Here is a 72,089-nt window from a genome sequence, read left to right as displayed (position 1 = left end):
TTGTGCTGGCTCTGTAACGGGTTCACTCTGGAGTGTGCTTGGGCATCTGTTACGCACTGTACACCCACAGCAAGCCTTGTCCCTTACTCCTGTCCTGCTGTCACTGTGCCCTGAACACCAGTGCAGGGGGAGCACATTTGGAGCAGCTGCACAGTAGGACCTTTCAGCCCTAATTTATATGCTGATCTCCACATCAAGTTTTCAAGTAACAGCTACATGCCAAGAGTCTGGGAAATAGCATCTTCCTTAGTGCATAAAGTAGCCCTACAGACTTTGTTGGCAGTGGTACATCATTTCTTCTGCACCTCTCCATAGGTGGCAGCCAGGACAAGTCACACATTGTCAGACCCTCATCAAAGACTCCCTAGGGAAAGGGGCCTCCTCCCCAGCCTCACACAGCCTTCACCCTACCATTATGCACACCCCCAAATCCTACCCAAACTCAAATGCATACTAGTGCTCTGCCCTTTGCCACCTGCAGCTCCCCTGCCCGCTACTACCACCGATGGTGGTACAAAGCAAAACATTCAAGCAGTTCTTGAGTACCCACAGTGCTACTTCTGTGTTATCTCTAGAGACTAGAGTTAGAAGGCACAGCCTTTCTCTAATTATTATTAGAAGGAACCTATAATTATCTTCTCTGTGTTAATGAACAATAAAGCAAATGAAAGAAAATAAAATAGGAAGTATAAAGCAAGCATTCATATTGGACTGTGAGCACCCATGCAAACAGTACTCAAAGCTGCATCTCATACTCTTTGTTATTCCCTTGTTTCATTATTTCTTCGTGCCCTTCACTTTCAGTCCGTCTGTATAAGACATTTTGTTCTTTTGCTTCATAATTTTGTTCTTCAATTTATTTGTCCTTATTTCCTTTTGTTCTTCCTTTGATGTTTATCCTTTTAATGTTTCTTTCCAAAAGCTTTTTTTTTTTAAACCCTACCAGTTTCAATGTGCTGTCTTTGAAGCATTTTTGGATTTGCTGCTACTTTGCTCTTCACACCATTTTTGTTTTTCTTGCTAGCTTGTTTGTTATCTGTAGCACAGAAGCAATCAGATACCAGGAACCTTACTGCATCACTCCACATCTTAACTAAATACAAGTATTAAGGTTGATTTTCACTTTATTACCCCTAGCACTTGACTTGCCTACTTTATTTCCACTTGTAGACTGGAATTCTAAGGTGGACCTTGTGGATAACAAGCAAAAAAAAAATCTTTGTGGCTTTACTTTATATAAAGTTCTCCAACATTATGAACGTGGGTCTTTCAGAATGTAGCCCAAAGTGTTGACCGTTAGCGAGCCGAGAACAGCCTCTACTCACAGTGATGTGTTACACACACAGTCCCCACTGTGAGCTGAGCAGGATCTCTACTGCTGGTGATGGCATTATGTGCAAGGGCTTCATCAGCCTTTCAATTCAATCTGTTCAGTCCTTGAATATCAAAAACTGCCAAGCTGAAGGTCCATGATCAGAGCTTCTGTTGACTTCAGCGAGCAATCAAGGAGGACAGACATTTTGCTGCCACCTCAAGCTGCGGGGAATGGATCCCACTGTAACAGCCTCTTCCCCATCACATGAAGGCAAGAAGCTCAAGGGGCATGGCACTACCCCTTTGGGGATCTCAAGCATTGGCCCTTTTTCAGAGTTTTCTGGCTACATCAGTGCTGAAAGGAGTAACACCTATGCGAAAGGCACAGAGAAGTATAGTTCCTATGCCCCGACTAACCTGCCAGAAGGGCAGGACCTATATTTCAAGACTGCTGGAAAGGAGAGGAGACTCATAACTTCACGCAGCAAAATGTGAGCATTGAAACTATTAGCTCCACTAGAAAGAGCATATCTGCCACTTGAAGGATTCATATTTATACAAGTCACCATATTAGCATTTGTATGTACGGCAGTCATGTCTAAAGGGTCCCAGCTGAGATCTGGGCCACAGTAGCCCTGCTCTAGCTAGCTTTACTTGAGTTTGAAATATTTCACAAGACAACAGCTACCGCACTAACTTGTACCTATTCTGCATGTTTCCCTATGAGAAAGGACAGAAATCAGAGCAGACAGCCATGCACAGAACACTAATCTAAAAGATAACAGGAAAAGATTTGCAAGGAGAGAATTCAATTCACTTTATAACATGAGAACGTTAATTTCTCAGTGACACCCAGAATGGTCAATGCTTGGTTCCTGCAGGCTCAGCTCTGTATACAAAGGTCATGTTATTTTGTCAGTAAAGAAAACAAAGGTGCTGAGATAGGTTAGTCAATAATTGACTGAGCCTTGTTACCCATCGCATTCTCTATCTTGTCACCATGTCCCTGTCTCAAAGTTTCAGTCAAAACTAGTGAAACACTTCACTGAAAAAAGACTTCTTACCTTGGGGGGGAAAAAAAAAGGAAATCATCATCCCTCACAACAACAAAGAGTTCCTATCTGGTTTTGTCAAAGGTCACTCAGCAGTTAGGTCCATTTACACTGTGACTTCTATCAGCTGAGAACAACACAGAACAAAGCACACACTAATATTCACTCCTGGTTTCAAAAATTCCCATGGAAACCTTTTTTCTTTTAAGTTACCTCAATCTTCAAAGAACTAGAGAAGGAAAAAGCCTGCACATGAAACCACTTTCACTTTGCATGCCTGACATTCATGTTTGCAGCCCACCTGAGAGTTATAACCTTGACACATTTCTTGGCAACTGCCCAAAGTTTTTATCTTCCAGCAGAGAAGGTAAGTGAGCAACTGCTTTCACCACTGGATTACAGGCACTGTGCATATATATTATCCCCATCCTTCTTCTAACCTGTATTCCACCCGAGGACACTGCTGTCTTGCTGTAGGCACTGTACAAACACAGAATAAAGGATAGGCCCTGCCTCAAAGCATTTCCCCTCTGAAGAAACAGAGCAGATAAATCAAGTCTTATTAATCCATCCTATATATGGAAATCTGGTTTGGTCTGTCTCAACTAAATGACAACCCCAAAGGCAATTAGGTCTGACTTACAAGGCAGTCTATGGCAATTATGCTTCCAGCTCAGGCACCTAAGGTGTCTCAGGTGCTTGAGCCCATCCCTCAAAGCAGCCCAAGATCTGAAAAGAAATAAGAGAGACAGAAAACAAACCTGCCCCCAGCACACACTCCCATACTCATAGATCATCCCTCCCTTGTAATGGCATGGCTGCTTTACCATAAGGGCTATACACATCCTCCCACCTTCAACAGCAAATGCAAAACCCCCACATTTAATCACTAGAGGTTACTATTGCAACATATTAATAGAACAACCTAAGAAAACATGACAGTGTGAAAAAACCCTTAGGAGAACAAAGACAAATTTAGGACCAAAAGAATGGAAATAACTGACAACAAAACAGTCCCAGGAAACGCCACCCAGCTTATAGGAAGGCAGGGAGAGACACACCATAGACCCCTACTACCTCCCTTGGCAAGCCAACAGCAGACTCCCAAACCTTCATCAAGGGAAAGGCCAAGACAGCTTTAGGCCTGCATTAACTCAGGCTAGAATGGTTTAATTCAGATCTTGGAGTGTGTAGCAGGAACTGTGCAGGCTGATGTTAGAGCTGCTGCCTTGGCAGGGTCACAGCAGCACCAGGACACCCTGGCAGAACTGAGCAAGGAGAGGCCTGAACAACAGGGCAAGTGGCAATTCATTAGAAAGCAATCTCACACTAAGTTAACTTTAAGAAAAAATACATATTTGCTAGTGTCTAGGAACACAGAGGGTACATTTTAAAATTTAAATTCTCACAAAATTATATTTTCATTATGACCTACTAAGCAACAATTCATGAGGTGGGAAAGAAAAAGGGCTGCTGGAAACTCAAGCACCCTTTGCAAGCACCTGCCTTTTGCATGTCTTTCTCTAAGCTTGCAGTAAATTTTATGGCAAGGCATGATCAGACAACAAAAATATCATCAACTGTTTGGAAAAGTTTTAAGTGACAACTATTGCACAGGAATCCTTCGTGGTCAGAGTTTTCAATGTCTTTAATATCATATCACCAGAAGTGGATCTGTGATGGTGTCTGAACAGTGTTCAGTAAAACACTTTAAAGATGGGATGCAAGAAAAGCACAGGAAAGCAGCAACACAGAGAGGACTGGGGAAAAGAGGAGGTGCAAGAGGGTTCTTGCAAGCCCCTCAGACTCACTGTGCTTTGTACTTCCAGTCACATCATGTTGTCCTTATGATTGCTCATATACATAAAGGACGCTACTAAGTTTAGGGGGTTTTGTGATTCGACTCACCCAAAGTCAGTGTTTCACATCTTCCTATATAGAATATTCTTAAGAGTTTGAGTTTCTTGTGGGGTTAAAGTCAGGGGTATGAATTATTCTCTGAAGAATTGAGACAAAATATCATCGTTGTCTCTCTCCTCTAGTGGCTTTTATTAATAGACCTCAAAATGCTCTAGGGTAGCTGTCCTATCAGATGAGGAAGCAGAACTGAAGCAACTTTCCAGCATCACATAGCCAGGGAGCATCCAAGTTGGGGAGAGTCCTGGTGTCTCCTGGGGGCAGAGTAATTCACAGCCTGCTAGATTATACTGCCTAGTTTTTAAGACTCTCCCATGAGGGTTTTTTATTAGTATTTTAATTTCTATTTCAGGCTGTGGCATGCTTAAAATGTCTTTGTGGTTTGCTCTCCTACTTCCTCAGGTTTTTCAAAATTACCTGACTGAAAATTTAGCCAGCTAAGAGGAAAAAGACTCAAGTTAAGAAGTCAAAACATCCATACAAATCAAAATTAGACAGCAACAAAAAAGAATTCCCAGAAGAGCTTCTTCAGTATACAATTAAACTGTTCATGTGTGCATGCATTCATGCCTTCGTACATACTCAAATAGGTCTGCCCACTGCAGCATGCAGAAGCTTCCTGTGTGCATGTGTAACTACATCTTGTTTTAGCATCAGGACACGTTTTCTCCAGGCATAAATCACGTAGCTCCATCAATTTCAACGAATCTGCAAAGTGATTTTATGTGTAATTTAGCAAGCCATGTTTTATAGACTTTAAAAAGATTCACAGAATATTACCTGAACTCAGAAAGTCCACCAGGAATACAGGTTATTTGATCACAATTCTTAAAGGAATCGGTTGTTACAGGAAGATGAAATTATACCAACTCAAGTAGCACATGCTCTTATGTCATGCATACCAAGATAATTTGTTTTGACTTAGTTTAAATAATCATTTTTAGATAAGAACACAACCTCCCAACACCTAATTTTCTTTATGACATCCTACCACTTAATAAGGCAATTTTTCAGCCCCTCTAATGTAGGTATATGCAAGATTATTACTCCACTTGAATGACTAGAGCAAATGTGATCCCTCCACAGGCCAGTCACATTGCTCTAGCAGCAACAATAACAGGTTTTGTTCTTGCACTGCCAGGCAGCTCTTTGTTCCAGCCAATGGAAGAATTAAGCATTGTGGACCACATCCTCAGCTGATATAATTAGGTGGCATTTCATTGAAATCAAGGCCAGCTGATACCAGCTGAGGAGCTAACCTTTGATCTGCAGCAGCAACAGCTGAGGAGTAACAAACAGGCAGGGAAATGCCTTCCATTTCATTGCCTAAATATCATAAAGAGTTCTCTGCTTTCAACATGTTTACCAAGCAGAGTCTGGGGTTTTGGATTATCCAGATATTGTATCCCAAATTAAAGAATGGGAACCCTCGAAGCAACAGGCTGAAGCTTTGGTTTTCTGAAATCAGTGAGGTCGGTGATGCATTGCCAGGATAAGATACCCTTTGCCCAGCTCTGATGATTTGACAGTACCAGCAAGATCTGCTGGTAACAGGGGAAGCCAGTCACACTTCCCTCCTTTCATCACTGTTTAGCTCAAGCTTGCAGCTCAATGCCCCTCCAGTCAACCTTATCAAAACCATTACAGGAAGGAATGGCTGGCCACACTGCTTATTTGAGTTGAGGGAGGAGATTTGGTCAAGATTTGTTCAATAAAACGTCACAGCTAACAAAATCCTGGGCTGGAAGGCAACCAAGACAACATTAATTTCCTTTATTTAATAAAATAATATATTGACACACCACTTTACATCAGTATCTCTGATCCTTCATACACCAACAAGAAGCTGACTATGAAATCAAGCTTATGGAATTGCCTTCTGTTCAGTATCAAGCATATTCCTTACCAATAAAGGTGATTTTCACAGTGTGGGAGGTTAATATGCAGTACCCATTAGATTGCCAGGGTGATCTGTGTTTATAAGGCAAACCACCAATAAATTGGGTCAGCACATGAATCTTCAGAGAAAGAAAAGAGAGGGAGAGCAGAAAGTGCACCCTAGGCAGCATCACCACAGGGGCCAGGCAAGGCATGTGATGCCCTCAGGACTTTCAGCATCATAGATAGAGGTTTTCAGAAAGAAAAATCCATTTTTCCATTAGAAGTAACAATAAAAATATTACGTTGATTGAAAGTGTGCAATCAGGCCTGACTTACAGTTTGCCCTGCTGCATTCAGGCTTTACATCAGAAGGCTGTAAACCATTATAACAGAAAATAGCTGGGTATGTTTACTCACCCAAAACCATGCTTCATTTATTTACCTGAATACATTATCATGTACACTGACCATTGTCGCTGCTCAGTGAGGCAAGCAGACAAAAATGGGCAAAACAAACATCTACACAGATTTCATCAGCAGATAAACTATAATTCATGCATAAAACAATGAAGAAATGCCAGTATATACGACAATAAGCACTCCTGAATTTTTGATCGTATTACTAAATAAAAGCAAAGGTAGAACATGCGAAAAAATGCTTTGTGTTGTCATATTAAAAAGCCCATTAAATCTAAAGCAATCTTGGCTTGTGATTGTAGTGATTCAATGTGAAATTTCCAATAACATTCAAATACCTCTAAGAAACCAGAGGAAAGACTTTTTAATTCAATGGCCAAAAAAAAAAGAGAGAATTGATGCAAGGGACTAGATTTTATTGAAAATATTGAAGTGAGATGTATGCAATAACTTAATGCCATAATATTCCATTAAGAACTTATTATTTCCTTGTTTACATAGTGCTAATAATTGTAGGGATAATGCTAGTCCAACATACAACACAGCAGAAACGAAAAGCTCTTTGCCATGTACTAGAATTCCATATGAAGGCACAGAGTTTAGAAAAGGAGAAATAGTAATGGTTTCGATAAGGTTGACTGGAGGGGCATTGAGCCCAAGACTCAAAAAGTAAAATAACAAACAACTAACTTCTGAAACTACCCAAATCAGGCATTATTACAAAGACCCTATGGCTCTACACTTAGCAGTTGGAACCCATACACGAGAGGGGAAAAGCTAGGTATCTCTTGGCTTCATTCCCTTGCTTCACCAATCAGCAGAGCTTAGAACCACAGAGAATCTGTAATATACTCCTGGCACTGATTATTAACAGAGAGTCTCCAGGATGGGGGAAGAAGGGCTCACAAATCAGAGAATTACACACAGCTGCATGTCCAAAGCAAAGCCTCAAGCTTGCTCTCTGCTAGCGTTTGCCAACCAGCCAGTACATCTTATTTCACAGATGACCACATCGATGGATAAAGGCATTTGTAGATACTGAACTTGAGAAACAAAGAATTATCTGATATTCTTTTCCTTTAAAGCTTGCTTATTGCAGTGAATAAGAAAAATCTGACTCGGGTAACAGCATCTGCTCATCCCTGGTGGGAAAGGCTGAAGCCTGAAAGATATTAGGCAATTTAAGGAAAAAACATACTTGCAGACTGCCAACAGGAACACAGAACTTCACACTAAAAGCAGCCCAAGTTAACCAGTTTGTAAGATATTTCCCAAGACTTTGAGGAGGCTGGGACGAAAGCAGAGAGGCATCCTCTTGTCCAGGTAGGAATGGCACCAGCCCAAGTGACCCACAGGAGGTTCAAAGCAGGATCATAGCAGGAGTTACCCTCTTTTGCTGCCCACATCTGGGTTACCAGCACTCTTCATCCTACATCACCAGAGAATGATGTATTGAAAGACCCCATAGGGCTTCTTTTAATCAGGCTTTCTAAAAGCAGGTGTTGCTGCTTATTTAGCAAACTGAGGTAAGGTGGCCCTTGCCAGGCACCTCAAAGCAGTTAGCAGCAGGCCAATAGAGCTGTAACTGCTGCAGATCATCATAGAAGATTCTCCAACTGGTGACACTCCCTGTTCCAACATTTTGACTTCACTAGCATATTGGTGCTATTGACACTATAGAAAAGCTCCCTCTAAAAGTAGTAAAAGTAGGAAGTATAACCTTGCAAAAGTGAGACTCAGTTCTTCTGAATACTACAAAAAAGAGGGGAAGGGAGGGGAAGAAATACAGAGAGGTAAGTCAGCTCTCCCTTGTTCACATCTCTATGGAACTGTGGTCCTGGCAAAACTTGTCCACAAAGATCAGTTATAGATGGGAATAGTGTACCTATCCACCAGCCTCCTATCTTCAGATAAAACTGAAACGTTTGAAAGGCTCAAGGAATAAAAAGCTTGTGGAAGAGAGTTATGGACATTCAGTTCAGAGGGAGACCCAGTTTACATGAAACCATACTTTACTGGAGAGAAAATAGGCACCAAAGGTCATACTGAGGAGAGAAAAAAAAATGCAGCTTCAAGGAATTAGTTACTTGTTCACAATACTGCTATTTCACTTTTTGAACATCACATAAATAATTACATTTAGTTGCTTTATTATATTTCAAAGCTAATCTTACTTTCATTTTATATCTGTTGCATGTAGAGTTACAACATGTTTGACACAGTGTTCTGTTATGCCAAAGTAATAGAAGTTTTCAAACAACTTTAACTTAAAGAATTCACATAAGTCGCAACTTTCTCTTCACTGTACCTGTGAAGGCTCACCCACCATCTAATACCATAGCCTTCAACTTTAGTAGTCCAACACTAACAAAAAAAATCCACGTAGCTACAACCTGTAACCTACAAACCCTATTGTGCCACACTAAAGGAAAACGCGTCAGATTGTCCGTCCTTACATGAAGTGCTACAAGCAGCTCACCCACAACCCCTTAAAAAGGCAACAGCAAAGGGAATACAAGTGATATACAGGGAACTGTGTACCATGCACTCACCCCTCCTCAAGCATTGGCTTTGGCCATCCTCCTCCATCACTCCAGGCCCTAAGGCACAGGCTCTAGCTTCCACCTGCCTCCTTTTACCTCCTTGGGCTTGATTGATAACTCAGCTCAGCTGGCTTCCCTGAGAGACCACACCAGGAACCCAGCAGGAGAAAGGCTGCAGCCAGAGGCAGACTAAAAAAAAAAAACTGAAAACCCCCAAACTAAAGAGTCTTCCACATGTCATTCATGCTGTACCTCATTACATGCCAGCAGTGGTGGGTTCCCCAGTTGAACCGAAAGGCTCTTCCCGATGGACCTAAAATGCCAACTTGCTGACTAAGTCAAAATAAGCTGAACTTTAGCTCACTGCATAGAAAGGCAAACTTATGAACTGGATTCAACTTCCCAGGCAGAACCGTACAGACTTGCTATCGAGCAGTGGTGAGAAACAATGGCACGCAAGGAACTCCTGTTACTGTCCTCATAGTCAACTGACCAGATGCCCTTTGAATGAGCTCATCTTGGTGAAAAAGTGGAGAAAGCCAGAAAGCCTTGCTTCTGGCTCCATAGCAATATGTTTTGGTACGATCAAGTACACCTGTACTTGATGGATCTAGAGTGACACAATGGCTTCCATGGGAATCAAAGTGCTGCACCTACAGTGAGCTGTATCTCTGAACCCTGGTACTAAGAGGTCCCCCTAGGACAGCAAGTCTTGTCCCTCCATAAAGGTAGAGAACAATCCATAGGATCATGGCCCTGTCAGCTCTTCTTTTTTCCATCAATCTTTTTTTCGCATTGGAAAAACAGTGACTTCCCTTGTGCAAAAGATGGTGACACTGTAACAGTGCATGGATGTGCTTCAGGGGAGTGCCAAGCACAAGGCTCTGCAGAAGCACCCAGTGAGGGAACAGTGCCGGATGGAGCCTGTGGGGGTGGGCAGGATATACCTTTTTTGGGGAAAGAAATACTTTAACATTGCTTAATCCAGGGAAAAATAGGTCAGAACAATCAGTGTTGAGATGATTCTGTGGAAAGGTGGTGGTGGTGGGTAGGCAGAAGCACATTACCTTTTTTCTGCAGCCCCACTCAATGACTGTTTGAACCCTGCTAAAGGACCATAAAATCCAGGGGACTCCCTGCCCAAAGTCAAAATCAGATCACCCCTGCGTGATTACCTGAAGACCATTGGAGTGGCTTGTCCCTTCTTCCAGACTGCCCTCAACTTTAGACAACCATCAACGGCACTCACTGGGCTCCAGAGGCTGCCCTGGCCCCAGGACCACCAGCTCCATTAGCCATTAGGCCCCCCAGCCATGGAGCCAACTGCGCAGCTAACCACAGCAGGAGAGAGGGCAGATTACCCTGCAGTACGCTCCTGGATTATCACAGCCCACAGGATCTCGGATTAAAAATAAAGACCGTTCGTCCGGAGGAAGCAGAGCACACAGCTTTGCGTGTTGACCTTGCTCTGGTGAGGGGCTGGGTGCGAGGGGGAGCGGGCGGCGGGCCGCTCTCCAGCCCAGACAATGACAGAGCAGAATCGCTGCTTGCAGCCTGGGCACGCAGACCGCGCTTGTACTTTGCAATGCTATTAGCGCAGATTCCTCTTTCCGCTACCACTTTATTTTTATTTTTTTTATTTTGCAAACCTTTGTGGAACAGACGCCCTCTCCTTGCCCCAGTAGGAGCTGCAGTAGAATGAAAATGGGGGTGGAAAGGAGGGAGGAGAGGAGGGAAAAAAAAAAACCAACCCGCTTTTGGTTGAGGTTTTCCTGTTACTATCACTGTAGCGTTTATTTAGCCAATCTCCTAACTATGACGTGAGGAAGGCAGGAATCATGGCTCGCTCATAATATTTAACACACCCACTGAAAGCTGGAGCTGCAGAGCTACTAGTCCAACCAGTCTCCAGAATTCAGTGTAGCTGAAAGAGGTTTTCACTCTGCACCTGCCAAAGATCTCTCCCCCCTCTTCCCTTCTCTCCCCCCCTTCTCTCTCCCTTTCTCTCTCTCTCTAAAAGGCAGATCTGTAAGACCCAGCAGAGATCAAAGACAGGACCTCTTTGCTAAAAAGAACCTCTACTGATTTATATTAGTTTCTTTCCTCTAATCCTCCCCCCCCCCCCCCCGGCTTTTTTTTTTTTTTTCTGTGCCATATTTAACCTTTATGTTGCAGTTGTGCCATCAGACAGTTTTGCAGCCAAAAAAAAACAACCCAAGCCAAAGCAAAAGCCCAGCTCGGATACAGCAGCCACCCAGACTCGATCTCAGTTGAACATACTAATCTCTCCCAAGCACTGGACGCGATGGATGAAGAAACTGGAACCGCTCTAAGAAAATTATTTTCCAGCCAATGTTCTTAAACAGTCTCAGAGAAGAGAGGGAGCGAGAGCAAGCGGGAGAGCGCTTCTGCTGCATCACTGGTCAAATTCAAAGGAAGGGAGTCAGCGTTTCCAGCACAGCCAAATATTATGGATGATTTTTTTTCTTCTGTCGCCTTTCCGTGCAGGTTGTCTTAATATTATTCTCTCTCTCTCCCCCCCCCCCCCCCCCCCGTCTTTTCTTTTTTTTTTCTTGGAATTTTATTTAATCAGAGCTAGTCTCTGATGCCGGTTTCTCTTAGAAACCAGTTTTCCCTATTTGTTGTGATCTCTGTAATAAAACGAGAGAGAAATCGTGAACAGATGGCTTTATATATTGCAATGCCGCTGGCGTTGTTTTCCTATTGATTTTAAAGGCTCGGTCCGGTGCTCCTTCTTTTAATTTTTTTTCCTTTTTTTTTTTTTTTTTTCTTCCCCCTCCTAAGTTCTTGATGATACTGAGAAATGAGGACCTATTGTCTTTAGCCTGTTTATTTCTCGGCGCCTATGGAGATAACTTTATTGACTTGATCGCTCGCTTCCCGACCCGAAAGGAGAGAGCCAAAGCCCCGGGAGGGGGCTGGAAGACCCACGCCCGCCCGGGCTTTTTTCCGCGAAAGCGCTCCCGACCGACCTCGCCGCCTCCCCTCCCTCCCCCGGTAATTTATTAGCCGCCCCGGCCATGAAAATGCTCCTGGTCCGCAAGTTCCGGGTGCTGATCCTCATGGTGTTCCTCGTCGCCTGCACCATGCACATCATGATCGACCTGCTGCCGCGCCTGGAGCGGCGGGGGACCGAGGGCCGCCCCGGCTGCTCCTGCCCGCCGCCCGCCGCCGCGCCGCCCCGCGCCGCCCCGCGCTGGCCCAGCAAGCACACGCTGCGGATCCTGCAGGACTTCAGCGCCGAGCCGGGCTCCAACCTCTCCTCGCAGTCGCGGGAAGCGGCGGAGCGAGCGGCGGGCGGCGGCGGCGGAGGCGCGGGCGGCGGGGGGGCGGCGGCGGCAGCGGCGGCGCGGACGCGGCGGCTGATCGCCCCCGGGGCGCCGCGCCCGCCGCCCCCCGCCGCCGCCGCCGCCGCCGCCCCGCTGGCCGCCCTCTTCCAGCACCCGCTCTACCGCGCCGCCCTGCCCCCGCTCGCCGACGGCGACCTCCTCTTCAATGTCAATAGCGACATCAGGTTCAACCCGCGGGCGGCCGAGCAGCCCGAGTGGTGAGTCCCGGGGGGCGGGGACGGGGAGCCGGCCCGGTTTGGCTCGGCTCGGCTCGGCTCGGGGCGGCGGGGCTCGGTACGGAGCGTGCGGTTCGCCGCGGGCAGGGGTGCCCCCGGGGCGGGGAGAGGCCCGGCGGGGTGCTGGGCGGTTGGTGTGGAAACGTGGCACGGCGCTGCCCCAGGTCGCTGCCTTCCGTGTGGTGATGTCGGCTTTTGCCCGGGAATTGATGCAATGGCTGGTTTGGAGTAGGCAGAGGGTTAAACAGAGCGATTCGGTGTCGCCAGCAAAAAGAGAAATCGTGCACAGGCTTGACCGGGTGTGTGCCTTAAAAAAAACAAACAAACAAAAAAAAAACAACAACAAAACAAAAAAAAGCCCAAACAAACCAGAATAAACACAGAGGCAGCAGGAGGCTGGAGTACTAAGGCCGAAGGGCCTGTATGCCCCGATATCCCAATGTAGCCAGAGGCAGATGCTGCCAGAAAAACAGTAGAAGAAAGAGGGTGAGCGCACAGCGAGCCTCCCTCTCCAGTAGCTTCCTAGTCTCCAACTCAGAGGTGTAGGGGCTAAGCAGTGAGACCAGGCAGTAATACATTAACTTTTCTCAAAAGCAAGGTCTAGTATCACAAACGCATTCATCCTAGCAGGTATTTCTGCCTTCGGGATCTGACCTGTGCTACATTTTTCATCCTCAATTAATTCCCAGTGTCCTAGCACCTCTGCTACTCTCCAGCCTTCAAATCAGTTAGTTGTCTCTGTGAATCGTGTGCCCTGTTGGCTTGTAAGAAATGCTGAGAAATTTCAATGACTGAAAAATCAAAGGGCTTGTCTAATACAACAGCACCCTCTTCCAAACACACTGACATTGTAATGTTTAAACAGCTGCATTGTACCGTGCAAAAGCTCTGTCAAGCCGCAGATCAGCCAGCATGATCTAAACGTTTAGAAAGAGAGGATAAATATTTCAGATTTTCACCCCATGAGCATGTGAATGGTCCAGGCCCCTTCCATCTAATAAACAAAACTGACTGTGCAGTGAAATAACCTGAAAAAGTTCTGGTTTCTCTGAGAGAGAAAAAAAAAAAAAAGAAGAAAAAAAAAAAAGAGTCACAAATGTATGAACATCTGGAGATGACTAAAACCACATAGGACTTCTGGATTGAAAATACGTGATAGTGTATTCAGTAGGTGAAGAGTGAAATTATCACTGATGTCCACAATGCAGCTGCCTGTTGTACATATTTTCCTTAGTGGCTGCAGCCAAAGTTCACAGAACTAACATGATATTTAGGAGTTAAATGTAATTTTAACAATTCTTTTCCGTAATAGTATGCTACTGCTAGGGAAGGGGTAAAACCATCCAGAGTTATTCTTTAGCAACCAGTTTAGAGTGATCTAGTTTCTTCTCATTCTCTGTATTTAAAAAACAGAGGAAGAGAGAGTGGGAGCATTTGGTACAGCAGGTCAAGTTACTGCTGCACTCTCAGTTTCCAGACCCAGGTCCCCATTAAATAAAGGTTCAGGACGATGCTGTTGTTTGGGTCAAACTTGGAAAGGACGTGTGCAACATAATACAAGCTAAACACAATATAAAACTTGCAGCTCTGTGTTTCTGCTATATAAGGGCCTCTGCTAACACTCAATGATGTCACTCCAAGTTTTGCTCCTGACTTTCATGGGCTTTAAATCGGGCATGATGAGTTGAGGTGAAAATCCATCTCCCCTTGGCCCCAGGTGGGAGCAGGCTCCAGGCGTGCAGCCGGCGCAGGGACAAAGCGGGGACTTCTTCCACCGCTGTAGTGCTTTACTTTTCCAAGTTGTCACGTTTTGAAGCCCTGTTTCTTGATGCCTGTTACAAACTGTAACATTATTTCTTTCTCCTCATTTTTGGGTTTTTGTTGTGTTCTTTTTTTTTTTTTTTGGTGGTAGGCAAAATGAAGATAATGAAGAATTTTTGCCAACTGGAGAAACCTCTATAGACTCCTACCCAAACTGGTTAAAATTCCACATTGGCATTAATCGGTACGAGTTGTATTCCAGACATAATCCTGCAATTGAGGCTTTACTACAAGACCTGGTCTCCCAAAAGATAACCAGTGTTGGTATGTTCAGATATATATAATTTTTTATGATTATTTGCTCATTGTTCAGGATCTCATTGCTGTTTGAATATTAATATTTTGCATGGCTTGTCTCTGGCGTGCCTACAACATTGCTTCCCAACTTCTGCCCTCATTTTCCCTGTTAAATACAAAGAGATATTGCCAGCTCTGTATTACCTGAATCACCTGCAAAGTCTGCCAGCAAAGCAAACCCCATTCATTGCAGAGATGTTTCAGTCACGATCAGGCTGAAAGTGCCCTGTTTGCTTATTTAAAATAACTACTATAATTAAATAAAGGATGGCAAAAAGCAGACAGCATCTTGCACGAGCTAGATTTGTATTAATAGCTGATTATTATTTAAAAGGCTGTGTCTGGCAGCGCTCATCTTCCTGAGGAAGGAGGGAGGCGGTTGACCCGCAGCCCTGCAGCGATGGCTGCGGGAGCCTCCGGCGCCACGGGGCTCTGCGGCTCGACGGAGCTGCAGCTTCCCTGGGCATTGCAAAGGGAGCTCCAGGCAAGCCAGTCTCCTTCTGAGGAGGGTTCAGCTCTGTTTGTTCTGCTTGTAAATCCACCACAGGGATGTGCCCATGCCAACCTTTGGCTCTGGTTAAACAAGGTGACACAGTTTGGGGATTTTCTCCAGAGCTGTTTAATGACAACGTGTGTCTCACTGAATTTAGCTACGTAGGTGCACAGGTTAAAAAAAACCCAAACAGAACCCCAAATGAAAGCCTTGGGGTACTAAACAAATGCACACCCCATGGTTTCCAGAGGTAGAGAGCTGCAGCATGGCCAGCGGTTTCTGTCGGCCAAGCAGAAAATGAAGTTACTTGCGCTGACCACAAAGTTGCTAAGTCCGTTTCAGAGGGATGAAACAGCAGGAGCTCTGTAAAAGTGCTGATGGTGTGTTGGCACCGTGGGATGAGGTCAGCAGGTCTTTAACCCTGCAAGGCAAAAATTCCCTTGGCTTCAGCAGGAAATGGCCTGGCCAATAATAGCACGAGCAGCCCTAAGGTTTACATTTTCCATCGTGTGAATCACAGCGGCTGCTGAACAGGAATCAGGGAGATCCTCGGTCATCAAGGGTGGGCTGATTTAGCTGATCCGGATGGAGTAGGTGTAAAATGCAGGATACCGCGGGAGAGCTTTACCTCCATGAATTGAGCTGCCCGGTGGCTGTACTCAGCACACAGCTCTGCTCTGAGCAAAGCTGGAGCAGGATTTTGAATAAAGCTGTTTGTGGCACCCAGGTGCCATCCCACGTGTTGGATCCAAGGGTCCAGTGGTGACCTAGCTCATGGAAGATGGCAAACACAGGTTTGTTTATTAACCTCTGATGAGTTTGCTGTCCCCAACACCGTGGATCAGAGCGATTCATTAAGGAGCTCAGGTTTGACAGTTAAGCCATGTATTTTTCCTTCTCCAGCTCAGATGTGTCACTGCAGGTAGCAGCAGACTCTGCCTGTGCTTCTCTGGTCTGCGCTGGAGGATAACGAGGGCACTGTATGGACATGGCTCGGGTGGTTTTCTCCTTAACATAGTCCTCACCTTTCCTGACCTCTCCCCTTAATACCAACCGATTTCTGGAATATTAGTGACGCATGTGGATGGGGATTGAGACAGCACTTTATAACACGTGTTAGTGTTGCTCTTTGAGCACATCCATTGAGGACAAGGAGATGCAGGCAGTGCCCTTCCCTGTGCCCCGCAAAGAGCAGCAGTGCCCCAGGCAGTGCCCAGCCTTTCCCCAGCTCTGTGCAGAGGTGATGCTCAAGCAAACCATCTCCTGGCTCATCTATTGAGGTTTACACAAAATGCATTGGCCGTAGCGGTGTTTTGTACTGCATGGCTGCTAAGTGTATCGAGCTCTATTTACCTTTTCAATGCTAGAGCTCAGCCATGTTGTCCGTGCAGGACAAGAGCAGTGTTTGCAGCAAACTCAGCAGCGTCCGAGCCATGAAGTCTGTCACTTCTGCAGAGCAGTGGGATGATTAAGGTTGATGTAGGGATGTAGAAGCTGGTGGGAGAAAAAGGGAGATAGGAATGAGAAATAGTAGTTTGGTATTCACTCTTCACTTGATCTTCTGGGCTTGATCTTCCCTTCTGGGCATGTTGCTTAACCTTTCTATGCTTCAGTTAACCTAGCAACAAAATGGTTATCATAAAAAAACAGGAGTGAAATCCTGACCTGGTGACGTAAGTGGAAGTTTTGCCATTTACTTCCCTGGGGCCATGATTTCATCTAATGGGTCATATAGATGTGTCGTAAGGTTTCCATTAATTATGGTTTTGATAGAGCTTTCAGATCAACAGGGGGAAAGGGCCACGGGACCACGGAGGAAGATTTATGATCGTTATTAGCCATTTCCTATGGGATTGTCTGTCTGTTAATGTTTGAACAAGGCTCTTCAGAGCATGGTAGGGCCTCTTATGCCACTAACAAAAAAAGAGCTGTGGCTTCTATCAATGATTCAGTATAATTTCCATAAACTAAAACATGAGGTATGTTTGGTATTGGTATTAGTCGCTGTGGGAACTGAAAGGGAATGATTCCTACACATAAATCCCAGTCTACAATCAAGTGCATGAAAATGGAAGGGGACTTTTGCTGATGCAGAGATGTCAGGATCGGAATTTTACTGGTAGCATCCACTGCCTGCCTCTGTGGAGATTCAGGAGCTTTGTCAGATTGCAAAGCAGGAAAGAACATATTGTTAACATACTTCTTTTTTTAATTGTTACACAGTGCAACATCTCTTTATTTTATGTTGCAGATTCTTTGGGTGTTTAAAAATATATGTTTTAAAATAATACTTGCCAGTTTTCAGCTGTACTGCAGAGAGGGATTCAAAAGCATGTAAGCTGATTAACAAAGAGTAATACATTTGACCAAAGGACATTTATAGGGCTGTTACATTCTTTTGCATATTGCTGCATATCTTCTAATTTAACTGGGTTTTTTCCTTATGGTCAGTTTTTGTTGTTTGCTTTTTGTTTGTTTTATCTTTTTAAGGCAGCTGCAAAGTCAGGTTAGAAGTGTAAAATAAATGGGAACCTTCATAATGCCCAATCTTCAGGCTTCTTTTTGCAAGCAGGACAATTAAATATACAGGCTTACATGTATTAGATGAAATGGGATATCCAGTTTCTTCCCAGTGTTCAGATTTCCTTTGGCTCTAATAGAATTAGGTGATTTGCTGTGCGAGTTCTTGATACCTACAGTAATTAGATGCAAACTGCAGCTAAACAGCTTTCTTAGTCACATTGTAATTTCTCTGCTCGGCTTACATTATTTATGGAGGAGAGTGGTGACCAGATTGATCCCCCACCATCTATCAGAACTTCTCACACGAGTCTGTAATGTGCAGTGTTATTTTAAAATGAAAACGGTGACAGAAGCAATTCCCAAGAGCAGGGAGCACCAAGGTGACATTTTCTTGATGTTAAAGTTTAAATGGAACAAATCAATGGATGGGAAGGAGCATCACATTCAGCTCCCACAGTGACACCTACAGCTGGCCTTGAAAAGGACAGGGTTACCCAGAGCGTTCAAGCTGAGGGTGTATTCTGTGCTCTGCATCGATATATATATTTCCTATTCATTTTGTTCAGCATAAAGGGATGGCTCTTAATTTTATTTAATTCAGTGAAAATTTCCTCTTGCCATAAATAGGAGCCTAGAGAGAATTGTTTTTCCACTAAGCACTGAAACCCAGTTTTCAGAAGCAGCACATGCACAGGCAATTGCACATTTCCTTTGCCTTTCATAACTGTTTATTGCATGCATAAATAACCATAGTTAGCTGTTTTCTTGCATATTTACAAGACGTCTGTGCATAGTTGTGGCAGCACCGTCAGCAGTTTAACAACAAATACGGCATGGTGCATTGTAGAGGCAGTGTGGTCTTGATCTTGCTTGTACTGCTGTCCAGAGGAGGTGTGCTGAGGGATTGCCTGTGAGCAGAATAGGCTTTTGAAATTCCTGTGTATAGTTGGGGTTTATGTTTGGTTCTTTAAATTCTCTGGTTGGAAAGATTTGGAAACATTACCTGACTGAGTTCATTTCTGAACCTGCAATGTCTTCAGTTTGTACAGGCAGTAATTAGAAAGCAAGCACACAAGATTACTCACATGGTGCATAAATGCTGCAATTAACTAAGGTGGACTCTGCTTCAAGTCAGGAAAAAAAAAAAAAAAAAAAGAAAAAGACAAGGCGCTGAATATTGAACATAAATTCTGGTGCTAAAGGAAGTTATAAAAATTTCATCCAAAGGAAGGGAAAAAGTGCTCTTGAGAATGAGTAAAAAACAATGAAATGTAGCACCATTGATTTACTGTATAAGAAAACAATGAATCTGCCAAGAGTCAACAGATTGATTTAACGTACAATTTCAGATGAAAGGAGGGGACTTAAAATGTACAACAAAGCCTCTGAATGATTTCACAGATCTCTTCCCTTCCAGAAGTCTTTTACTCTCTTGACTAGGCCTAAGAAAGGCCTTTAAAAACGAGTTAGCAGAATTGGCCGAACAAGAACAAAGTGAGAGATGATGAGGGCTTGAATTCATTTTGAAATATGTTCTTTGCAGCTTGTACAGGGCCATGTCTCTAGCCTGGGGCAGAGTATTACTTGTTAAAGCCAATCAACACATTTATGTTAGATTTAAGCTTGATCTAGAAATAGGAATCCAAAATGGATCTGAACATCTTCTGTTTCAGACGTTAACAGTATCCTAGGCTTCGACAGGATCTCACTTTTCAGGCATTAACATTGCATAATTAAATACATTTTAAAATGTGTGTTGGGTTCTGACCAAAAGCCAGGTTCAGAGGTCCTGCGGGGACTCTCGCTCTCTGTCAGAAGACCATACGGTCTAGACAGGCCAGTAAGATGGAGGCTATGATGCAGCAAAACAGAGGAGCTGGAAAGCCAGGCCAATCCAAATTCCAAGTCATTTTGGGTCAAATCCCTTTGGGCAACTTTGTTTCTCTACTAGGAGTTAGCACCAGATGCTAGCTAGAAACCCTGTAGCATACGGTTATGAAACGATGATTGAGAGATGATAGGTAGTGCATCTTTTGTGTTGGATAGTGTCTGTGGGTCAGGAAGGGAATTCAGGTCTTGGTCTGGTGAGAGGAGAAGGAGGGGAAGTAGCAGACATGACATGTGGCTGTGAGAACAGGCTCATAGATGTAAATGGAGTGGGGGTTTTTTGGAGGCTTGATCTGAAGTCTATCAGAGAAAACAGAAGGAATCCCACCAATTTCACTAGTCTTTGGACAAGACTCTAATCCCATGGACACTCAAGCAAAAAGATAACTCAGGGAACTTTTTGCAAAGCTTCCTAAAGTTAGCAAGGTTTCTGATCACACCCAAAAGCCCTTGCACTGGGTTAATGGGAAAGGTTAGTGCTGGTTTCCATTTCCTTCTACTTTTGGGGGAAAACAGAGGCTTTGACTTGCCTGAAGATGAAAAGTAATGATGGTATTGGGATTTGTTTTTAATTTGTTTTACTGTGCCGGTACGTCCAGGAGCTGTATGAGAATTGATTTGAGGTACCTGCTGGGAGCTAGCAGGTTTATAAAGTCTTCTACAGAGCTGTTCATGACCTGTGATATTACAGTATATTCAGAAACCTTAAAAAAAAAGGTGAATTCAGAATGTGACTAGTGGTTCCCTTGGAGTCATTACAGCCGAATGTTGCAAGACCTTCTTAAAAATACCTCAGCCTGCTGATCGTAGATGTGACAGATTGCAATGGTGTAGCATCCTCCAGTTTCTTGGAAAATTGTATATGCTGCTTCTGGGTATTATAAATTATTCAGGAACGTTCCTATAAGCAGTAGGTGAAGGCACAAGGGCATCTCCAGATGAGCAAAAAATGTTTGTTTGGGGTAAGTTCCTGGAAGATGACGGGGCTTCTGCTCTTTGGCCATAGTTGCCAGAGGGACATGTTTAACTGAGGTCTGAGCAGGAAAGGGAGTTCCTGAAGGAATACAGCTCAAAAAATGAGAGGGAAGCCAGTGTGCAGATGTAATGCTAAGCTAGGACAGGGGAGATAATCTGATCTAAAGGTCTGAGTGAATAATTTCCAGTGAGACCTGCTCTTTTCTGGCATTGCCACCCCCACGATTTGGGCACCCTGGCCTGCTCCCAAGTCTGCTTACTTTGGAGGTGCACGAAGCGTCTTGTTGAGTTCAAAAAGACAGCCTAAGGTCAGGTGTTTCCCTCTCTGGAGGGATTATAATGTTACACTCTAACTAATCTGGATTTGGAGGGTGGCTTTGAGTCACCTCCAGCCTGGCCAGCACATCGGCGGCACTGAGCGGGCAGCCAACGTGGGAATATCTGCGCATGGGTCCAGATGATGTGGAGGGAAGCCGTTGTGGAACTCTGGCATGGGTTGTTGTTCGCGATGCTTGTGACTTCCAGCATCCCCTGCCATAAGGCATGATGGGACACCATTGCCACCAATGTCACTTTCTGTTTTGGGGAGGTCCAAAGTTTACTCCTAGCAGCCATGCAGGGACAACATGCCAGCAAAACTTGTGTTCCATCAACCCTACTATTGCAACCAATTAAAGCAATACAATAAGATGGATCTAAGAAGACCAGGGAGATGCTTTTGTCTTACTTCAGCTCAATTCTTTCTGACAGGAAACCAGGCCTTTGTGTCTCATGGAAGAATTATTCTGAATTGTTAATCTTCTTCACACATTCCCCTGCTTGGTGATGACACACTCGTTGTTGAGTTCGGCTGCTAACAAAATCATTATCTGTCGAGTGGCTTCAATTTGCTGAGAAACCAGTCGTCTTAGTGTATCTGAAACTTTGTGCTTAGAAAAGAGCATGCTGGAAGATCCTTTTTTCTTCTTTGCATTTCTGTGATTTCCCAAATGCTTGGCTTCCCAGCTGTACCTCAAGATAGGCTCTATCCTTCCCTTTTCTCTGATGGGCTTACAGGATCTTTGGTGTATTTTGGACATACGTGTCTCATGGAGGAGAGGTAGCCAATCTCTAAGAATTTAATGGAAAAGCATAAATTTCATCAATTTCAGAGAAAAAACATTTGGTCTTCAATTGGTGTTGAGCAGTCTGCAAGCAGCTGTTGTTGAGGTCAGTGGGCTGGGGAGAGTTACATCTGATAGATAGGAGGCAATTCTGCCCTTTGGTACTGAGACTGATACTACTGATCTGCATGGAGATAGCCCATGCAAACGGGGCTGCAAATTCAGATTATGCCTTAAAGAGCTGGGCATACCGTGTACCTTCAGCAGCGACTGGGCAGGGAAGGTGGTGAGGGCTGGTCCTGAGTATGGCTGTGCATCCCTGCAGGCATGAGGCAAGGGCAGTTCCACATGCCTGCTGGCTGTCCAGACTGACCAGGAGTGTTTCCAGAGTGCATAGCTGGGCTGTGATGGTCCTAGGGCAGCACGTGTAGATTTTTGGCTGGAGGATTGGTGCCTTCCATTGCCTTCAGGCTCTGGGCTAGGTATGAAAAGGCCTACTGCTGCTTCTTCCCTCAGGTGCAGATCAACTGATCTGTTCTGCACAAGAGAGAGAGTTTAATATGTGAAAGCCATGTGCTTCTGCTTTACCTGTCCAGTGCAAATTATTTAATGCCCTTTGATTTCTAATTATTTGTTTGTTCCTTTGGGATCAACTGGAAATGCAAGAGAAGGCTGGGGTCAGCAAAACAGCAAGGCAAGAGGGATTTTATTCTAGAAGTATAATTACACTGACCAGATTTGCATAGCATTTTGTTGCAAAAATATAGATTACAAGTGCTAAAGAAAGCCGATGACCTATCAGTAATAAGGCACAGAGATGAGTAATTAAAAAGTATGTGCAGCTAATGGCATTGGTTAGAGAAAAAAAAATGTACAAGCTATATAGGTGGAACAAGGGCAGCTCTAAGCCGAAATTTACAGAGCAAGGTAACATGACATTTATGTAGTTCTCCCGTTGACACAGGTTTTGTCAGAACTGTAAAGGAAGGGATTGATGATCTGATGATTCTTAGGAAGCATCTTTAAAGGACTGACTCATCCACACAGACACGACTGCCATGGCTTGCCTCTCCGAACACAGAAGTGAATTAAGGAGTCGGGGTATAGGTCATTTCATTTATTCAGAGCAGTTTTGATTGAGATAGTAAAAAAGCAGCTGGTTTGCCAAAATATATATTTATCTTTTTTAAGTAGCCTTATCATCAAGTAAAATGCATTTTTATGAATTCTTACATTAAAAAAAAAATATCTCTGACTTTAGAAACACTATAATCTGGCTGTTAACACGATATTGTCCAAATTATTCAGACTGGTATGAATAAATGTTGGTCTTAAATTCCTGTTAGCTCTCAGCTGGGAAGTAAGCGCATTTAATGTTTGAGCAAGGATGGCCCTTGGTGTGCAGCATGGACTGCAGTCCCTGCCACCTCCATGTGCCCTCTCCTACCCTCCCAGCATAGCCAGTGACCCGCTCTGCACACCTATGCTGTCATGTATGAACCACCTTGGGATCCCTTGGAAGTTAATGGATGGACTTAGATACATATCCATTGTGCATAGAGGAGATGAATTTACATATCTCTACTGCTCAGCAACAATTATTAAAATCGCAGTAGAGATCAGAGATTGCTATGGTATCTGCTCGTACTTTTAATTAAGAAGATGTCTGCTGCACATTGGACTGTACATCCCAGCTGCAGTTGTCTTTGAAAGCACCCCATTTCCTTTCCCAGTGTGTATCCCTTGTTAAAAGGAACTCCAAAAGCAATTGAAGATGGAGAAAACAAGACTCCAATGGTCTGTTCCTATACATGCCATTCAATCAGGGTCCTTATGTTGCCCATAGTGGCCAACTGAAGAAGGCAAAGACATGTCACGGAGTAGAATCCATTTTTAGCCCCGGTTGGCAACTCAAAACCCTCCCCTGTACTCTGCACCCGCTGAATAATCTGTTGTACAGTTAGGATTACCCTGCTTGGTGCTCAGATACTGCAGTGCTGACTAATACAGAGCAAAAGATAATGATTTTGTTTCAAGGAAGCTGAATACAAATAGATCTGCATGTAGCATTTTAAAGTGGTGGTTTTTTTGTTTCCCACAGCGATGAAATCAGGAGGAACCCAGCTGAAGCTGATCATGACCTTCCAGAACTATGGACAAGCATTGTTCAAACCAATGAAGTAAGTAAAAAAAAGCCTGTGTTGTAAAGTGGAATTGTGGTGAAATAGCCTGTTGCTATTTTCTAAGCTGTTAAAAGTTGGCTGTAGTATCTCTCAAGGTTAATGTGTCTGGTTCCCTAGGCTTGCTGCTGAATGTAGAGCTTCAGGGTCTGTTGGAACCTTGCCCTGCTAGACTGGTCTTTGGATCTTTGGAAGAGATACTGAGGAGGCTTCAGATACATTACAGTCTTCTCAGGAATGTTATTCACTCTGATCTCTGTGAAATCTCCCCATCATAAATACAGGAAGTTTTCAGCATTTCTTTCTTATGTAAACTTACTCTGCAGGTCTGAGCTTTATCTAATGCCAGTGGTCCTCTGGAATATGGCCAGACAAGAGAGGTGGTTCAGAACAGCTTTGGGAAGAGCTAAATAGTATTTGTCTGATAAATTATAATTTAATCCATTGATTTATTGTTGTTTGTATTAAAGGGTTATATTAGTCATTTGGCTGTGGCTATGCTGACTCTGAAAATGAGTTTATTTGAGAGTGGTACTGCAAGGTAGTGAATCTAGAGAGAAAGGGAAGGACTAGAATGATGCAGCTTTGATTTGTGCCTGCCCAGGTCCCATTGAGATGAGGGAAATTACTCAGATACAAAGCAGATGTAAATGAGTTCTGAATCCTGACCTGTATGTTTGTGTTGTAATAAGGAAAATGACTCTATGGTTATTGTAGAGTGTTTAGCAAAGACACTTGGGGCTGCAAAATGTTTAACGAAGCTACTCAGTATCTGTGTCAAGGGTACCACTGGAATTAGAAATTCATGTCCATCTTTTGTTCCCACTGTAGGGAAGTTCAGTTAATTTCCTCAAAGATGGTTCATAAAAGACTAAAGTAACTGAGAACAAGTGGTTTGGAGAATGTGTTGGCATTGTGTTTGTTACAGCTATAGCGGGGAGCACAGCTCAGGGGATAAGCTGTTGGCTGGAGACTGAGAAATTCCCTGTTTCACTGCAGATTTTGCTAGAGACTGATCTTGGACAAGTGCAAATTTGACTTGATCTTATTTGACTGCCAGAAGGGCCAAGTAGTTGTTCCCACTCAAGTTTGAGCAGGAGCCCTCCTTACATGCATTCATCCTGTGAATCACAGGGAAATCCTATGAGCTTTCAGGCAGCACAAGGCATTCATGCAAAGCCCAAATGCCTCTGTGTTATTTCCCAAATTGCACACAGATCTCTCCATGTTTCTAGTGGATCACTGATTGCCTGGGAGAGGTCAGAGGAAGCACACGTAATACTGCTGAGTCAGAGGGAAGATGGTATCAGAGAGCATCTATTCCAATATTTTCCCGTCCTCTCTCTGCCCTCTCCCCAAATACTCAGATCATCAATGCATGGGTCCATCCCCTATAGCTGCAAGTTTGGTGCATATAGGCTCAATTCTTAATTGTGTATTGTCCCACATGCAAAATCAAGAACCAGGTGGGCTCAAATAAAAAGCCTTTAAATATTTGGCAGAATTGTGGTTGTGCTGTTGGCTTTTTGCATAGTGTGTGATTTGTTTCTTCTCCATTTGCTCAGATGCAGATAATCTCAGTCTTTATCATTGGTATGACATTGTAATTCTGGGAATGCTAATGAGGTCAGATCAAAAGTTTACCCTTTCTACGGTACTATACACAGCTTCAGCAAGATGATGGATGAAATAGAAGTATAGCCACGTTTCTTTGTAGAAGCAGTTACTACCATCCACTAGAACAATAACAGAAAATGATGGTGTCTTAATCATTCCCTTTGCTTGATTTGAAGGCAGCAACATCCTATTTTTCTCACTGCTCTTTGCATTACATACACCACCAGAAAAAGCAGCATTAGAACGTTCAGCGGCTGTACTCCCAGGCAGCACACCTGACAGCAGCAACACTGCTGCGTTTGTGCTGAGCATTGCTGAAGGCATTAGCGACTTTGAATAAGGATGTTTGCAAGCATTTGTCTTCATTCTGATAACAGTGAACAGGGAGCCAGGTGCTCGGCTAGCGTAAATCTTCCTAGCTCCTTTGGCATCTGATCCCATTGGCCTCTTTCAGCAGCTTACGGACTGTTGCTGATGAAGTTCTTGGAGAGGTTTGCAGCACCATTTCTTTACACAGAAATAAGGAGTCTAGAACTAAAAAAAAATCCAGTGCATCCTACGTGTTTCGGTTGTTCCTGTGTTATCGGCTCCATGGCTTTTCAAAGCAGCAGAAGTTATGCTTTTCTTTCTCCTGAGTTAATAAGCCTCTTCACTCAAGCAACCTTCTCGTGATCTCCAGGTAACACAACCATTAAATAGTACCAAGTGTCCAGCCACAAATGAATACTGGAGCCTCAGTTTATCTCTTAGTGCTGGAGGGGGCAATATGAATTGCATCTCTATGTTAAACTGAACTGAGCCACTAATTTTTTTAGAAAATGGAGTTGGCAGCAATAGGATTTCAGGCCTGGTCCCAAGGGAAATTGATAATCCAGAGTTTCCCACCCTGTCTGGGATCCAAAGTACTGAAAGCTGAATGGTGTGAGGCGCATACAGGGTAATATGTAGACATGAGTCCAGTTTCTACCTGGGTTGGATTAATTTGAACTACCTGGAAAGCTGGTTTTGCTATACATAGCTGTACTCAGTATCTTCCAAACTGAATTAATACCTGTTTGAGCAAGATTGCAGCAGGAAGGGGAGACCATGCGAACCCTTCCCTGACACAGCTGGGGATCTGCTAACAGAAGGGGAGGTCTCCAGACTTTTGGCAGTGGCTTCTGCAGGGGAGTCACAGCAAATAGACTCCCTGGCAAATTGCTTGAAACCCTGCAGAACTCATCTGACTTGCTCTGCCCTTTTCCACCCTCCCAGTTCCATGCTGAATTTATCCAGGGAGCAAGCCAGCTCTAGAAAGGCCCAGGCAGGATTTGGAAATAGGGAAACCAGAATCTGCCTTTGGCACCTATTGAGCTCAGTGTTTGGCATTAACTGACAACTCTTCATCTGGTCATTGATTCAGGCTAGTGGAGCAAATGAGAGGAGGGAAGCTTAACAGTCAGGGAAATGTGATAGCAGTAAATAAAGCCTGATCAGCTGCAATTATTTTATTTATTTGTGGCTCTGCATCTTCATTTCTGAAATAATTGCCCATAAAATATTGCAGAGGAAGCCAAATCTATTTATAAATCCTATGGCCCAGTGTAGATTCCTTTGCTAATTCCAAATGCATCATAGAAAAAGCAAGTATTTGCTAGAACTCCAGGGAAGATTTAATGTATTTGCAATGTATCTTACAGTTAATGTGTAGTTTTATATGGCTCATAACAGTTCAATCATACAAAATTATTACCATATGGGACAGGAAAAAAATAGCAACCTCCCTTTCTCCCATGGTCATTGTGTCTAACTGTACTAGTATTGTAAAGCACAATAAAATTTATTTGCGTGATTGCTGATATCTGCAGCCGCAGCTTTCTATATGACTTATCAGGTAGGGATGGTGTAGAGCCATAAATTTCAAAGGGGTTTGGCTTATTTGTCCAAGAGGAACATGTGCTTTAGAGTTTTGTTTGGTTTCCCTTTGTTTCTGCTTGCTGGTGGAGTTAAATAGCTGGCTCAGCAACAAAACCAACACACTACTTTTCACCCTCCTAAGGCTTTGTTTTGAAGTGGGAGATTCTGCTCCAGCAGAGTCAGTGTTATGATTCCTATTGCATCCACTGGTGCCAGGATTTTGAGAGATTTTACAGTTCCTTATGGAAAAGCCAAATAGGATCGAACAGAAAATGATACGTTGTTATTGGAGTTGTGAGAAAAGTGTCCTGAGGTATGTGTTTAAGAATGACATCTTTCATTCTCTGTTTTATAGACTGCTTTGTAGAAATGTGGAGAAAGAGTATTCATTATAAAATCTTTGAGGTTTATTTGTTCCATTCAAAGAAATACTACTGTATCTAGTGAATTCACTTTTGATTGAAACAGATAAAAGCCAGTTCTGTTCCTACTTTAGATTTTGCTTAATATTTTTAACATCTTTTTTCTTCTGTTTTTACAAGTCACAGTACAGCCACATGGCTGTTTCTTTCAGGAGCTGAAGTTCATGGTTAAAGTCTTTAATAAAGTAGAATCAATTAGCATCAGGGTGATATCAGGCCAGAAGAGACTTTGGAGTCATGCAGTCCAGTCTCCTTGAATCACAGGTGGTCATTTCATCAAATCCCATCCATTAACTGATCAAACATTGCTGTTTTGTCCTGCTATCCCTCCTGAAACTTGCTATGGTAGAAATAAAGCTACCCACTGGGAGCACCTCCTGGTTCCTGCAGCCTTCAGAGACATGACCCATCCCCATGCCAGCCACAGAATAAGCTGGTAGTCATGGTCTAATGCAAAGCTAGTGCTCTACAGAAATAAAACAAGCACATGCACCTTTCAGCTTCTGTAATGTTCCTATAGTATACCTTTTGGCTCAAAGACATAGGTGCTGTTAGCTGGGCTGAAAATCTAGCAGCCAGGGTCACGGGGAAGATAATATTTTGTTTCGATTGGGAAAGCATAGCTTTTTCCTGGCTTTTAAATGTCGTAGTGACAAAGGATTAGCAACATTCCTTAAGTTTCCCTTTGATTTCCTTTTAGGATTGCTCAACAAATAATGCATCTTTTGATAGGGATATTAAATAGGCCAAACAATCCTCATAATATAAACAACTGTTAATTGCTTTCATTTCCTACAGTTATATTCCCTTTCCGAAGCTGCAGTGTGACTGTTGTACCTGTGAAATGCAGCCTCCAGGCCTGATTATCATATCAATTAGGGTGGTGTAATTCTTCCGAATTGGTAGCATTGCTTCCAAGTCAGAGGAGTTGAAATGAACTTCAAAATCGGGGCCACTGGAAGATTGCTTTCCTTATTACATTGCATATCATGCTGTTTTGAGGAAATACATTTTGCAAACCTGTTGCATTTTGGCTGGCAGGCATCCAGTATAAACACACTGTTATAAGTCAACATAGCAATTAAATCAAATTGCAATGTTTTCTCTGAGCAGCTACAGAAGTGAGATATGCATACAGTAGCTGCTATGCTAGAAGCCTTCCAGGATTAACACTTCGGCACACTGGAATGTGCTCTGTGAAACCCGTCTGAGCTGTCGCTGGTCAAAGTACAAACCCAGCCGCTATGTTTTGTCACTCAGCTTAAGCCGTGTTACTGTACCGATCACTGGACGACGCTGGTTCTGTGCAAGGTGTGTTACTGGAGACCTAAGGTTGAGTAAACTGCTCAGAAAGGTTGAAGCTGGTAATCCCAGCGCTCAGTTTATATAGCTGTATCTTAAAATTGCAAGGAGTGCTGTCTAGTTACTTCATGAAGAAATGTTTTCTTTGCTGCTGGAAGTAATAATCAGTAATCAGATATTCTTTGGACTTCATCTGTGGGATTTTGGGCTTTTTGAGGGCATTCAAATCCTTGCCTACCAAATCCCTTCTGAAATGTTTACCTGAGTGAGACTGACAGGTAGATTTGATTGTACTTACATCAGGAATGAATCTGGAATAAACTGGATGAATTGTATCATTTGATATTTAAAGCACATGAGATCTGAACGTGGTCCTAAATAAGGACATTAGAGCTTGCCATGTAGTATTTTAGTTCTTCAACTTCTGGTATATTATGCATGAACTGTTTTTTATAACTAACACAGTTCATCAGATCAGACTTCTTCAGTATTTCAATGCAAATTGTGTTTTAGGACTCAGTAGTGCCTCTGGTCCAGATCTCATTTATGCAGATTGGAGAATTTGTGGTGACTTCAAGGGGAGCTGGATCAGGATTGAGGCTGACTGATGGCCCTGGACAGCAATGAAATCCAGTCTTCTGTCTGTCACTGTGCACTGCGTTTCCCCTTGCCGCAGCTCAGCAACTGCTGGCTGAAATACTGATCAATCCCATCCAGCCCAGCAGAAAATCGTTCTCAAATTCTGCAAGCATGTTTGCGAAATGACTCCAGAGTCAAAGTCTGCAAAGATCAGGTAGCTCAAAGGTTGTCCATTTAGATTAGGATCTGTAGGGATCCATGACAGCAGTGTTTCACCATGCTGGCGGCCAGGAAGCAGAGAACAAACCTCTTTCCCTGTCTTTCGACACCAGCTCTGTTGTGCTGTCCCAAGTCGAGCTGCCCTGGGTTATCCCCTCATGGAGCCGTGCAGGAGCTGCTCTGAGCCAGGACAGGACAATACGAGTCACAGTGGTGGGAGGGAGCAGATCTTCCTCCAGCAAACAAGGGCTGTTTTGCTGGATATCACTGTGTCCATGGGATCCAGCCCCATCCTACTTTCTGGCACTGGGAAGCCGCCATCCACCACTGCTGGTGAATCCTCTCCAAGATCCCTCTCCCCTGATTTGCCCATGGCATCTTCAGCTCCTTGCAGGGGAAGACTTCACTGTACAGCTCACAGAAGTGTCAGCCCTATGGTCTCTGTTACTGGGGGTTTTTGCACAAATAATTCAAGCCTTGCATTTTTCTTCAATTCATTTTTTGGGGTTTCTCTGGCAGGTGATAACACGATACTCAGTATCTGGTTATGTTCTTGTCGTACACAGACACAAATGGCCAAAGGTACTGACTGTACCTGCCCCTTATTGCTGTTCTAAGGGAGAGCTGAGTGGGCAGTCATATTTTACAGTAGTGAAGTGTCTGCTTGATTAGCTGCCTTCTATCTAAGTGTTTATAGAGTCTTGCTAATTAGTCTTCGGGAACAAAGACATGCTGGTGTTTTATTTTTTCTTTAAAAGCCAGTTATTGCAGCAGCTAACATTTTTTTTTTACGTGTTACCACAGCATATTAGGAAAGAAGCATCTTCAGTGTCTGATTTTAATCAAGCTACTTCTTCATTTTAATTTTCTACATACCAAGAAATGCAGTCTTGTGGCTTTGTCTTTTAATCAGAGACCCACTTTCAGTTCCTCGGTTTCTTATTTCACACGTTTTAGCCTGTATCAGCAGTGCAGAAAAGCAGCAAACGTTATCGAAGGAAGAGAAAGGCATAACCTGTAATTTACTGCTAGGTAACAGGGATTGGCACACGGGGGACTCATTGGTGTAGCAGTGAGGTAAGATGTGCTTAGTAAATCTAAGCAAAAAAATATGTCCGTAATGTTTTCAGTGGGATATGCAGATACCACTACCCTGAAATATTTCATGGGAATTTGTCTCCATTTCTCTACAATTTATAATCCTTAAACTAGGCTCAAGAGACTGAAATTCGGGGGGGGAAATGATTTCTGCAAGACTTGTGGTGTAAACCTGAGGCTAAAGCTGTTTTCTCTCTGGAGCAGCATGCACAGCTTTATGCTGAAGATGAGTTGCACTGTGCTCATCTCCCCCCTTGGGAGGAGTTATTTTTGGATGTTTTATGGAGCTAAATTGCTCCCCATCTGCCCCTGGTCCTTATCTCACACAGGGATAGCTCTGGGGATCCCCACTGCTTTGGAGGATGCAGATGGGAATTTGGCCACTCACACCAAGATTTGTTTGAAGTTCGTTTGCTCTTCTGACATCCAGCTCATTACAGCCCTCAACATTTCTACAGGTTTCTTGAGTTAGGGCTGCTGGCTGTTGGAAGGGGCAAGAGATAAGCAGCAGCGAAATGGATCTGATGAAACAGCATGTCTAGTGGCTGAGGACCCATGCCCAACTTTACTGGAGGTCACCAGTTCAGGTGACACGGTTCCGTGGTTAGTGACGATGCGAAAGCTGGGTGGCATTTGGGAGAGCCCTACAACCGAAGTAACGGTGTCTTGCAGGTTGAGACAGGAAGGTTTTGGCAAAGCTGAGAGGCTTAGGAGAGAGCGCACAGCACACGGCCAAATTACGCCCTTGACGTGGTGCTATTGGTGACTCACTGCTGTAAACAAACAAAAAAAAGTGTTTAAAATAGCCTTAATAGCTGTTAATAACACAGCTTTGAGACACACTGGACATTTCTGACTGTTTTTTTCATTTTCAGTGTCTGGTTCAATAGTGTTAGTACTTTTCATGTTAACTTACAATTTTCCACCATGCTGTAACATTCTGCATGTGGGTAAATAAAAGTGAGAAAGCCTGAAAGACTCATTTGCATGTGAAGAAGTAGCAGGAACCCAGAGTAAATAGCATCTGCAAATGTGTGGGAGCTGGAGAGTAGGGGGGGGACAGCAAAACTGTTGTAAATAGAAGCAGTTTCAAGTGCTGGATTATGTGCTACAGATAATAAAATACCCCAAGCCAGCGCGTAAGCCAGATACTGTTCTCAGCAGCAGCATCCAACTGATCCTGTTAGCACTTCAAGCCCCTTTTGTAAACCTTGCTAATCAGTGGTCCAAATGCTTCATGCAGGGGCGGTCACCCAGCCAGAGAACAAGTAACGCCGTGGCTGTGCATGGAGATGCGCAATAGTTAGCAGAAATATTGCACACAGACTTCAGATACACACAGTCTGTATATGGATTTTAAAATGCTTTGATTAGCTGGCAGAAGAAGCAAAAGAAATAAAGGTGTTAAATTAATCTGTAGAGATAAGGGGAAATCTAGCAGTGGTTGGTATTATTTTCTTTAGTTTTCAGTATGACTGACTTGTATTTTCTTTGATTCTATCTCACGATACACAAGAAGAGAATTTCAACCTGGCATATTTGTGTTTCCCTGTATTTTGTGCCTGTTTGAATCACTGTGATAGGATAATCTGGCCAACATTTTCAAACAAACCTGTTTTGCATCTGATTCTTTAGGGGTTTATTAAGCAGAAAATCTGATTCCCGGGGCATAAAACTCAGAGGTTTTTCAGCCTTTCATGTTGCAAGCCCAGGTTTTGTATTGGGGCCCTGAGTGAGCCTCAGCCAGGAGGCGGAGAGAGTGATGCTGTGGTTCGAACGCCAGCTCTGCCTCCTGGGGCTGGCAATAGCAGAGACAAAGCAAAATTCTGTTCTTCTCTATAAGACTGAGGTGCGGGGCTAGGGATTGTTGCCAGCAGAAGGACGGGGTGCCGTGAGGAGGGTTCGTGCCAGCCCTGAGCAAGGTGGGGATGGCAGCTGTCCCCTTCAGCATGGTCCCAGTGCCACCATGAGCCTCCTGTGTCTCCCCCCATTCACATCAGCAGCCAACGTGACATTGCAGGGCTCTGACACCAGCAAAACAGGCTTCCCAAGCAGAGCCTGCTTTCCCCGCTGCTTGCCTAATTTTCCTATTCCCAGAGCCAGCTCCAAGTTGAAGCCATCTTTTTTTTTTTTTTTCCAGCCTTCTGACCCCAGGTACAAGAGCTGGGTAACTGGGAATTTAGCCCAAAACATGCCCTTTTTTGCTCTGCCTGACCTACTTGTCGCTGCCCATGGGGAGCCGCGGGGATTTCTGCTCCTTTCGTGCCTTTGCTTTGGAGAGTCGGGCTTTTGCGCTGCTGATTGTTTCACGGTGCCTTGAAGTTATCTTGGCGCGCACTGGATATTTTGGTACAGAAGCTGCTTTTTATGTGCTTCTGTAGCACTCGGGGCACTCATGCTTCGCCTGAAGCAGCGGCGAAGCCTCCGCTTTCGTGCTGCGGTACCGCGGGGCAGTGCCGATCCGGATCGAGTCCGCGGCTCGAGGCAGTGTGAGCACAGCTGGGGTCCTGCTCCGTTAGCAGTCGGCGAGGCCATTCAGTAGAGATGGGTTTTGCAGCATATCCAGGCCACCTATTCAAATCCAGGCTCTTTTGGCACCCGTGAAATTGTCTGACAACTTGTGAGCGGGCACCGTGCCATGCAAGCAGATGGGCATGAATGTCCCGGCAGCCAAGAGCCTGGGATGTTCATCTGGCAGAGGGGAGCGAGAGCAGAGCTCCTCAGTGCTCATGTCCAAATGACTGGCCCTGCTGACGTTCCTACGGGAGGAGCAGGCATGGCAATGGTTTGGTTTGGGCGTGGGGTGTTTCACAGCAGAGATGAGACTCCCCACCCTTCATTCTCCCCCTGATTCCTGCTACTCCGTCACCAAAGACAAAGTTTCTGAGATGCTTTCAGCCTGAGCTCCCCATTTTGTTGGGGACAGCCAGCACCCAGCACTGTCCTGTGTCCTCCAGAGACTCACCTTGAAGGCAACAGCAAAGCAATTTTTCTTTAACTGCTTCTGCTAGGTGGTTTCCTATGAGAGGCTGGCTCTTGCCAGAAGTGAATGCTGAGATAAAAGGATTAAAACATCCTCTTCGAGGCTTCATAGAAATTGTCACAAGGGCTTTCTTTAAAACATAACTCCAGGGAAGGCCTTAATGCTTATCACCCCGAGGGGCAGCTTTTCTCACACAGGCATGCATTTTGTGATGATTGGCACATCATTAATTAACTGTTATTAATTAACCCCATAATCTGAAGGGATGGAGGGAGGAATTCCTTGCAGGCCTGGATCTCATCATTTCTTTGAACACCAGTCCCCTGTTCTGCTGCAATCTCAGGCTCGTCTGTCTTCGGGACCAAAGATGCTCATAAAGAAGGCAGGACTAATCAACAACCTTTAATAGCCCCCTCTTCAACCGTCTTCATCTACTGACAGCCGCAGTTCAGACATGATTTGCAGGAGCAAGACTATTTGTATCTATTACTCTGAGTTTAGAGGAAGAGAAGGGTGAAAAAAAATAGATTGGTTGTGGCCTTTCAGCTTCCCCTTGTTCCCTGTTGTGTAGGATGTGATGCTGTGAAGGATACAGGATCCATCTGTAATATAACGCTGGCTCTGTGTGTGGACAGTCACATACCTCCTTTTAGGTCGGCCGTGCTACGAAAGCCCAGAGTTAGGACAGAAAACCATTCTTTCCTCTCCATTTTAGCTCCAGCGTGGTAACCTCCCTACTGCACTCCATAGCCCAAGCCATGCTAAAGTGCTGAGCTGCATCCAGAACAGCAGCAGAAGGAACAAATTCTTCCCGTGCTGACTTCAGCAGGGCTTTGCTGGTGTCCTTGAAGACTTTGTTTTGCTCTGATCATTTTGAGCCAGCCCATATCTTCTGCCAGTTCTGCCTGGTGGCCTCTAACAATCTCATATGTCAGGCAGCAGCATGATTATAGCTTTATTTAACTAACTTTGTCTGCATTTCCCTTTCAAGGAGCAACAATGCAGCAATTCTGTAGACCACATTTAGTCTAAGAAAAGAATTGTCCTGTTTATCCATAAACAACAGATTCTTGGGGTAATGCCAATCTAGATAAGACAACAGTGGTGCTGATAATCCAATAGTCATAATCACTGATCAGTGCTTTGCTGTTGTTTTGGCAGGGTTTTGTGTCCAATATTGTTGACCCTATGCTTTTCCTATTATGTGCTGCATCCTTTGGCAGGAGAAAGACCTTCTAAGGGATCAGAATGGTACCTATATTGCAGGAGGTGCCTAATACCCATTATGTTTGGCATGGCTTGTTCCTTTTATTCAGGGTCGTATATCAGGGTTCATCCCTGCCATGCAGTTTCAGGCACAGCAGTATTAATCCTGCCATTTTGCATCTCAGCAATTGGGAACGGCCTCACGTTGCTGACATCTGAATTACATTTTTAACAACAATTTCCTTTGTTATATAAAGCGAGGCCAAAACAAACACTGGTATTGGAGGCTCACTTTCTGGTTTAAATAACACAGACCTTTAAATGGATAAGGGCTATGAATACTTTTTGTGTAGATACTGGTTTTGGGTTGTTTACTTGCTTGTTTGTGAAGGATTTTTTTCCTTTTTTTTCCGCTGCCAATGTTAGTCTATAACTCTTGATGCAGTAGGACAGTTTGGAAAAGCTCCCTGGTCCCTTTATCTAACTGTACTGTTATTAGATTATTGGATTCTCTCTTCTCTCCCTTCCCCTAAAAATTCACTCACTAAAAGGGTGAAATTGCAGTGTATTGGATTGCCTGATATTGCACCAGTTCTTTATTGCAATATCTTCTAGATTTTAATAGCTACAGGCCTTGAAACTATTTTGGTGTTACCAAAGACATTTAATATCTGTGAATTTACGGAAGGTATTTTCTGGCACTCAGCAATGACTCCAAAACCCCAAAGAATTACACTGAACAGCCCTGAATTTCAAAGCCTGACATCACTGCGAGCAAGGAATACAAATCCATCAACAGGAGCAGGATTTTAATTGCTTTTGAATGATTCTATAGAAATCTAAAATTGCTTTGTGGGATGAAAAAAGAATCCCCACTTTTATCTGTGAAGAGGTTTTAATTCTGGTGAATAAAATAAGTGGCTGCTGTAATAATACAAGATTTTTTCCCTCTGACTGTGTAGCTGTTCCTTCAGCCCCTGCCTGCTGGGATTTTATCCTTGAGCAGTGAGACATCGGAGTTCATCAGATATTATACGTGGCAATTGCCAAACCAGGAGAGGCTTTCTGGTGGCTGGAAGATTTGTCCTTCTGTTATGTTAGCTGTTAAAAAATGAGACCACCTGCATTCTTTTGCAATGTGACCTTCTCTAGCTGGTCATACACTGTGTTTTTTCTGTGATCTGATCTGATTTTAAGGGTAATCAAAAGGCCAACAGTGCTTTAAAACCCAATAATACCTTGACTCTTGCTTTACAGTTTTCTTTTCTTTTCTTTTTTTTATGAAAGGAACGAAAACCTCTGCAGACAGTTCTACATCTGGCTTAGCTTCTGGTTAAATGCATCCTCAGGGAGTGCTGGAAAATATTACTTCTCCTGTTTAGAAGAGAAGTAAATGAGTCATATTTTCCAAAATAGTTTTCAAGGAAAGGGATATCAGAAGTTGTCTGTATTTTACTGTTTAATAGATCTGGTGAATACTTAAAAATGGTCTGCATCACAAGAGAAACAACACCAGAGTGTGAATATTTCCATTGCCATGGCAAATGCCTTTACAGCTGTCATGTATCACGGGAGCAAGCGTCACTGAGCCCGCCCCAGGGACAGGGCAGGTTCTCATGATCCCTTCACTCTCCCACCCCTCTGTCATGTGTGCTGTCCCTTGGACTGGTGTGGAGACAGAGCCAGGCATTCTCCTGGTGTGAAGGGTGGAGGAGAGCAGCATGTCTCCTACCTTGGGCAGGTTTGCAGGCAGCACAGAAGGCTTTTTTCCCCTCCTTCGCCCCCTCAGTGGACTGTAAGAGGAGTCACGTCGGTCTTCAGGGGTCTGGGGCTAGTGCGTCTTTGTGGGCGCAGTGGAAGGACTCTCCTGGGTTTCAGAGGGAACCAGATCTGGCCTCTCATCTTATCTCAGCATTTCTATTTGTGAATGAGCTGGAGGAATCCCTTTCCCCTGACCTAGAATACTCAGGATGCCTGAGGGAGGAATCACAGAAAATGAGATATTTAGGGCCCTCAAACTGGAGACCACAGTGGAGATGGGGAGCCTGTCCCATCTCCTGCCTCTCCACGTGGCTCCTCACCAGAGGAACCCTTTCTGAAACCCTGAGCAAGCCTCAGCCCAGGCCAGGGCACGAAAAAGGTGCCATATCCCTCATCTCCACCCAAATCAACGTCACCAATACAGCTAAATCTTTCCAAAGGCTCTCAAGGACATTAACAGGCATCTTTCAAGTGGAGCCATAATAGGATCTAGTTCGGGTCAGCAATAACATTTCCTTAACCAAGTATTAAAAGTATTATTGAGCTTGTTATAGAGAGGAAAAAAATAAGACACTAGTATTTTATATTTTAATTAGCATTAAACTTACAAAAAGGTGATTGGTTGCAGCATCTGAAATTCTGCAGTGATATTTTTTCCTGTCATTTGGAGCATGTTGATACTAACATGTATTAAAGTACAGAAAACCTTCCTACTGAGGGCTTTAAAATATTTTTAATTATTTTCAGAAATAAACCTAGCCATTATTGTATTTTGAAGGACAATTATTTTGTCCTTCCTTGCATAACTACACATTTTAAAATACATTTTAAAATAATAATTTAAAAATTGTTTTTCTTCAAATTGACCATAACAAACCAGACAAACCTCCTCAGGATTAATTTTCCACCTAGCTGAAGAAATTAGCTGTTGCTTTCTCGCTCCCACCTCGAAGCCGTGCTAGAATGGTTACTTGGATACCCTACCTCTAAAGGATGTATGTGCTGAAGCAATTTAAATAGCCTGATTTGTCATCTAACTGCAGACATCATTAGCAAAGCATTATTTAGCTGAAACATTGTAGGCTGAACATGGATAACTCCTCTGTGTTGAGGAGAGGTTTAATTTAACCACCTTGTGACCAAATATTGCCGGTCTTGAGTGTGGAGCTGCAGCAAGTCTGGTGTGAGGAATACAAGCTGTATCTGGTTAGGAGATTCTTTTCCTGTGGTGTATAGGTGTATAACTATTGGAAATGTATTCTGCAGCAGGATGAAGACAGGCTCTTTCAAATTTGTTTTTTCAGATCTTCTGATTTGTTTATTTTGGGGCAAGGAGATAATTTTCATATGATGGGGAGGAGAGAAGGGAAGGAAATACAAGCCCGGCTTTTCCTTTTTTCCCTGTAACTTTTCTCCTTGTCACAGTCCCTGTTTCAATTTATTCCTCTGGTTATTGTCTCTGTTTTTAAAATGGCGATTCCATCCATCAGGATGGAAAGGGCCTTGTAAGCAGGTTTTTAAAAACAAGCTGGTGAAATTACAATGATGACTTGTAATTAATTTTACTGCAGATGATAGTGTGGAAAGCAGAAAATAGTGGCCTCCTCTGATAAATCCTGCATGTCAGAAGGCAGAAATAGTAATTTCCCTGGACTCTGCCTATGGAGCGTGGTCAGGGAGGTGGTCTGTGCATAACAAAAAGGAACACAAAACCGAATCTGAGCTTTAAAAAAAGGATTTTTTTAGTTCTCAGATCTCTTTTTTAGGTCTGGACTGAACCTAACATACCATTTTAAGGCTTTAACCAAAACCAGGTTATTTATTATTGATTCAAATCTAATTTGCAAAACTCAACTAGAGCCTGGAGATTTGTCAGGTAGGTTCAATAGACCTGCATCCTCCCATCTAAGCTAATTCTGCAGCTACAGCTGAATTGCAGGAGTATCACAATTGCATAGCTGCCACTTACATATTCCTGAACATCCTTCTTGGCAAATCAACTCCCAAATCGTGTTCAGGAATCATAGCCTTAATGAAGCACGGTTGCAACATATTCTGATGATCTATGGTGCAAGTCCTTTTCCTTTAGTCATAATTGATGTTACAAAATATTTTATGGCTTCTGTCATTAGTATTCCCAATTGGCTCAATCTACAATTTTTTTCATGCCATAAAAATGCTAAGAATTTGCTGATTAGCAGCAACAGTAGGGCATGTTTCTAGATTTATCAACATGGGATATTTTGGGTGGGTAAGGAGTCTTTTGTCTTTCAATTAAAATGTGTCTAGACACTCTTTTTGTTACAAATCTAGCAAAATGAAGATATTTCTGAGATAGTAATTAAATTCTTTCAGTGGCATACAGTCTGCTATGCACAAGGCTTCCGTATAATGAATATATTTATTTCTAGGAAATCTACAGTATTTTCCTTGCCATTTGTAGGGCTCGGCTTATAAATAATGCAGACCATGCTGTGCTGCTTTTCAGTTCATCCTAGGAAATTATGCCATTAAAAATGCCACAGTTCTTTCAGGCACACACAGACACAGCAGGTAAAGAGAATATTCATGTGATGAACAGTGACAGGAGCAGCATCAGCTAATACATAACCCTGCAAAGCACACCTCAGACGATGAAATTGTTTGCAGTAATTATAGCGTGGAATGAGACTGTTGTTTAACTTAACATCATGGCAATCAAACTATGATCCATCAAAGCAGGCTCTGAATTTGTAACCCAGGGTTAGGACTCGGAGGTGCAAAATAAGGGGAAGTGAAATGAAGAGCTCAGGAGCCTCCCTTGCCACCCCAAACACGCACAGTCAATAAGCGAGATGAAAATGAATCGTCATTTGAGCAGTTTTGGCAATAAAAGGTCCCCATAAATTCCTCACAGACTTGTTTTTGTTTGTGAGCACACGTTGCTATTTGAAATCTGCCATTCAGATGTTTTGTTCTGCAAAAACAGTGGTTGCTCTTGCAGCGCTCAGACAGCAAAGATCATCCGTTGTGTAAAAGCACAGTTGTGTCCCATTGCTTAGTAAGGTAAGAGTGTTTTGTGTGTTTAAGAAGGAAAATTTACTGTCTACTATTTGTAGGCATCACTTATGCATAAGCAGAGCTTTAGTACGTGTTGCAAATGGAAATCAAGTACATGATGTGCCTGGAAGGAGTTTATCTAACTATTTATGGGCTGATCACATTTTGAGCTAGAACTGTCTTGGTTATTTTTAGTTGAATAACGTTACATTAGTAGTTGCGTTTATAAAGAAGCAAGAAAATTCTCCTGCAATTCACAGACCTTTCTTGGTGAGTCTCATTCCAAACTTTAATGTCCCCACTCTCAGTGTCCCTGGAGGAGAAGCTGAATCCCTAATACCATAGGGCTGCCCGTCTAATTGCGGATCAGAGTTGCTGCTCAGAGGCAGACTTTAAACTCCCACAAAGCAGCTTTGTGTGTCTTTGTGCATTTCCTTCTTCGCTCCCAGCTGTGTGCAGAGCACTTGAATGGGTTTTGCCAACTTGGAGCCAGCCACTCTGGTTTGGAAGTGGACTGTGTCTGCTCTCTGGCAACCCAGGTTAGGTTTTCCCTTCTGTCAAAGGTGGTACCCACGTGAAGTGCATGTGTTTGGCCAGTGGTTTTGGAAGAGATTAGTTTTCAGAGTTGGAGTTGGGTGTAACTGGTACAAAAGGACTTTGTACAGGAGTGAATTCAGCTGAGCACAAGGCTTGTGTTGAAAAGTTTTTGCTGGATTTCTCAGAATAAGTCAAAAAGACAAAAAAATCTCACTGTCTTTGAAAAAAAGCCTCAATCTGCTTTCTCATCTTTATTTTCATGATAAAAAATCAACAATTTCAGGAGGTTGCTCTTTGATATGCCTGTTGAAAGAAGTTCCAATAACTTTAGAGATGCAGATGTAAAACATAGCTACAGCACATCATTAACATGAGTCACTATTCCTTCATTCTAAAGAAAAAGGAATGGAAAACCATTAAAACTCATGAAATAATAAGGCAGAAGCATATAATTTAATACGGTCATCTATTTGGAAATGTGCATTGTGCATAAATAATCAGACGTATCAGCAGGGAATCTGCAGCCGTCTAACAAGTAAGTTGTTTTGCAATTGCCATCTGACCTGTAGATAAGTGGAAACAATGTCTTCATTAAACTTACAGAACTGAATATTGATCATTAGCAAAACCAGCACTGCAAGCTGCAAGGGAAGTCCTGCTATGTCCCCGGGAGCTATGTGCATGTACCTAATAGCAGGATTTAACTATTGAGGTCATATCAAAAATAGATCTGCTGTTTGGCCACAGTGCTTACTGGCCTGCTACAAAGGCAATCGGATTTAGGATGTAGTTTAAAGACTTATTGTATGTCGGGGGAAGAAAAGGTGTGTCTGGAAATATGTCCTAAAGGACTTGACTTCACAGGCAGTGTCCAATAAAAAGTCTTTAGTGGGGATGAACTGGGCTTTTAGTGAGGATGAACGTTGTACTGAATGGACTTTCTTAGAGGCTGACTCACTCCATCTCTCCGCCATCCTTTCCAGTAAGCTATGAAGCAACCTGTACTAGTGAAGAGCTTTTGGAAACTGTGTTTTCCAACCCTGCCTGAGACTGCTTTAGCCTGGTCTAATCTCTACAGGTTTCTCCAGTTTGTTCTCTTTTCCTTTTATTTTCTCCTTCAGGTGTAAAAGATTAAGAACAATTGACTGTTTAATTTTTATAGGACTTTATGGAAGGGGGTTTTTTGGCTTTCAGTGTTTGCACTACTCTGTCATCTGCTCCCTGTTAGTGGAGATGGACTAGAGGTGGGGGCAGGAAGTGGCAATGCCTCGAGATTCCTGGGGCAGTCCATCTCACAGTCTCAGATGGCGCAGTAGTTATGTAGGTGAAATCACCGTTTTAAAGAATTTGATTGATCTAATGGTCTGGCACCAGTGTATGTGATGTTGGAAATCAAAGGGTGAAGCTAATATTTTTAAAGATGTGACTAAAAAGATCTATATATGTGTAGAAAATGGAATGGCAAATTTAATCTTGCTTTGCACCTTTGGATCATTTTGCAGTTCCTGTAGGCAAGCAATGAACCCACTTTATTTTGTTTCCTTTGTTTTCGTCTTCTACTTGTTTCAACCAGTAAGCCAATTCAGTCAGAAAGTAGTCTGACTGTCTGCAAATAATCCTTTCTTGACATTCATATTGCTGTTGAGCATTTCTGTCAATACAGTCATTGCCTGTGAGCTGCACTGAAAACAGTGCCCAGGAAAAAAAAAAAAACAGTTTTCATTCTTACTGATATTTGTGATCAAGTGAAGATCTTCCCTCAACTTTACTGGAATTTACTCAGGCATTTGGTAATAGTAGCCTACTGGAGATTGCTAAGGAGGGAACTCAAGGGACCTGTAATAAAACGCAAGAATATGGCTTTCATATTCTTTTTTTTATCCAAGATCTCAGTCCTGTAAGTGTCAGACACACAGTGTGCTTTGGACAGAGTTGAAATTCCGATGTTAATTTAAGACTCTTCTACTCCCGCTCTTGCTTCATCCTGCAATATCCACTTCGATATCAGCAAGAGCTGTGGAAAATGTCATGGACTTATTTAAACTAAACACTAAAAACAGAGGTTATGTCTTCTGTCCCCCACATCCAGGCATGGACAGGAATGAGGTCTTTGCTGTCACAGACAGCTCATTTAATTGTTCAATCTGCGTCTGCTCCACACTCCACTGAAGTCAATGGGAGGCTTTTCCCGGGACTTTGCTGGCCTTTAAATTTGAGTATGGGCAGGTCAGGTCCCAGTTTATGAACTGGCTCTGTCCTTCCTGATCCAGTTCACCTTGAACTCAATGGGACTCCTTTCACTGAGTAGAAGGAAAGTTGGATCAGACCCAGAGAAAAACAGTGAGCGCTGAGGGAATGAGATGATGAAGTCCAATGATTAAATCGTGATCGCTTTGCTCCACCATACAGTTATCCTCACAGTTCATATTAAAAGGGAGGAAAACTGAAATATAAGTGTCTGTGGCTTTAGGAAAAACAGTCCTCTCTTTGAAACGAGTCTTCCACAAAACTCCTGTGGGCTGTGCACACACATATCTATTGCACGGTAGATAAGCTTCGTATTTTGCAGACATTTAAATACAGTTAAAAATTCAAGGAGAGGTAACCAGACATGCACCGTTAGAGAAAAGCAGCTGCATGTCGTAAATCAGCTCCATAAAAAAAAAAAAAAAATTGGCAACAGTGTCGTTGCACTAAAGGTTTTACTCTACATCTCTTGCAGATTTTTTCCTCCCTTCTCTTGTCCTCTACTCTTGTCTTTTTTTTCTTCTGCTGTTTTTTCTAAGCTTCGCTTTTATTGTCAGCCCTCATGTACTTTATTGCAATCTCCCCTTTATCTTACCAAGCAAACTCACCATACGTAAGCTTGTAAATTTAAATTAGCTGAAACTGATTTCTAAGTCTTGCGAAGGGAAGCACGCCTGTTTCACATTGAAAACTAACTCAGCTGAGGCTCTCTGGTGAAAAGTATTCCCCTCTGTATGCCTGTACACACACAGATACACACAGACGTATACCCTTCTTTATCTTCACTCCAGGTTTGAGTGGATGTGTTTTTGTGATCCACCAAGCATGAATATTTCTGTGCACCTTGAGCATGGGAGTTCACTGAACGCATTGCGCTTGGTGGGAGATGTTTATATAAAACAGCAATTGCCCTGAGCAGCCGAGCCAGCGAGTGTCCTTCTTCCCTTGAAGTGCCGTGAAGCAGTTCCCCTAACATCCTTGGGCTCTTTATTTTTTCCTGTGGGATATTTGTCAGGGATTTCAATAGGTCTTTTTTTTTATTTAAGAAGAGCAGGTTAGGCCAATACTGAGCCCTTTTGAAATCCTGCATCTACTGTTCTTTTCAGTGATGCTCCTCAGAACCTCCACCTCCATTTTTTTCATAAAATGCTGTGCCTGTAACTAGGATTAAAGGAGGAGAGGGATAATGCTCTGTGGAGAGTGGGGACTGCTCTTGCAGCCCCCAGCAGCAGGGCCCATGTGGAGGCTGGGAGGTTAAAATCCTCCTTCTCAGTGGAGATGCAGAAGAGGTAAGAGATGCTAATACAGCTTGATTTTCCCTGGGGAGTAACACAGTGACTCTTCGTGGGCTGCGGAGCGTTAACCCACCCTTTATCCAGATGGTTGCAAGCTAAAAGGACCCTGATGTGTAATTTCCAATGTAATTTGTGACTCGTGATGCCCTTAATATAAAATGGGGATTAGTGGTGGGGGCTTCCAGCCTGGAAGAGGACAAGTTTAGAGAGAAAGTAAAGTTTTTTATAGTTTTGTAAAGCAGCACAATTAACTTGTGAAATGGCTACAGAAAAGGGCTCCCAACCCAGTACACTCTTACTCACTCAATAAATGAACAACCAAGGTTGAGAAAGATAGAATTAGTTAATTCAGATATAGCAGGGGAGTGAAATGTTTGGGTTAATACTACGACAGTCCATGGATTCTTTCTTCTTGAAAAGTTAGGGCATCCTCTGACTGAGGCTGAGAAATGCTGTTCCCAAGTGCTCAAAAGGTTTAGGAGCATCCTGGAGTATTTGCACTTATAAATCACCTTGGCAGCTGTAGGTCAGAAAGTAACTCTCTGAGAAATGCTGAAAATGGCAAAGTGGTGATGTCAGCACATTCCCAAACATATAACACTTTGCAGAAGGGAATAACCCAGGTGGGACACGTGTCTGCCAGGGGAAATCAGCTTCAGAGATTGATCAGCCACTGGATTTTGCAGCAGGACAGGGCCAGTGCCCATGCACAGCCGGGGAATGGTCAGCAACAAAGCGCTGTTCTGTACTCCTTGTTTAGGAAAAACCCTCATTGGGAAGAAAATACATTAAAAAATGGAAGTTTACCCATGAACTGCAGAACCAGTTTAGGGCAAAGAGTAAGTTAGACATCCTTCACAGAGATCGTGTTTGCTGCCAGGAGGAGTAGTAAGGAGACAGGAGTAAATAAATAAAATAAAATAAATTTAAAAAGAGAGAGGTGCCATAGTTTGCTTTATTAGAGCAATGAAATACTACACCATATCAAAGCGATTCCCATTTCTTTTGTAACCACAAAGTAGTCTGAAACAGGCAATTACACCGTCTTTCCAGCTCAGAGAGGTACATCACCCTTTGCCACACATTAAGGAATGTTAATAGCAGCGGTAAGGCAAGTTCAGGGGTGTGTGCGCTGTATTGGGAAATCACACCTCCGAGGAATTAGAAACACTCAGCCCTGGGGAGCAATTACCTCACAGTAACCACATGCCTGCTGGCCTCAGTGGCATAATTATGGAAGATTCTCAGGATTTTGGGATTGAAACAAGCTTGAAAAGCAAAACTTGCAGTTCTCCTGGGGTGAATGTGCCCCTCAGGCCAGCAGAAAGACTGCGCACCGGCACATCCTCTGGACCCCTATGTGGGCACTCCTGTGGGGGCACTCATGTAGTGGCTTGAGCTGAGCTGTCCCCTGGCACTCAGAAGATCTGGGGTTTGCAGGAGGAAATTGCACAAGATGCTTTGCTGTTCTGGTCCCCTGTTTCTCAGTTTGTACTGGATGTGAGAACAGTATGCAGAGTTTGAGATTCGTAGCTGGTAAAAGCAGCTTGCTGTACAAATGAGAATTTCATGCTCTTTTTCTTTTAATGTATGGGTGTACACATACATACCATGTAGGCTCTGTCCTATTAATGATTTTGATGGTAATTATTTATCTGCAAAATCTTGGGCACTTAACTCAGTGCAATTCAGTATCCAGTAGCTCTCGAATGGTAAACTGTAAATAAAAAGCCAAAAATGTTTGATTTCTGCATGAGTAGGTGGGAAGGGAGGAGCGAGCGTGCCCTAAGTTAGCATGGTTACTCCTTTGGGGTCCTTGGGAAAGTTCAGCTCCCCTACATGAATGCAGATATATAGGTCACCCATGACACAAAACAGTGAAATTTCAAAGGATTTTTCACCTTCATAGCTGTAGTCTGACCATCCTTTTATTTATTCTTCCAAGCCTCAATAAAATTACAGTCTCATTGTATGGCTGATAGAGAGGTATGATTATATTAGGTTTTATCCCTATTATATAATCTTAAGAACTGCAAACATTTTATTTGAGAAAGACAGAGGAGAAATTCAAACTCTGAACTACAAACTGAAAGAGGGAGCCTGTACCAAATGGGCTTAATACAGGTGCAAACACTGTGGTGCTTCTGATTGTGTCAATATTCAGTCCAAACAACTTCTTCCACTTGGGCTGGAGAGGAAAATGTTGGGTCTGTATTGCTCATACATACTGCCTGGGGCCCTTCAGCCCATTCGTGTACCCGACACAGCTCAAACGGCGTTTCTGGAACACGAGAGCTCATAAAAGTTGTCTGCGCTTTTGTAGATCTATTTGTATTTCCCTATGTGGGGCAGGAGTAACATTGAAAGACAGGATTTGAGTCTTATTTCTGGTTAGTCTGGCAATATAAGAAAAGTATTTTTTTTTAATGTTTGTTTAGAGGAGTTGCAGTGCTTTGTGTGGTGCAGTTATTCGGGTACAAGGAGTCTTGAGCACACCTAGGACCTGCAGACCTCAGTGTCCACGTGAAGGGTGACATCTGGAATGTACCAAAGCCTGTGGCCAAACTGACTTGTACTTTTGGCAGAATGACACATTTTTTCCCAAACTAGTTGTTATTGGGGGTGGAAGAAGAAGGAAAAAACAACTGTGAGTCTGGAAGTGGATGGGGTGAGCGGCCAGAGCTGCTGCGGGGATCTGGTGCTTATCACTGGCTTGTTCTTGCAAAGTGCTGAGCACAAAAGAGCTCCAAGGAAGTATTAAGTCTATGCTTGACTGTCAAGGACACACATAGTTCACTGGCTATATGTGTGCCCAAAGTTAAGCATGTGCTTAATGAGGCTAGAGCGCTTTGCTTAGGGCAGAACTGAATCCTTAATAGTTCCATGTTTTGCAGCTTTTGCTGAAAAACAAGGCTAATATTTTCCTGCTTCCTGGGAGATTTTGAGGACAAGCTTACTAGCATTCACGGTTCTCATAATAATGGGAAGGAAACTCATTAATAAAAAGGAAGAAGTTATGTATCAATACATCAGATTCGCAGTAATTACTTTTTCCAGCCTATTTGTAACTGGAATCTATTCTGAACCCTGGAATTTCAATGGCACATACATCACGTACAGTGAAAAGAAAAAATCCAACAAGCTGAAAGAAATTTGAGCTCTGCTATGCTTCTAATATGTTTAATGTTATTGTTCCATTAAATCCCTACCCTTAATGACCCCAGACATATTAAGTAACATTCTCAGGGCTGAAGAAATGCTTCAGACTTCTAATTTTACAGATATTTTTCCTCTTGTGCTCTCAGAGCTCTACAAATGTTATGTATTGAAAAAACCTCTGTAGAAAATATTCTGCAGTTTTTTTCCTGAAGAAAGGCTGAAAGTACCTGGGCTCACACTGAGCTCTGTTTGCATTGCCTGTTTTTTTCAAAAATATTTTTGCAGCTGTATTATTTTTCAGGATTGCAATTTATGGCTAGCAGACAATGTACAATAGAGCCTTCAAGGGATAAATCAAGGGGAAAGAGGACAGAAATCATGGGCTTGGCATGGCAAAAATTCTCACACCACTTGTTTAAGAGCCGTACAGGGGCAGAAAATACCGATAGTGATATAGTTTCTTAATGAAGATACCTTAAAGAAAGGCACGAAATATCATTGTAGCACTTCATTAATGATGTCTCCTGCTTATTTGATTGCTATGAGGCTTTTTTCTCCCTGCTGTGGCAACGGCAGTGACCCTATTAATGTTGGCACTGGGAACTGTTTTGTAGTGCTGTCAAGTACCTCTTAATCTTTCAACTCCTGATTGTCATCAGGTTTTTCTCTCAAAGATGAATCAAACCTTATTTCTGGGTTAAGAATTTTTTTATCTGCAAAGTAAATTAGTGACAGGAGCTTCCCAGAGCTGGCCTTTCTCTTCGTACCGTGACTCATTTGTTTTTCTGTACAAGCCCTGCTTTTTCTGGATAGTAGAAAAAAATTTCTAGCACCACCTAGCCACTGTGGCATCAAGATTCATCTATTCTCCATCCCCTATCCCCTCTTCCCACCAGCACCCCGAAAGAGGGAGAGGCAGATGAATTTGCAGCAAGTCCCACACACTGGCACACCTGCACTTCTGCATGCAGTACTGCCTCCTGTGTAATCAGCATACCAGTATGGATTATATACCTCCCTCTGGGCTCCCTGCGCAGAGGGTAGGGTTGTTTAAATCAAGGTATGAAGACCTGAGCTTCTAATTTTGGAAAAACACACTTCAATACCCACTGCTGACCAAAAAGCAGCCATGCGTGTCATTACTTACAACAGAAGCAGCCCTGTACATAGCTTACAAAAGTGGTTGTGAAAAGCATCTTTATTTCACTTACCCCAGCGTTCAGTTGTGCTGCTTTTTGGGAATAACTGAGATCAACCTCTGTCCCATAATGTTGGAAAAGCTCATCTCACCTCAAGTATTTTAAACTCTCTTGCTCTCTAACACTGTGCCTTCCTCTTAAATTTGAGATGTTTGTGAGGTGCAGGAGAAATAAAAGCAAATATTATGAAGAATGATCCTACTTGTCTGGTCACATCATGTCCAGTACCACAGCAGGTGATATTAGATATTGATGTACGTGTTGGATTAGACATTAAGTACGCCTATGTACATCAATCTAGAGTTTGGTAGCTCTGGAGCTCATCTCTCTGGTTTTGTATGGCTTACCTGCTTTTTAGAAGCATTTTATTTTGCTTTCTTTTCAGCCCTCTTCTAAATAATAACAGCAACAATAATATATATTTAATAATTAATAGTAAACAGAAGCAACCTGTGAATCTGAGCTCTGACCAGGCTGAGAGTGCAGCCCTCAGCGCAGGGACCCACCTCTCTTTAGCCAAATTCCCTGGGAGCCGGAAGGAGACTGCTGGCTGTCGCGCCAAAAAGCGCGGGTGGGGAAGACATCCTGACAAATGTGCTTACGCTAATATTTTTTTTCCATTTGCTTTTCCCATGGTGACAGGCAGCTACTTACTAGGCAGGGCTCGAAGTAATATTCTGAATTGCTGTAGGAAATTTTCCCAGTTGATCAAACTCTTATGTGTTTTGTGCTGATCAAAGATTCTCTTCATGTCTTATGTATCTGAAAGCACAAAAGAATGAATGAAAAAAAGCGCTATTTTCTTCTGTGCTGATAGACAATGAAATGATGATTGGTGAGATTACGCCTTGACTTTACTGTCAGCACAATGTCAGTGAAGGCAATGGTATAGAGAGGGTACTTTTTGAGATATTAATACCAAATCCAGATCAGTAGAATGAACAGAAAAGCCCCAAAGAAGAGGAAAACGTCTGGTTTTATTATTATTTTTATATTTTAGTGGAGAATAAAATGAATCTTTCGTATTCTTGGTTCATATTAGTTACCCTGATTATTCATCCTTTCATATCATATCTCCTTGTGTAGTCAGGAGTGGTAACTCATGTTCTGCTCAGGTGAAAATCTGCTTTTGTGTGTGTATGTATATATTATATATATATATATATATATACATCTCCTCCATGGGATGGCAGGAACCTTTCACTGGTGCTGCTCTGAGCAAGGGACTGGTTTTGCACAACCTATTCACAGACACCCTGATCTATGTAGAGGAATCAAAGGTTGCTTTGTTGTCTTCTAGAAACAGTGCTGGTTTTAAGGGGAAGAAAGTAGGCTTTCAAGGCTTTGGTGTTTTGGAGTTTTTAATGAATTAAAAATAAATGAATTGTGCTTAGTTAAGAAGAGGCCTCCTGAGCTGAGGAATGTGGTCTAAAGGCGTTAAGGCTTAATTTCCAGGTCTTGGCTTGAAGACTCTCTTCTCAGGAATGGGAGCCAGTTTTTCTGGCATGTCTATCACTTGTGTTCCTTCCTCCAGAAGGCACTCGGGTCAGCTGCAGCACATTTTACTGTGATGGTTTTGCCTTGATTGTGGAGTGAGGAGGAAAAGTGAGACTGGAATTCAGCAGAAGAGTAAGGCCAGCACATGGGGACAAGGAGGAGGTGGCTGTAGCCATGGGATTGTGAAAGGACATTTTGAAGATCGCGTTATAGCGACGTCTGTCAAGAATGGTTTAGGTCTAACTGATCTCACCCTGGGGCCAGGGAATGGGTTAGGTGACCTCCTGAGCCTTTTTTTTCTTTGACTCCACAACTGGAAATGGAAAGAAAACCCACCTTAATATACTGTTGTCCCTGTGAATTTTCTCTCCCTCTTCCCCCCACTAACCTCCTGTGCCAGGTAAAGATATTTATATATACAAATGCTCTTTTGGAAACTTATTGTCATTCTTTGAATCAGAATTTTGACTTATATTAAGCTAACTGGTCCTTGAGCATGTGCTGTTGTCAAGCTCTCTTTGTCTGCTTGGGAGAAAAGCACTCCGGGGCTGACATGCAATAGCATGATCTCGGTATTTATCCTTTTGGCTGTTTGCTAATTATTCCTATTGCTATCACATCCCTGTGCGAATTTCTGTCTTTCTGCCACAGTAAATATTCTCTCATTTTTTCTAGCTGCAGAAATGCTAGTTAGATGGGAGAAGCCTGAGTATCCTGCAGAGGCCCATATTGTCATTTGGATGATAGCGGTGGAACAGGCCAAACATCCTTTCTGTATCACTTGAATTGCATGTCTTTGCATTCCTGGATTGGCTGCTCATTGTCTGGACCATATTCTACTCTTGTAAACAGCTCATGTCATTCCTGGGAGTGTTCTTTGTAGCAGAACGCTTTGATAAAGCCAAAGCCACCAGCTGCCAAGACTCCGTAAGGAGTCAGAAATAGGCACCAAATATCTTTGCTACTGTAGGTGTAGCTGCATTAACAATACCATTTGTCTTACTAAGGACTTACTAAGCCACTAAAATGTGTTATAAAATTAAGTGGCATTTTTTCCACCTGTTCTAACTGGTGCCAAACACATAGAAAGCACTCCCGGATGACAAGACTCTGCATGCAAAAGCTAAGTACCCTCCTAAGGACTGCAGCTGCCTCAGAGACGTCGTTTTTTTTCCACGGGCTGCCTCCTTCACTTAGAATAATAAGCTTTAGATTATCTCAGGGCACTCTAGATTCCCCTGCAGCACAATCCAATTTGACATGTGGGGGGTGGGGCAGGGAGAAAATCTTGCAAGCAGACACCGGACTTTCAGTCTGAGTTTTCCACAAGTACAAAGGAGCAGTTCATAGGCAAGAGTTGGGGAGATTTTATGCCTATCTGTGTGGGAAGAAAGGCTTTCCAGACTTGATAGAGCATCTGTGCTTTAGTTGCTTGCCAGAGCAAGGGGCTGTCTACAAAGCCCCACCGTGATGCTTCCAAATGCAAAAAGTCCCCAAGTCCCTCCCAGGCCACAAAGTAATTGAAACAGCAGCAAACTGCTGAGTGGCAGCCTTTTAGTCTTGAATTAACTATACGTTTAGGTACCACTGTATATTGACTGTTGAGCCTGCAATGCCAGGACAGGTATTTAAACACCTTAAATACTCCACAGGAAGAGTGGAAAGCTGCTTTCCAAAGGAGAAGAATAGTGGCCTATAACTGTCCGTAGACCCAGCTAATCTCCAGTTATCTGTTCTGATAGCCAAATTACACTCTTATCAATGTTGGTCATGTCCCTGCCAATGCAATTACCATGCCTCATTGGCCTGTTACGTCTCTTAGTGATTTTGCTGCTGGCTGGAGAGGGTCGAGGTCTCTGTCTGCAAAATGGTCCAACCCAAGCAAACCCACTCCCTGCTGTGGCAAAGCTCGTTGTTGTGATCCATAATCCTCCCTGCTCCCTGTAGCTGATTCCCCTGATTATGTGTCAGAACAGGAGTCCAACCTGTTTTTCGAATCAGCAGCACGTCCTTTCATTAGTTAAGGTACGCAGGTTTGACACAAAAGGTGTCTCTGAGATGTCTCTGGACTGCGAGATAGGAAGGCAGCATGTGTCTGTCAGGATAACGCTTGACTCAGAATGGGCTGTTTGCCCCGTTTTCTAGCTTTTTGGCTGCTGTACAGATAATAGGACCCCTCCGGAGCGGAGGAAGTCTGGCATTGAGGCAGGATTCTCTCGAGTAATACATGGCCTTGGTGGGTATTAATCCTGGTAATTTAGGCAGGTGCATGCGAGTGATGCTAGAAACTAAATATAGATTTCCTTGTTAAATGTTTAGTTTCTGTAACAGCATTTTCTGAAATGCCAGAGAGTCTGCAGAGCATACAGTCTCACTGTGGTGATAAGGTTCATAAACGGCAGAAAAAAAAGACCCAAAGAATTATTAATGTTGGGGTTTGGGGGTCAAGTAATTGGCCAAAAAATGTTTACAGAAACATTTAAGAAAATCTTGAGGTTTTGCAATTATTTCTGCACACAAATCACTACATTGGTTTATCCAAATACTACTGAACACCAAACCAGGTCCCAACCATAGCTAGGATGGAATTGAAATGCCAGATTTATTTCTGACTCTGTTCATTTATCGGAGTAGCTTTATTTCTTGTATTTGTAACCATGACTTGCTTTTCTAGCCACAAGATCAGGTCACAGTTGCATCTCATCTTGTGCCAATGCAAATGTGTCCCTGTCCTGTTTAAAATCATTCTTTACTTCCCATGTTTTCTCTCAGTTGTGCCATGGAAATTTTCATGGGCTTTGATTTCCCCTTAGTTCTTATTTCTCCTCTACTAGTGTTACCATGCTGATTTGTCTTTTCCTTACGCTGTAATTGGTCTGGTGCCACTGTGTAATTTTTAACTGTGTGCAGTATCAACAGACCTCCATCTGTCTCTCCTCCAGAGCTTCCCAGCCTGCCGTTATAAATATCTGCCAAATCCTTCTCCAAAGAGAGGATCACCAGATTCCAACTGTTTGCAAAATAAGAGATGCTGACAGAAATGCTCTCCCACCGCCTGCAACCTGTGCAGAACCTGTGTCCTGCACATTGTGAGATGTTTACTGCTGGCACTGAGGAGCTCTGACCGTTGCTTGTAATTTATTGTCCCTCAGAAGTGTACCCTTCTGCAGAGAGTTCAGCATATTGGTCTGTTTGCTCAAATATCTCATTATGTGTGTCATTTTATTAGAAAATAACCTTCAATATCCATCAGGTAATAAAAGCAAAATAACTTGAGGGTTGAGGGTTTTTTCCCTCTTTAAAATGCAATTCTGATTTAAAACATGCTGTGGGATGGATTGGTTCTAGTGTTGTTTTATAAGATACTTTACTTGACCTGGGTGGGACTCCTAGTGTATGCCCCTTTCCCAGCCTGCTGCTTAGAGAATGAGGGCCGGTTGCCATGATGTAGAGCTGGAGTAACTGATAGGACTTGCTGACTGTACATCCATGTTGCTGAGAGCCAAGTTTGATCTTCCACCTCTCTATACATATACATAAGAACAGATCATTAGAAGAATTAGCACAAACCAGGGAATGCATTGATTAGATTGTGCACGCTAAAAAATAGCAGCTTTTCTAACATGGGTAAATAAAATCATATATAAACACATATGGATAAAGTAAAAAATATAGATTATGATGTAGGTGCCCTTTTAACACTGTTAAAGCCATTCTCATAACAGTCCATTGATTCAAGGCTGTTAGGCTCATGTGGCTTTTTAAATTCAGTTGTGTACCTTAGGCTATGATCATCACATGTGTTAGCGTTTGCTGGTGGTACGGCAGCTTGCCGTGGCTGAGGAATTACCCACGAATCACTTTAGGTGCTGCTGCAGACACCAAGTTAACAATAAATGTATGTTTGAATAAAGCTCTTGCCAGCTAAAGTCAGATCCAAGGAGCAAGGTTCCTGTTCTATCTATGGGATATTGGAATAAGTCAGCAGAAAGGATTTTACAAGGTTATTTCAGGAGAGGGTTTCATGTTTGGATCTGCTGCATCTTAGTCGTGCAGAGGTTTGCAAAGGAACATACGGAATGTAAAGCAGCTTGGGGGTTTGATAAATCCTTTTTCCAGTCTACATTCAGAATAACCCAGTATTTCCAGGAGACAGAAAAGTGGGTACCATGCTTGTTTGACATGTGCATGGACCATGGGAACTATGGCTGGAGAGCGGTTTTCTGTAGATTAGTAGAGGGAAGCACCTGAAGCACCGAAGAAATTTGGGAGATTGTTTCATGTTGTCAGGTTTAAAAAATACCAATATTTTCACTGTCTAGATTGCACTGTGGATTTGGTGTCCATTTTTGAAGGTTTTAGGACAATCAGGTTCATGATTTTCTAGGAGGGTGTGCTACCACTTAATAATACATTATGACAGGAGAGAAATATGTACAAACAAGTCTAAGCCTGCAGGACAAGCTATACTTACTCCCAAATGAATAATATCCCCAGCCATTGCCGGGGGTGGCAGGGAGCAAATAGAAAAGTGAAATTAGAGAGACCGGACTATCCCGGCGGTGATGTGCTGACTGCCTGGCGTGTCGAGCTGGCAGCACAAAGGAGCTGGGCTGGGGGTATAGCTGTGCTTGCAAGATTGAGATCTAGCCCTTATTTAAGTCCAATATTCTGGAGCAAGATTTTCTTGTAAAGGAACAGCCATGATTTGTTTAAAGTCTTGGAGAGATAAAAAGCAGATGGCATTGATTAGCTAATTAGTAATATTTTCTGCAACTTATCAGCTTTGCTGATATCTGTAAAATTTGCAAAACCCTGGGATGAAGCTTTCTCTCTTTGATTTGTTGAAGAAATCAACTATTTTAAATTCTTCCCAACAGAAATATGTTAATCTTTTCCTTTGAATTTATATTCAGGGCTCATTTCTTCATTTTTGAGGGGAATATGCGCAACAAGGTTGCAGCGCTCCTAGCTGTTGTCTTGATTTCATGCTGTATTGTGTGACATGCCATAGGTTTCTAGCTCTTCCATATTGCTGTTTGTGGGCATGTTCCTTCCCCTTTTGCATTTATTATGGAGACAAAGCCAGGCTGACTTTTAGATTGTCTCCTTGTGAACCCTTTGCAGCCACAGCAGAGCCCTAGCAGGACTTCTGCCAAATGTTGGCCACCTCTGTGACCACTATTATGACAGTGGTCAGTGCTGTTTTGGTCAGAGCGTCGCTGGGGTGTTGGAGGCCTCTCTGGCCTTGAGTTACATTGCATACAAGACAGATATCTTGATGTTGTCTCTATGATGGTAATTGTTCATCATATAGTGCGAGACAGAGTACCTTACTAAGATATTAACATAAAGAAGAATGTCTAAGAAAGGATATCAGCCTTTCAGACCCCGCTGATTGGATAGCAAAGTCTTCACATAGCCAAAAAACATGAGACTTATCCAGTTTCTCCAGCAGTGCAAATACAGGAGGGCTCATGGGCAGATACCAGTCCTGGTACTCATGGTGGTGGGTGGACACAGCTTCAGACTCCCAACAAGCCCCATAATTAGGACTTACTGCGAATTCTCTGGAGGTTTGAGCTCTGCACCAGCACTACCCCAAAGCCTTTCATGCGACAGGATCCTGGTGCAGAAGCTGTATTTTAATTGCCAGTGTGTAGCGTGGGTGACACACGAGCTGTCAGCTGGCCACCTGTGACAGCAGGGAATGAGAAAGAGCTTTGTTTTTCTCTTCTAGGAAACTGTCCTCCCTTGCAGATGCTGTGCAGAACAGCTTTGCAGTGCTTATCTTCCATTTAAGACTTCAAAATAGGGCATGATCCAGGTTGAGGTGGGGGCCAGACATGATACTGGTCAACTGCCTGAGTTGTGCTCCATCCAAAGGCCATCAAGACTGCAAATTGCCTAAAGTGAGGGCAAGATTTGCCCCTCTGTTATACAGAGCTTTCTGTTTTCCATACAGGTCGGTGTTGAAGCTTTAGCCTTTCTATTTCCATCAGAATGACATTTTTTATTGGTTCTTAAACTGAAGAAACAACAAATCCTGCATCCTCTCTGGAGCACGGTCTTGTTAATGTTCTTTGAAACATGACATGTGTCGTGGCCGTCAAACTGCAATGATCCCATTTCTTCTGAAATGAGAAAAACATGTCACTTTTGGCTCTAAGTAATACAAAGGGAGAGTCATATTTTAGATACTGCATGGCTGCCAAAGATGAACAAAAAATGTTATTACTTTTGGAAATTTCATAATTACAGTTAATGATAATTTAATGAAATGACATTGCCTTCACCACTATCACTAATGAAATGTTTGAAAGTGATAAAACAGATCTTGTTAAATAGAGAGAGTGTCTTGAGTGGAATAGCTTTGTGACAGCAGCCTGCATGTGCAAGTCTTGGATTCATATTTTTTTGTTACAGTAGTTTACAAAAGAAGATAAAATGAAGGCTACATGGCAAATAACGCATGCATGAAGTATTTAAAGGCCTTCCATTAAGCAAACAATACTGAACTCCTGAATAACATGCTGTTGACCAAGTACGGCTTCTTAGAAATGCTAACCCTTCATTAAAACACTTTCCTTGTTTTTCTTTGCAGACAAACCAGAGAACAAGAAACCCCGCCTGACTTTTTTTATTTCTCAGATTATGAAAGACATAATGCAGAAATAGCAGCGTTTCATTTGGACAGGCAAGTAAAATGTATTTGCATTAAAAGAAAAGTGGAAATATTGTGATAAGTTTCTGCACTTGGCCAGCCCTGTAACTGAATTACTTTTTAAAAAGGGGAAAATGGAACAAAGGTGGGCAAGTGCCATGAATAAATGAAATGGTAGATGATGAAAGGGTGGATTAATAATTAGGAAACGTGACTTGCTCTGGGAATGAGAAACCTGGCAATAAGTAATTCTCAAAAGAAAGAGAAATTATATTGAAGAGAAGCTGAATTTCCCCTGTGATCTTGAAGTGGATATGGAGAGGACCCATCTCCTGGGGAGTATGTTGCATAAGTGTGATGGGAGGCTGGCTCACCCCAATTAGCTCCAGGGCATGCAAGTCCAAGCGAGACATGGGGAATGGTGTGAGTGTTCAGAGAGGATTAATTGAGATGGGGATAGAGTCCTGATTTCACAGCAAAAAGCTGGGGCCATCGCATATCAGGAGCATGTTTAGGCAACAAGTTAGTGGGAAGGCATGGGCAATGGTGGTCATCCCATGCTTCTGTAAGCTGAAAATGTACCCCCAGCCAAAGTTAGTGCAGGGTATGTTGGACACCTCAAGACTGAGAAGGGACTGCAGCCCTCTCAGTCTACCAAGATTAGGAATGGGAATTAATAATGAGTGATGAATTACTGGCTCAGTGTGGCTAGAAACCATGGCATTTCACAGGCTGAGTTAGAACTGAAGCATCTTTCACACCCTGGCGTGCCAAGAAACATCCTTTCAAAAGCTTGAAGCTTTGGAGCCACAAATTATTTGGGGGTACGTGTAATATTGCTGCCTTCTGGGTTGGTGGTTAGGATAAGGAAGCCTATCGGTGGGTGGCACACGACAGATTTGCCATTAAGAACGGTCCTGGTCAGATCCTTCAATGCTCTTCTGTATTTTATTGTTGTTGACCTTGGTGTTGATTCCTTCTGCTTTGTATTTTATATTGCCATTTTAAGCAGATGGTGCTGTAGGAAAAAACATTAATGGAGTTCCTGCAGGGAGGTATGTTAAATATCTACACATTAAGCAGAAAAAGCAGTTGCTACCCAATGTAGAAAATCTTATCAGCAGACAGAGGACATAAAAATCCCACCTATGGGGAGGCTTTGCATGGGGATTTTGCTCTTTTACTATATCTAATAACAATGCTTCATAGGGAGTTTTTAATGATCTACTAAGTCAAGGGAGTTTGGGGTAGAGAAGGCTCTTCACCCAGCCTTTGCCTGTGGGAAAATTTTTAGTCTCAGGGAGATTTTTTAGGTTGGTGTAAGGATATTAAAACAGAGAGAAGCATAAGCAAATAAATCAAACAAATACTAAGACTGTCAGAAGAAAAATTACTAGTATATGGTGTTTCTGGAAGAAAGAGGCTGAAATCCCATTCCTCAAGTCACTTAAAAAATTGGTGAGCAAAATGCATGCTGTAACAACCCTGAAGTAGCACAAAGTCAAAAATAGGTTTCTACTGTCTCCTATTTCTGGAATTCAATGTATCATCATTTTTTTCATGGAACAATGTGTCCCCATACTTTTCTGTATTTTGCATCTGCTCCATACTGTATAGGCAAGTCAGAGCTGATCATATGCAGGACATACTTTGTAATATAATATATTATACAAAGTATTATCCAGTGTAAAGTTGATGGGCTTTTTACTCCTTAAAGACCACAGATAAATGTGCCTTCAGAGTGTAATGAACCTTCCTAAAACCTATCACTATCATTATATTTTAATCCTTTACATAAGCTATGTCTTTTCTTTCTCTTCCAGGATCCTGGATTTCCGTCGTGTGCCACCAGTTGCAGGTAGACTGGTTAACATGACAAGGGAAATACGAGATGTTACTCGTGACAAGAAACTGTGGAGAACGTTTTTCATCTCACCAGGTAGTCTTGGAAATAACACTATATTCCTTCTATCCCGCCAAACACGTACTTAAGGGAACAATGTGTAGATTGCTTAATTGCTTAGATATTTCCAATAGAACTGTCTTCTAGACCGTTGAATAAAAATAAATGTGGAGACATAGCCTACAAAGAAGACTTTATTGTTTTGAATTGAGTGCCTTTTCCCCTTGACAAATTATCCGCAGAGACAGGCTTTTATGTTCACAAAAGCAATGTATTCATGAAATGTTTTATGTAGAGCAATTTCTAAAGCAGTTTCTTCTGTTGCTTTCAGTTTACCCAAAACCTTATTACTTAGCCCATTTGTTATTTAGACTTTTTTTCTCTACTGCAATGGGATCCGTCACTTCTGTTGGTCAGATGCATTTATTTCTCGGTTTTGACTGGAGGACCAAAACCTAATTTTCTCAGTCATGCACTTCAGTTTTTATTACAACAGGAGTTTCAAAAAAAAAAGAGTCAAGCAAACGGAGGTCTAACATATCCTGCTTCCAGCTCAAATTCTCTGCTGGGCAGAGGCCAGAGTAGAAGTGACTGGAATTGTTCCCAGTCCTCATTCTTGCTTTGAGGGCTGACCCCAGGAACCTGATACTACTCTTTGTTACTCTTCACTCTTTCACGATGTCTGGTGGCCCTAGCCAAGGGTGGAGCTCCACAGGGTGTGAATTTTACAAACACAGGGTAAAACCACTCCCTGCTCACCAGAATGTACTACTGGATTAGGTGAAGATGGGCAAAGGGTGGGAGAAAGTGGTATCATCTCTGTTTAGCATCTAGGATGCTGAGATGGAGAAATTAAGGCTCTGGGTTAAGGCACAAAAGTACATGCTTAAGTATGTTCTTAGAGAAACAATATATAGGGAAATGTTCCGTTTAAAGCATGTAGCTATGTTCCAGTGAGCTTAACTCATATTATTTCAGCTTCATGCAAACGTGTTTTGCTGAACTCAGGCTGTGACTTGTGTAACAGGCAATCTGGAGCAGAAATCTCCAGAGATCACTCTCTTGCTCTATGTGTGATGGGCCAGAAGCTCTTTATCCCGGATCCCCCAAGTCAAGATCCAAAGACTTAATTACAGTTTCTCCTGATGTAATTGTAATTGATTGCTGTTAGCTAGAAACGAGAGCCCTGTCATTGCAGAGCTTTCTCTCTTAAAATGTTTGTCACACTTTTGTGGTCACCAATAAAGTCATTATTATGGCTGTTATTTTTAACTTCGTATTTATGTTCAGCTCAACAGGACACGGTTGAGCAGACAGTTATTTATTCCAGTAACTTCACTTCTAAAATACATTACATAATTACAAAAGGTTTCATCTTACCCCGTGTGACGAGTGCTCCAATTTTACATGTACAGTCGTGATCACAGTGGCAACAGTGTTCACCAAACCTGATGTGCAGACATTTCTGCATGCTCCAGCTAGGCACTTGTGCCTCAGTCGCTTTCTCTCCCTCTCCCTCTCCCTCTCCCTCTCCCTCTCTGTCCAGTCTTTTTGGTTTTGCTTCATATTTTGTAGGCAAACAATCACACACTAAAGATGGCAAAAGCATCTTGTGACTGTTTATGTCCCCAAGGTACTTTGATTCATTTGAAATATAAGCCATTTTATTCCCATTTTAGCAAGTAAGACATGGTTTAGTAAGTTCGCTTGCTTTTTAGTCTTCCCAGGTTATATATCAAGGCTTAGGGGTGAACTTCAGTGATTTCTGAGAAATACAAAACTGTACTCAAGTACTGAGCAGCTTAGAGCAGCCGGAGCACGGCAATGCAGAGTTAAGACTGCCGGTTCAGATGAAGATCTTTATCTTGTCATTATGAAATTCCAGACATCCAAGGGATGATCCAAGCATAATCCTTTATTCAAATTTATTTAGAGGCCTCAGATAAATTCAATTAAAATATTTGATTAACTATGAATCAGGCTTTTCTGGAGAATAAAACACTTAAGCAATTAATTTTTCATTCAATTCTGCATTTCTTAAATCAATATACTTTGCTTAAATCATGTTGGTTACTTGTCAGAGTTCTTCCCTACAAGTCCCCAGTTTAATTAGTTGGATTCTCATTAACATGTGCCCAACCTCCATCTTGGTATTTTCCTACTGACCTTAAAAGGCAGGCAGTAATTAATGCTTAATGAAAAAGTAATGAAGGTCCTAAATTGAGCGGTTAGAAACAAATTCACAAACCTAGCAGGCAGCTCAACCAGCAGGTTGAGGGCAGAAAAGGGAAAAGAGGAGGATGCTGGGATGAGCCCCATGGCCTGGGGTGGTGAGGATGGAGAGGGAACGGGGAGCCCGGGGAGGACTGGAAGAGGCTGACTTGTGCCCTCTGGCAGATGAGGCACAGAAGTCAGTTGGTTTTGAGGGAGAACTGGTTAACACAAAGCTGAGAAATTGAGGTGTGACTTACATATAGTTGTAAGAATCAATCTGTGAACCCGCATTAAGCTATCGAGGCCCCTCTGGGACTCCCTCTCAGGTGTCTGTCTCTGCATCTCCATCCCCAGCGGTGCTCAGTGACAATTAATGGTCAAGGGGACACATGGTGTCTGCTGGCACTGTATCTCTCTCCATGCACCCATGTGGGTCTCTTAAAATTAAACAAGCACTAAATGTAATTGATTTTTTACAAAGCTTTTCCCCTCTGGCTGGGAAACCACTGTTTTCAGTGGAAACTCTGAGATGGTAAATATTGATGATGCTCATCAATACACCATGTTATTCCCTGGACCGGTGCAGGGATGTGTTGGAAGAAACCTCACTGCATTTCCATGCCTGGGCCATCTCACTTGTCCCATCAGGCGTGGAAATCAGGGCCAAGAAGCTGCAGGCAGTTGTAGCTTGAGAGCACACTGCAGGACGACATCCCTTCTTCCATAGGAAAGTGGAAATGGCTGCGAGCAGACAGGTCAGTCGATGCATTAGGCTGCATTCAGAGAGAAAGCAGATTGCAGAAAAGTGCACTTCCAGGCAGTTTGGACTAAACATGAAAAATGGAATTAGGTCAGTAATTATTTAAATTAATTTTACATCCTTTGCAGTAGGGCAGACTGCAGTACCCCTGCTACTCTTACAAATGAATGGTAATTTGCTAGGAAAAAAGAGACATATTAATGATGTCAGCCTTCGTTTTGGAAGTAATTGAAGCAGTACCTTAAAGAAATCAATGTTACACAGCTAGTAAGCATTATGTTTTTGTTCATATTAACCAATTCCAAGGGATTATGGATTTTTTTCCCCACTCTCAGCAGACAATAGCAATTCTGAATTAGCTGTTATTTTGAGCAGGTAAAAGAAAGGTCGTTTCATGCATTGCTTTAGTAAATATTCAGGATTCTTTGCAGTACTCCAGTTGCGCAGGCTTGCTAAATGTCCTCTATTAACAGTCATGCAAATCTCAATAAAAGAATTCCTGAGAAAAAATATTGTTCAGCTATCAGAAAATGTGCAGATGAGTATGCAAACACTCTTGGTTCTTACTTGTTGTGATTAGTTGGAGTTTCAATCACCAGACCATGATTTTTGCATGATTTCCATTACAATTTTATTCATTCGTCCTCAGATAATGAAAATCGGACATCTGCAACACTGCTCGGGATTCTCTTGCCTCCCTAGTACTTTGGGGAAACAATTTGGATTTTTAATGAAGAAGGAGTTTGCATGTTGCAAATTCCCAGCATTTGAACATTTCAGCATGTATAAACATGCCTCTCTTTCTGGTTTGCCAGCCCTGCTCCTGTTGCCATTTCTACCCACTGCAGGAGAAAAAAATCCTGGCAGTTGCTTCTTTCACAGGTGTACTTAGGGACAGGGGTCTGTACAGAAACACGTGTATCAGATGAGAGAGGGCATAGGGGCTGGGCAATATGAATGGGAGGAGAAGGGCCACACTCTAGTTAGTCTCCCCGTTCCCTCTGATTTTCGCATTCAAAAGGCCAAACCCTGCTCTTAGCGTGCGATTGTTGGCGAAGCACTGGGCTCGTGTCTGTAGCTGGAATTTCACCCTCAGCCTGCTGTGCAGAATGTGGGTCACCTACTTAGGTTTCAGAGGCTTGCTACTGCACCTTGAAATCTTAAATGAGAACTGTGTTTTTCTATATTTCGTAGCTCTTTTTTTTCTACGCTTTTAAGAAACCTTAAAAATGAATGTTTCCCCAGGTAATTTAGGCTGCTGCATCTCACTGCCTGTATATAAAACTAGGGTAGACATCAAGATGTCTATTCTGTATCAATCAAAGCAGTTAATTTTCTTCATAGTAACGTGAGATACTGCATCCTTTCACCTCCGCTACCTGCAGAAATCAGACAGGAGCTGTGGAGAGTAAGTACCACAGGTCTGAGCCCACAGGGAGAATAATATCTGGCAGAAAGAGCTTTGCCATTGAAAGTAACTTCTCACCAACAAATACACTTGTGGGTTTACTGCAAGTTTGCTGCCTCAATGACAGGACACGTCCTGCCATTGCTTGGAGGACTGGACTACCGTTGCAGGCGATGGGGGCTCTGTGGGAAAATCAACAGCCGGAGGAGCCCAGCAGGAGCTGGGCTGAACATCCCAGCGTGGGGCAGGCAGCACACATGCTAGCTGTGTCGCTCCAGCAGCGAATGCCATCACTGCCACAGCCCCCGAGCTTTCCTGAAGATTTATCTGGATACGAATGTGTGATTACTGTCAAATGATTAGTCCCAGTTGCTTTCGTTGACAATACAGAGCAGGGTTTCATTGTTCCCAAAGTTAAATTCAGAAGCAAACTATTAAACACAGTATTTATCTTCCCACTGTGCAGAATGCTGTGTTTAATATAATTCCTTTTTTTGAAAGGTCAGATTTACATAGTGAGCAGCAGAGGCTGCGATAGCGCAGGCATTGCTGGGCCTTTGGCTCTTTGCAGACCTGTTAGGGCAGCAGATAACCGAGCACTGCCTTCCTGCTGTCGGGCAGAAGCCAAGTCATAGAAACCCTTGCAGATAAATTGTCTCAGGTGATCAGGATAAATCTGTGTGGGTTCCCTCCCTCCACAGACAAGCAGGTGATACTGACACAGCTGAATTGGAGCACAAGCCCCACTGCAGCTTCAAGTCACTGGAGAATAAACCCCTACTGCAGTGCAGGGGAGAGCCCTGCCTTCCCTCCGAGGCAGCAGGCACCTGAGAAATAAGGGATCTCTTTGTATCTCCTAACTCTTCTGGGTTATCCTGCAAGCAGCATCTGTATGTGATTTCTTGTAAATCATCCCTTGTGGCAGCCTGGAACCCCTTGAAATATTTTGTCTGCAGTAATTCTTTTTAGGTTATGGATCACAGATGTTTTGCCCCAGTTTTTATTGACTGAGAATATCCCAGCCTTCCTACCAGCCCAGTATGATCCTCCCATTTGCAGGCCGTCTGCAGCTGGCAGTGCTGCCTGCAGGTGCTTGGATAACTCTTCACTTTCATCCTGGATTATGGAAGAGGTTCACAGGGAGGCATGAAGCCCTCCTGGTTTTGCCAGGATGATCAAAGACGAAGTTGAGGCACCTGTGTTAGCATGGCAAAAGCTACGCCAAGTCTGTGCTGCAATAGTGGTTTTGAAAAGGAAACTCGTGAGAGGTTATAGACAGCAGGGCAGCACGCCCAGGGCTTGCATTAGATTGAGTTTGTGTAGATGTTGACTTTACACTTGATTTTAGACTAATGAAATGAGTGAATTTGAAGGAGGGCCACTGAGATGGTCCTGGAGCTGGTGCATCTGGTGTACAAGGAGAAGCTGAGGGTTTCAGACTTTTTTAACCTGGAGAAGTTGACCTGTAGCTTGGACTAGAGGCCTCCAGAGTCCCTTCCAACCTCGTTTTCCCTAACCATGATTGCTCTTTTCCCATGCAATTTGTAAAAAGATTTTCAAAACTTCACTCTCAACAATATGAGTTATATTACTGAGTTGCTTAAAAGGAAAAATGAGTGGGGTTTCTGTTTAGGAGTTAATAGGCATATTGTGTGATGAGCAGCACCAAGATTCATGCTGGTGTTCATAGGAAATAGCCAAGATGAGTGGCTTATTGGCCAAGGACATGGTCACTTCTTAGCTCAAACTGCTGTTTCTTTAATTAAAATGTTAAGGGACTAAGTATGCCTTCTATGTAAGAAAAAGCTTTTTAAAATAATTGTTAAGAAAGGATATTCTGCTTGGTAAAACACTTTAAGTTACAAAATTAAAAGTACAGACATGCTGAGTGCTCCCTCCCTTTTTTAATTTCTGTTCTTTGTGTTCTCTTCCCTGAAGTACTTTTCTTTCAGTAATTGTGAACGAGGCTTTTGACCACAGGGTGAATATTTCTGGACTGAGACAGGATGTATTTAACTGGCATGAGCCAACGCTGTGAATGTAAATATACAGTTCAGGTTGGAGTTGTTCCTGAGCACAGAGAGATGGGAGGCCCTTATGAGTCAGTCACAACAGAGGGTTTCAAAAAGGCTGTATCCAGAGTAAAGTAATCACAACTTAATGGACAAAGCTGATAGCCATCAATAAAGGCTTGAAGCGAAGAGCAGAGATAAACTGCCAGGTAGTGACACACCAGCCTTTTAGTCCAATTATACGATGTAATTCCAAGGTTAGGAGTTGGTCTCAGATAATATGGTTAATTAATACAATCAAAAACATCATGAGACCTTATTGCTCTACCACATTCTCCTTCTCCTTCCTCAGTTTCAACTCCTTGCCCTGTTTCTCCCTCCCTCCTAATTATCTCCATAGCACTGGGGCCAGTATTGCTCCCTGTTCTCTTGATTCATCGTCTCCCTTGCATTGCCCCGCAACCGTGTACCATCTCTGCCAGGCTCTTTGCCGGCTGTAGGTGGGGTCTGGACGGGGGATACGTCACGGTGCTGTGCAGGGCGGCATGCTGCAGGGCAGGGCATCGCTGCGATGAAAACCCACCAGCTTACCTTTCCAAGCCGCCTGGTCTTCTGTGGCAGGCAGAAAATCACCTCCCTCTGTTCACCAGCCCTTCCTGCCTCATTTGTACTGAGCCTGCCCAAAGGGAGAGTAGCTCAAGAAGCAATATTTGAATTTAGAGGCCTTGTGGGGAATTAGGAAGCAATGTGACTTCTCAGCTTTACCATTACCATAAAGGAAAGGGCACAGTCTTCCTCTAATGACATTTTATGTGCATAAAGCAGTGTCAAAAGAATTGTAGCACACTGACAAGAAGATCAGCTTTGTGCTTTTATTCTTGTTCATAGTCCAACATTGGTGGAGTTTGGGGATGAGCTGCTCTCTCCCGCCTCCAGTGAATTCACATGGGAAGGGGGTTCTTGTAAAGAGGTGGGTGTTTCTGTTAGTACAGAAATATGTGGTGGCAGGTTTGGGGAGGTTTTAAGGTAACACACACTGCAAAACCTGCTGCAGGTTCTTATTCTGTGGTTGTTGAAGTAACGTGATGCGTGGAGGAAGAAATTTGTGTTTGGGATGTGTGCTGACAGAGTTACATCTGTGCTATTTCCACTTTCTACATACACCCCCAGATAAGTCTTCATGGTAAATAATTCTCCTTAGTAAAACTGCCAGTTCTTCTCATACCAGCAAGTAAATGAATGAAATGTTGTTGTCTCTTCTTAAAGAAAGGAGCCAAGATTTTGAAAGGTGACTTAATTTTGGGCATGTGCCACTTGTTCAGCTGTGGGATTTGGAGTTCCAGCCTAGGGTAATAAATATATCCCAAAGGATGTGTCAGTCTGGGAAAATGAAAGGAGAAGGGAAAGGATTAAAAAAAAAAAATAGTTAAATTTGGTTTTCTGGAATATAAATAGATGGAAATAGTCACAGAGAGCTCAGCATAGGGCGTGATCCCAGGCACTGAAATGAATGTCTTGCTAGTGGTTTCAGTGGAAGAAAAGTATGTGTGGTAACGGGGTTTTAGGTCTGAGATTTGTTTCTGCTCATACATACATCAGTGCTTTTATGAATTCTTGAACATTGATTTAAGGGTAGGTTTTAAACCTCTTTTCCTTTATTTGCCAGCCAACAACATCTGCTTCTACGGGGAATGCTCCTACTACTGCTCAACAGAGCACGCCCTGTGTGGAAAACCAGATCAGATCGAAGGGTCTCTGGCTGCTTTCCTACCCGATTTGTCTTTAGCTAAAAGGAAAACCTGGAGAAACCCTTGGAGACGTTCCTACCACAAGCGCAAGAAAGCAGAGTGAGTAGTGGTGAGCAAAGGGTTTGCCAGCTGCAAAGGGTAATTGGAAAACAAAACAGTTCTGCAGTTATTGCCCCTGACTGATCTAAAGCGTTGAGGCTTAGGAGAACATCTGCATTTCTGCAGCAGGTCCAGCTCCTGGGAAGGGGCAGAGTACTTACACCTGCAAGGAGCTCCAGCTTATGGTCCTGAATTTGAAAGGACCTTCAATGGCATAATTCCCTCACAGGACAGATACCTCCAGTGGCTTTGACAGGATGCAATGGGACCTGTCTTAAGTCCTATGAGAGGGAGAAAGATTCACTGCTATCAATAGCCCTAAACAAGTCTCAGATGTTCTCATCATATGACTGATGGTGCAGCTGGTCTCCTAAATCTTGAAGCTATTAGCCAGATAGTTTTCAATCTTGTGATTTTTCTTCTTTTTTCATCAGTCACAATCTTTATCGGTTGCCTGCATTACTGGAAGCAGCCTGAAGAATTTGCTGCCTCTACCTGATGCTGCCCTTAATTGAACGTGATACAACTAGATCTTTGCAAAATAACTTTTTTTTTTTTTTAATACTCAGTAAGCTTTTTCTCTCACATAAAATATCAAAATATTGGCTTTTCCAGATGGGAAGTTGATCCAGATTATTGTGAAGAGGTTAAACAAACACCCCCTTATGACAGTGGGACCAGAATTCTGGATATAATGGATATGACAGTTTTTGATTTCCTAATGGGTATGTTTCATCTCTTTCAAAAATTAAATGCAACATTTAATTAGAATAAGAACCATTTCTTTCTGCAACACTCTGCATAGCTCAGCAGTTTACTAAAGTATAGTTGAAGCTGCATTTATTGTGTGTGCCGTTCTAGATGATTATGAGAAAACGCAGATTTGCATGGTTATGTATTCCCATCAGTGCAGATTAAAGGAATAAATGTTCATAAATTCAGGGTTATGATGAATGCAGGTCAGGCTGGTCTCCCTCACAACAGTTAAGGGCTTCACCATTCGCTTTAGTGAGTGCTTTGCCATTGTAACATCTGGCTCCTGGATGCACATGCAAGGACTGTTCATTATTGGCACATTGTTCTCAACCTGCAGTAGTATTCACTGCTGTTTGCTCTAAAAACTGTCAAAGGAAGGGAAAAAAAAGGTGTTGCTTTGTCACAAAGGCAGCTGTGGTATGTATCAGGAAGTTTTTTTCTGGTTATGTGACCTGATTGGAATAAAATAATTATTAACAAGCAGGTAATAGTGACCTATTCCAAGCCTACTCAGTGGTTAACACTGAGACATTCTCATATGAAACCTGTTCTGCTGCAGCCAGTATAAGGTGTCAACATACATACTTGATTCTCAGACACATGCCAGCGTGGACATGTCGTCTGCCGTTGCCACTACTTAGATTTCTGCAGTGGACTGCAACAGGAGAGGCCAAATCACGGCTCAGGAGCCATATGTGGCATCTATAAGTGACTCAAGACCTCTGCCATGAAGAAAATTCATAGCTTGGCACCAGTACTCTGCACATGGACCTTAAAAAGCAGATCACACGTCTGCCTGCCATGGGTGCCCAGAGAGCGCTGTTCAGCTGTACCACTACAGTAGCATCCTGATCCATACATAGAGCCCTAATATCATTTTGGCTTTCTGGGCAGACAGAAATTTGGACGAAGTTCTTAATCGAGGAAAAACAGAATGTTTGGTCGCAGTTCAAAAAGTTCAGTATGATATTAGCAAAGTCACACGGATTAGCATCCCTGCTTGGAGGATGCATTTTCCCCTCTCTAAGCTAAGCCTCACACCCAGCATGGGTACCATGCTGCTTTGCACAACGTGCTGACCCAGGGCTGGAGCAGCAGGGCTCGTTTGCGCTGATGAAACTCTGCTGGCTCAGGATGTGGCTACCTCGTGGATGACAAGGCTCCCTGAGTGGTTGAGGTGCCTTCGTACTTGAGAGGGATTCCTTGGCGTACCCCAGGAAGGGTTGCTGGAGGGTGGGAAGGTTGGCTTTATCTCCTGGTAAGTTCTCTAGAGCTTAAGTTTAAAAGCTACAGAGAGCTTGAAAAGCTCCCAGAGGCTTAACAGCCCATCTTCCAGGATTGCATATTTTGGGGTTTCCACAGTAAAAGCAAACAAGCTCAGCAGATCTGTTGCTTTCTCTGCCCTATACAGCCATCACATTTGGGGAGTGCTGGCCTTCTCACTGAACTGTGGCTTTGGTATTGCCCTGACCTGCAGGCTCAGCAGCAGGCCAGAGCGAGAATGGTCTTTTTTTCTCTTTATTCCATAGGTAACATGGATCGACATCACTACGAAACCTTTGAGAAGTTTGGAAATGAAACATTTATTATCCACTTGGATAATGGAAGAGGGTAAATATCTTTAATAATCTTTCTGGGAAAAGAAAATAAATAAGTTAGTCTTTAAAACAGCCTTTGTCATGTTATTTCTCTTCTCTTTTAACAGGTTTGGAAAATATTCCCATGATGAACTTTCCATATTGGTGCCTTTAAACCAGTGCTGCAGGTATGTTTCATCTCCCGGGTTGTTTTCCAGTTTCTACAGTTGTTTCCACTAATAGGACTGAAATGTTCAAGTGAATCTTTTGTTGCATACCATGGAGAGGAGAAGGTGTTACCATCCCACCCAGGGAGCCTGACCAGAGCTAGCCCTAAGTGTTGGCACTAATAAATTAAGTGCTTTGTTGAGATCAGGCCCCTGCAGGAGCATGGCTGTGAGCTGTGCGAGAGAGGCTTTGTTAAGACAAAACACACATCCCATGGAAGTCAAGTGGCAAAACTTCCCCCAGCTTGTTCACAACAGCTTTCCTCGGTTCCCATGGCTGGGATTTTCAGAGAGGACAGGTGACATTTAGAGTTTCAGCTTTGCATGACTGGGACACAGGATGAGCTCTGTGTCTGTGGAGGCTCTGGGCACCCCTGCGGGCTGAGCTAGCCAGAGCCTGCGCTGCTGTCGCCCATGCCCCGTGGGCATCATGCGTGTCATTGCCAAGACGAAGGTGACCCTATGAATACTGCCCCAGATCCAGTGGTGCCTTACCCAGCTGAGGGACATGAAGGCTGTCTGCACTTGACTGTGCTCCAGGCTGTGCTGCAAAACCTCTCCACCTCTAAGGGCTCCCAAAAATCACTGGGCAGGTGACAATGCCAGCTGCTCGTTAGGCCTGTGACAGTGCCTGGTTCTCATCATTTCAGATCACATAATAAGGTCTTTACACTGTTATTGCTATACTGACTATAAGCCTTTTAGCCCAATAGTGATGAAAATACTGATTTACTTTTTTTTTCTCCTTTTTCTCTTAGAATAAGGAAGTCTACCTATCTGCGATTACAGTTGTTAGCCAAGGAGGAATACAAACTCAGTCTCTTGATGAAGGAATCTTTACTAAAAGATAAAATAGCTCCCATTCTCTACCAGCCTCACTTGGAGGCGATGGACAGGCGGCTGCGGATTGTCCTCAAGGCTGTTAGTGACTGTATAGAAAAGGATGGTTATGACAATGTGGTTGAAAATGACTTTAACACTGATGTTAACACTGTTACAACCGAGAGGTAGTGAAATCGCAAGACTACGTTTTTACCAGCCAAGTAAAGAAGATTCAAAGAGAAAAAAGAAAAAAAGTCTTGCAAAAGACTGTGTATGCCACTTTGTGAATTCAGTGAATTCAGAAATGAGATATAATTGTTCCCAAAGTAGGTAAAATGTAGACTCTGCAAAGGATTAGGTCGTTAAGAAAAATAAGTCTAATGTGATGCTTTTCGTTAGTTCCTAAAGAGACATTATGAAAAGATTCAGAAAATATTCAGATCATTGACAGACAGCAGTCTGATAGCAAAACACCTCCTGTCCTTTTTGTATAGAAAGGAGGCCTTTACTTAATATTTTGTATTTATATATGGTATATCTATGAAACCCGAGACCTACCTACCAAATTTAACTAAGAGGGACGGCATAGTTTTGTGACTCACACTTTGTTTGTGGTGACAGTCCACATAATATTTTGTGTTAACCCTTTAAGTGCTCTAATCCACTGTATCTTATTTAAATTGAATGCTTTTTTCCCCCAGCTACTCAGCATTTAAAGGGTTAAAGCATTATGAACTTCTAAAGGCAAAAAATAATAATAATTATAATAATAATAAATACAGTGGTTACCAGAAGGGAATCTCACTAATTGTGCATTGACAGGAATACTTGAATGTTGGTTTTACAAAGTGATGTAAAATGAGAAGTTGTACTATTTGTCCATAAGGAGGTGGCAGCTCTTATCTTTCTAGACTATCATAGCTGAGCTGCTACTTTTGAACTTTGCTTTTGATAGTTTTGTGTAAATATATACATATATGGGTAAAAAGCTGCTTTCAGCAGCTCTAGGCTTACTTTTGCAGCATTTTTGTGGAATTGTTTGCAACGTGGTAAAAGTGCAATAAAGATATGGCAAAATGTGTAGCCATCATGTCTAAATGGATTTATTTTTCAGTGGAAATCTTGTTCAGAGCACAGCTGTGCAAACCAGCCAAGTATTCCAGAAGCAGTTGCTTAAATTGTCATCCCGTTCTGTAGCAACAGTGAATTGAGCTAAAGTAGGGAATTGGTGATTGTTATACATTACAACTCCAATAAGGACCATGGTGTTGAAAATAGCTAATCTTTCATATGAAAGCATTGTTTGGACTATCGTTTCAACATCCCTTCCTTTTGCAATTACAGCTGTAGAAACAAACTGGAGAGCAACACCTCCAAAAGATTACGGCTTGACACGCTGCCCAGAGGATTTAGATACATCAGTGCCTCTGACTTGGGTAGCAAAAGCCCTTGTAAAACCCAGAATATCTCAGCCTAAATTATCTAGAAATATGGCATTCTTAACCAAATAGTTTTGAATCGTGTTCAGCTGAGTTCACGTAATATGTGTGGAGACTTTCAGACCAAAAGCAAGCTATAAATCAAATAAGTGGCTGTATTTGACTTGTGAAAACGTGGTGTAGTACAGAAGGAATCCCTCATCACTCTTTTGGGTGAGGAGAGAATTTATTATGACAATACTCGTCACAACTATAATTCAAAGCTGTCATTTGTTTCATTTTATATCTTTCTTCTTAGGGGTTTATAAACATATCCTTTTAAAGCCTGTATCCAGATAGACTAAAATGTAGGCATTTCAGCATATTAAAATTATGAGAGAAAGAGGTGCTATATAGTCTCATTCACTTCTTAGGT

At 42.9% G+C, this 72,089-nt stretch overlaps 1 protein-coding gene across 1 annotated transcript; it reads left to right on the top strand.

Moving 5' to 3' along the window:
- Positions 1 to 12,165: 12,165 nt before the first annotated feature.
- Positions 12,166 to 70,424, top strand: FAM20C (FAM20C golgi associated secretory pathway kinase). Its single transcript, XM_086473048.1, has 10 exons — positions 12,166 to 12,692; positions 14,623 to 14,795; positions 23,911 to 23,989; positions 56,650 to 56,742; positions 58,533 to 58,648; positions 66,673 to 66,853; positions 67,469 to 67,578; positions 69,139 to 69,220; positions 69,315 to 69,374; positions 70,172 to 70,424. Exons 1-10 carry the CDS (start codon positions 12,166 to 12,168, stop codon positions 70,422 to 70,424), a joined length of 1,674 nt encoding a protein of 557 aa, XP_086329174.1.
- Positions 70,425 to 72,089: the final 1,665 nt, after the last annotated feature.

Source organism: Leptosomus discolor, chromosome 14 (genome assembly GCF_034619465.1).
Source record: "Leptosomus discolor isolate bLepDis1 chromosome 14, bLepDis1.hap2, whole genome shotgun sequence".
Lineage (NCBI taxonomy): Eukaryota > Metazoa > Chordata > Aves > Leptosomiformes > Leptosomidae > Leptosomus > Leptosomus discolor.
Note: the sequence above shows the minus strand (reverse complement) of the source record. Positions and strands in the feature narration are given on the sequence as shown.

Bases quoted from the DNA above. Each gene is read 5' to 3' on its own strand.
- FAM20C (XM_086473048.1), top strand. From the start codon at position 12,166: ATGAAAATGCTCCTGGTCCGCAAGTTCCGGGTGCTGATCCTCATGGTG. The intron at 23,990-56,649 runs GTAAGTAAAAAA...TTTTCTTTGCAG, and splicing joins GCATTGTTCAAACCAATGAA to ACAAACCAGAGAACAAGAAA. The intron at 67,579-69,138 runs GTATGTTTCATC...TTTATTCCATAG, and splicing joins AGTTTTTGATTTCCTAATGG to GTAACATGGATCGACATCAC.